General features: G+C 50.8%; 1 protein-coding gene across 1 annotated transcript; it reads left to right on the plus strand.

Moving 5' to 3' along the window:
* The first annotated feature begins 42,828 nt into the window (after positions 1–42,828).
* SH3BP4 (SH3 domain binding protein 4) lies at positions 42,829–59,935 on the plus strand. The gene is made up of 4 exons (XM_074145502.1): positions 42,829–42,946; positions 46,115–48,477; positions 56,929–57,117; positions 57,364–59,935. Exons 1-4 carry the CDS (start codon positions 42,829–42,831, stop codon positions 57,586–57,588), a joined length of 2,895 nt encoding a protein of 964 aa, XP_074001603.1. The 3' UTR covers positions 57,589–59,935.
* Positions 59,936–60,948: the final 1,013 nt, after the last annotated feature.

Raw genomic sequence — 60,948 nt, forward strand, 5'->3', positions numbered from 1 at the left:
TCCAGCCGGCGGCAGGAGAAGAGATGCAGCAGCACCTGAGGGTGCTGCAAAGCAGCTGGTGGGGTTGGGATGTGGGGCCCTGGAAGAACGGAGATTATCCTGGAGGAGGGATAGCAGCCATGCGGTGTGGTCCGGGTTGGAATAAATGGATCCCTCTACTGGTAAATAGCATGCAGCGGGGGAAGAGGGTGTGAGTGGGATTTGCTCCTCTAAGAGGCTGAGAGTGGCTTTGGAAACGAGTGTCCAGCGTGTGAGCACTTACTCCATCATGGGGTAACGTGCTCTCCTTCGGGGATGCACTGTGCGTACTGGGCCCTTCTCCCAGCTTGGCTCCTGCCTAAGGGATGGCTTTGAGGTGGCCGAAGGGACAGTGCAGGACCGTGCCACCTTTCTGACTTAAGAAGTTTCATTTTCAAATGAGGGAATTAGGCAAAAAAGGTTTTGTGCACAGCACCCCTCTGGCATTACTCATGTCTATCAGCAAATGCCAGCTATCCGAGATTGTTTCAAACTAGGACTGCCATGTGACATCTTTTCCCATGTTTTGTCAAATAGGTTGAGTTTCTTGGGCCCGTTCTCTTTTGAAGGGCCAAGTGCGGGCGACGTGCTGGAGTTTTACAGCATCCGTGGATGACACACGTGGAGGGCGATCTCAGCCACGGCTTATAGCAGCTTGGATCAGCCACCTTGACGGAGACTTTCACCGCATGACCATGGCTGCCAGCATCCTCTTCCATGAAAAGGCTGACTAGAGCTTTGCTGGCAGAGCAAAACATTGCTGATTTCTCAAAGGGGCCAAAAACGTGGCAAGTTCAGTTTCCAGGGGCCACACTTTCCAAAAAATGGGTAACACTCTGTGGAGTTTTATGCACTCAGTAAATGATACACCAGGCTTGCCTAACAACGTGCAAGGGGTTTTATGGATAGTGACGTGAATGTTAATGGGAAATTAGTTAGAACGTCCAATGAAGCATGACACTAATCAGGAAAGGTGATTGCATCTAGGCTTTAAAGTATGTGATTGCCCCTGAATCACCCGATTTTGCTGCTCAGCAACGGCTGGTGCAGCAGACCCTGTGGCAGGAGGAAGGCTGCTCATTGCTAAGGGGACATGGTGGGTTTGACAGCGCTGATGACTGTCTCAGGAAACGCTTTTGCAAAACCCTGGAACTGATAAAAGTGCCATTTGAGCAAGATGCAGTGTTTAGGAATGTAAAATATGGAGCTGAATTGCTTCTTCAGGACTCAGAAAAGGTGAAAAGTCTGAAAGTAAGTGGTCCATAGCTGGTATGGGCACCTAAAAGCCCGTCGTGACTTTTGCCAGGTCTGTATGGGACATCTCATTCTCTCCTGTCCAAGGAAGGTCACAGCTCCTTTTTGGGGCTGGGCAAACCCACCAGGAGACATGGATCTGTTGTCCTAGTGGTCCAGCCTGTCCCAGAGGTGTTGGACTCAATGGCTGGGATCCTGGAGGACGCCAAGAAGCAAAAGCCCTGTTCTCTGCTGTTGGATTTGGTTAGGGAGAGAGAGGTAATATGCTTTAAAGTAAGTGTGTGTGTAAATATACACACACAGTTTCAAATATATATATAATGTCATAGAATCATAGAATCGTCTAGGTTGGAAGAGACCCTTGGGATCATCGAGTTCAACCATCTACCCTACTCTACAAAGTTCTCCCCTACACCATATCCCCCAACACCACATCTAAACGACTCTTAAACACATCCAGGGATGGTGACTCAACCACCTCCCTGGGCAGCCTGTTCCAGTGTCTGACCACTCTTTCTGTGAAAAATTCTTTCCTAATGTTCAGTCTAAACCTACCCTGTTGCAACTTGAAGCCATTCCCTCTCGTTCTGTCATTAATTACATGTGTGAAGAGACCAGCACCATCTTCTCTACAGTGTCCTTTCAAGTAGTTGCAGAGAGTGATGAGGTCTCCCCTCAGCCTCCACTTCCTCATACTAAACAGTCCCAGCTCCTTCAACCGCTCTTCATATGATTTGTTTTCCAGGCCTTCACCCCTTCACCAGCTTCGTTGCCCTCCTCTGCACCTGCTCCAGCACCTCGATATCTCTCTTGGATTGAGGTGCCCAAAATTGGACACAATACTCCAGGTGTGGCCTCACCAGTGCTGAGTACAGGGGCACAATCACCTCCCTGCTTCTGCTGGTCACGCTATTCCTGATACAAGCCAGGATGCCGTTGGCTTTCTTGGCCACCTGGGCACACTGCCGGCTCATATTCAGCCGCTTGTCAATTAGAAGCCCCAGGTCTCTTTCTTCCAGGCAGCTTTCCAGCCACACTTCCCCAAGCCTGTAGCGCTGCTTGGGGTTATTGTGGCCCAAGTGCAGAACCTGGCACTTGCCCTTGTTGAAAATCATACCATTGATGTTGGCCCAATGATCCAATCTATCTAAGTTTCTCTGTAGAGCTTCCCTATCCTCCTGGGAATCAACACTCCTGCTTAACTCGGTGTCATCTGCGAACTGGCTGATGATACACCCTATGTATTGTCGAGATATATATATATTTATCTATATGATGTCTATATATATATAAAAATTATATTTGTATAACAAATAGCAGTTGATATATGTTTTAATGAACATATTCTAAAAGCCCATGAGCTCTCACTGTACCAATCACAGGATGGGCCAGGCCTAAACTTTCCTTTTCTTTATCCATGTTTCTCCTGTTGATTTTGAATAAGTCAGACTTGACTATTTTTATGCAGTCTGAAGCAAATAAACGAAATAACAGTGAAATGAAACATCCCATTAATCTGTAAGCACACTGGCAAGCTTCTGACTCTGCAAATGATTTACTGGATCCTTTAATGAAGTCTGCACGGGCGAATTATGGACAGTAAAACTGGGAACGGCACCTGGTGTTGAGAAAGAGAGTAAGATTAGAGTATTTTTTAAACTGTTTTCCTATCAGACATGCTTTTTTGAAGCATTATGGTGCTTGAACATAACTCCTGACATAGTTTTAAAACGGTGTTTTCATCGCAATTTAAAATTGCATTTAAAAAAAAAAAATTTAAAATTTAAAATTTAATTTTAAAAAAAAAATTGCATTTCACTTTCTGAAAAGCTGAGATGTGCAAAAAGAGCCACCTGCTTCTTCTACGGCAGGAGAGCCATCTGCGGGGAACCGAATGATTTAGCTGACAGCTGACGTTTTTTAATTCCTTTAAGTAAATAATGAATGTACACAACACCTCCTTCCTGCTCAGCTGTGGTTTTCACAAGGCATGAAGATGAAGCCATCAAGCAAACCTGAACAGTTTGTCATATCAGTTTATCTGCCGCATCCTGCCCATTCTCCACCCCTTGAGGGGAAAAAAAGGGATTTAAATGGACCCAAACTGGAAGGGTTGGTGGAGTTGGGTCCAAAGGGGCCTGATGCCTCAACCAGGCTGTGGCTCCAAGGGAAGGTCCTTGACCTTAGGTTGATGCTGTGCCTCCGGAGCCCATCAGGGGAAATGGAGAAACACAGCTGGACCTCCTCGGGGACAACGTCTTGGGCTCGAGCAATGCCTGCCTGTTGGTGGTACCGTAAAGCTGTGTGTGGAGTTGAGTTTCCCGAGACTGGGAGTCGAATTTCTCACGGCTACCCCCAAGAATTGTTAGCCTTTATCAGTCGGATTGAAGCCTGACTTGGGAGGACCCTTGCTAGTTCCTTCCATCAGGATGAAAGTCAGCAGGCGGGCTCCCTCTGCACTGGCTGCACGGCTGCTGCTGGTGGCTGTCCTCGCTGGAAGGAGCTTTGCATTTCACTGAGAAACCATCAGCCTCGACCTGCGAGTCCCCCTGCCCTTTCCCTGGCTCAGAAATCACAACGAATAACCTCCAGGTTTTAGGAGACCCAGCATCCGGCTGCTCCCTGCTTCTCCAGCCTCCAGCTCAAACCATCCCAGTGTAAGATACAGCCCTGCGGTGTTGAAGGCTGCGATCAAAGTGAGTTTGTGCTTTCCTGTTTGTCCCAGCTCCTGACGAGTACGAGAGCTGCTGGGACTAGATAGGAGCAGTGAACGTGCTCTTGGGGAGGTGAAAGCCTTTTGAACTGAGGACAGCACGGCATGAAAAGCACATCTCTGCTTCCCTGGAACTCCTGCAAATCCTTTGGGGTGGGAAAACCTCCCTCGACCAAATAGCTTTCCCATAAGAAAGGAGTCAAGGAGTAACACTTGGATGTTCAGAGCTCTATATCAGCATAACCTCTTCTTAAAAGCCCAGGAAGAAATAACTCTTAGAAAAGCAGTAGCGCTGCTTGTGTTGGTTCAGCTCAGTTTGCACGGCAGCATTTGGGGTACAGCTGCCTCAGACTAGCTTATGATTTTTAAGGCTGTATTTCTGTGCCAGCCAAAGCCCTGGTGGAGATACACCAGCATCATACAGCCCATCGCAGCTACAGCCAGCCTCCCTGTCCTTCTGTCTCTCCCTGCATTGCCCTCTAAGCTCTGGAGAGTGTGGTGGGCTAAACCATCCCTTGCTACCTGGGATAAAGCTTTTGAATCCAGGTTACTCTGTTTCCAGGCTTTTCATTACTGGTTTGCATTTCCCCAGCCAGCCACAGCCAAATCCAGCCCTGCCAACCCCAGGGAGCTTCAACCAGGGGTGAGTTTGGCCCAAGATGTTTCTATCACAAAGCTGTCAAAGCCAATTTCCTCTGGCTGGACTGGCTTGAAACCCCAGCGGAGGCAATTCATCAACTGCTGGATGTTGGATATAACACCAAATAAACACCAGAGGCAGCAAAGCCCGGCTGGAGATGAGAAATCTTGTCCTGTGATGAGAGGTTGTGAACCTTCCTTATCTTATCTATTTGGGTTTCATAATGAGAAGCCTGACGTGGCAGCGGCGGCTCACAGCAAGCAGCGTGTCTCTGCGCCCCCGCTGGGTGCTGGGGTACCCCAGGGGTGGCAGACGGATTGAGGGTGGCCGCGTGATGCTGTGCGGCAGGACTTGTGTCTCTTCCAGGATCAAGGACGTGATCTTTGCATCCCGAGGGCTGACTGCTGGCACAGCAATGTGTTCTCTCATGCCCTGGATGGGGGAAGTTGATGGATGAGGCGAGGAGGGAACACGCCAGTATTAAAGCCATGATGGATTTAAGAGCAGATACTTTATCTGTTGTGGATGTGCAAGCAAACACCTGTGGGGACACAGCAGCCCTGGCCAAGGTCCCTCCTACAGAGGTCTTGCCCGTATGCCCATGCTGACTGCTGTTTTGGGATGCAGCAGTGGGACACACCGGTGTGGGAGCTGGCAGAGGAGCAGTTTCACTGACTTCATCCCCTGTCACATTGTCATTAATTGTGGTAATTTCACTTATCAGAGCCCCAAAACCCCTCTGAGGGCCACCTCTGACCACTGCTCCAGGCATACAGTTCATCTCCATGCCATGCAAGACCCCACCACCTCCATCACATCCCACCCCTCTGGAAACAGGATGATTTTTTTTTCCTATTTGCCTACAGTAGCTGCTGGTCTGCAACATATCTGCTGAGCGAACTAACCCATAGGGATGGACCCATTCCACCAACCTGCCATGCGAAATTGGTAGGAGAACCAGGACTGGCCACCCTGTTCCCTGACTCCCATCCCTGCACCGCCTCACTGGCTGCCAGCATTATAGCAGTGAGGAGGAAATGCCAGGGCTTAAGTGATTTAGCTTGGGGAGGGAGTGAAATCTACTTATATGGGCTAATTGATAGCAAATGATTCCTTAATTAGAAATTACAGAATTGCCCCCTAACTTATGAGGAAGAACAGGACCAACCCGTTGAGCAGCTGAGGAGTATTTTTTGTGGCTGATATTGATTTTCCTTCAGAGCTGCTCTTGCCAATTAACTTTTCATGACATAGGTTTGTTTGCCTTAAAATATCCTGTTAGAAGCATTTTCAGATACATTATTTAGGGCCTGAAAATAAATATTGGATGCTCAGGCTGTGCTTTGTGAAAGCTCGGAGCGGCTTGCCTTCTCGCTCAATTATTGATTGTGCTTTCCGCTGCATTGGAGACACTCCTGCATGCACAGGGGGAAATCCCTGCTTGTTTACTTGCTCATTCTATTTCTCAAAGTCTCTAAAAACTCATCCAACAATGGATTTGGGACGTTTATCACAGTAGAGAATTTATTTCCAGTGCTAAAGCCCCATCAGAGAGCTGCCAGCCCCGGGAATTTCTCACTGCAGACACTTGAGGATGGGCTGATGTATTTTTATTAAAAGGGAAAATGCCAGCGATGGCACAACACGTTTCCACTGCCATCGGGAAAGGTGAGTGTTGTGCACTTGATAGCTGGATGAGCACAGAGCAGCTACCAAAGCCCGGCTTCTTCAGCAGCTGAGACTGGCTGCGTGGTCTGAGGGATGCTTTTCTCACATTAGGGACTTTTACGTCCCTAATGTATGTGGGCTTCCTGATATTTAATAAGTTATCAGCATTTCATGCCATTTTTTCCTTGCTGAGACATTTACAGGTTCTTTCTTCTCAACCCAGACTTTATTCAATATAAAATTTTGCCAGGACATATTTCTATCTTTGGAATTGCCATGCTTACGTTAGATTTGATTGCAATTAGCCCTAGAGGCTCCTCAGGGAGGAGAGCGGCCCGCCAGCCAGCGCGGCGGCTCGGACCTCATCTTCTGCAAGCATCAGGAGAGAGGAGAGGCGAAAGCTCATAGCGGCTGAGCAGCCCTGAGTTATGAGAGGCAGGGGGAGGAAGTGCATAAACTTCACCTTCGGAAGGTTAGAAACGGGCCAACAGGGATATTTGGGAGATGCAGCCCCTGGGCTGGCAGGCTCGCAGCCCCTGCGAGATGCCAGAGCCCAAGAAGTGCTTGCCCTTGGCTTCGTGTCAGGAGATCTGCCAAAAAAATTTGCCGGTGGAAAACTGGCTAGCCTGGCTGTCTTGCTTTGCAGCCAGAATCTCAACAGAAATGGCACGCCCACGGGGAAGGTTTCCGCACCCCATGAAGCACCGTGACCCACAGAAAGCTGCTCTGACGGGTACTTTCTGAGCAATGGGAGCCTCCGCATCACCCAAGACGGGTCTGAGCATTGTCAGAGGCAAAAATAACATGCAACCTGTTTCAGAAGTGTTGCACAGGAGAAGTCACTTTGCAACCCTGTTCCTTCCCGCACAGCAAATTGAAGCCACAGAGCCTGAAAACGCTGCAGACTCATGGCCCTAATTAATATGGCAAACAGGCTGGCAGCTGGATTCCACCAGGCAGGTTCTGACTATGGGCCTGACCATCAACAGGTTTGCAAATTCTTTGTGCTAAGGCTGGCAGTCGAAGCCAGTGGGAATTTCACCACTGACTTCAAAGAGACCAACATTTTGCCCCAAAGCCCCGCTTCTCCCATCTGCCGCTCGCCTGTGACACTGGCCACCATGTGGACCGTGGCAGGAACGGACCACACGAGCCTTGAGTCCTTTCGACGTGATGCCCACCAGGACACAACCAGCCCGATCGATGCTGCCTCCATCTGCTTTAACAACCTCCAGCCCCATTTTTTCCTCTTTTAAAGTGGGAATAATGCCATTCGTGCTGGTGGCAACTCCTCTGGTTGCTCCCTCTGGGTGCTAAGGGGGAAGCTTAGCTTTTGGGCTGGCATTGCCCGCGTGCTGCTGTTATTGCGGTGAAGGGTACGGTTTCTTAAAATCCAGGCAAATAATCCCATGGCACTGGGAACTAAATGAGAGTCCAGAGTTTGCCAGCTGGAAAAGAAGAGAACTGGGCATTTCTTTGCTGTAGAAAAGAAGTGTGAATAATGGGCTTATAAAGAGGGAGTGCGAAGGAAAATGAAGACCCGAGTGATTTCCATTATTCTTTACATGCTTATAAGAAAGCGATTCGGGTTCGGCGCATGCATTTATCAAACAAAAAAAAATTCTTGTGACTTCATTTCTTTCCAGGGCAGTCGAGCAAACTGCTCGATACGCCGTGACCTTGAAACATAATGAAGCATTGAAAAGCAAATCCGGCGGTACAGAAAGGAAGTGTGTTTTACCATGCAAGAGGAGGTATTGAGGTCCAAGCAAGAAACAGCCAAGCGGTTATCTCTGATGGCTTAAATCTCATCCGGGCAGTGTTTTTGACAAGACCTTCTTTGTTAGGAGAACCACAAATGGTGCAATGTGTGGAGGGCTCTGCAGAAGGGTACCTGGCATCGTGGCACGCTTCTGACATTTAATGTTATTTTGTGATGATATAACTGACTCGTGTTGCTCTTTGCCCTTGTCAGGGTGTAGTAACCCCTAGGACAGGCACACGCACACCCGGTAGCAGTGACCATTGCAAAACACCGTCTGTCCCAGCCGCCACGTCGTCGTCCTTGGGGGCTGCTCCAGGGAAGGGGACAGAGGATGCCTTGTGTAAGCTGGAGAGGGTTTGCACATGGTTATGGATTTAAAACCCGGCCAGGGTGCTGGGGGCTAATGGAGAAGCTCTGAGCTGGTCCACCACACATCAGTATCACTCCTTTGCTCCCTCTTCCCCGGTAACAAATGCCCCCAGTTTTATCTCAGAGAGTTTTGGGTAGCTGGGGTGAGAGATCTGTTAAGGTAGCAAAGAAGCCAGGGTGGAGAAGATGGGGGAAGGGGGCTGTTGGCCATGAGCCCCTGGGGAGAGAGCACTTGGTTGAGGGTGTCAGCAGGCACATTTCTTCAAGTATAGATTAGCCAGAGTTAAGGAAAGTACTGGGTGTCCTCTGGGTCCTGGCTGTGCTCAGCATCTCCAGGATGGGACCCCACAGAGCCATGCCTGGGTCACACTCAGGGCTTTTGCACGTCAGAGGAGGAGCAAAACCAGGACCCTGCTCCTGCCTGATGGTTAAACATCCCTCAACACCCTGAAGAGGAGAAGAGTGAGAAGCCACGTGTCCCACGGGAAACTTTCCAAATTTTAGTGAATTTTAGCAAGGGAAAGTTTTGCAGTCCCTTGGCCCCAGTGTGAGCGCCTGGGTGTCAGCGTGACTGTGGAGGCACTCCTTTGGAGACAGCTTTGCTGAGGAAGCTTAGGAGGTTCATCACCTCAGCCAGAAACCTAAAAACAACTCAGCGGGTAGATAGAGGACTTGATATCTGGAGCAGAGAATACAGATCTTCTGGTGATACATACTTCAAGCTCTCTCTGACCCAAGTTATAACACACTTAGGATGGACTTCCTCCTAGAGGGAGGAAGTTTCCTCCTAGAGGGATTTTTCAGCTCCAAATCTTTGGGATGAGAGGAAAAACTTCCAACCTCCCTTGAAAATCAGATGGACAAATGCAGCCCCATCTGGCCCAATGTTCTGGAGGAAAGCTAAGGGGATGGCACAAGTCGTGCAGGGGCTAGCAAACACCATTGGGAATGGATTTTGCACCGCTGGCTTGAACAGGATGCTGAAAGGAGTTTGTGGGAGAGAGTATCTCCTGATGGGGCAGCTGCTTTCACATTAATTACTAGCTAGTGGAGTCACGATCTTCACAGCCCTTACATCCAGGAAATCATTCAGGAGATGCTACACAGATGACCAGCATCTCAAGCTGGACGAGCACCCACTGAAAATACCTTGAATCACGGGCACACTGCCAAATTTTAGCATTGTTCCCTGGATGTCCTAAATGGGCAAAAGGGGGATAATGTATCCGCATCTTGGCACAGGAGCTGTGGAAACTTGGTCATGGAGTCATCTGCCCAAGCAAAACTGCCCAGCAGAAAATGCTAATTGCCAGGGTCTGGAAGGTTTTTGCCAAATAAGACCAAGGGACTGCACGTAGAAAAAGGAGGATGAGTAGAAGGGATGTCCCTCCTGCTTACGGGGGAAGCAAGGAAAAAAAAATAGTGTCCATCGACCATATGAAAAGGGGGGAAAGAGCTGTGTTGGTTGTGCTGCCCACTCCTCAGCTCCCGGTGTTTACTTTGGGAAGATAATGTTGCCATAAAACGTCATTGCACATCCTCTGCCTGTCTCTGTGACGCTGCTGATGGGGCACGTGGTCCAGCAGGTCTTGCTCCAGCCCTCCTTTCTGCATGATTGATGGCTCTCAGCTCCTCCGGTTTCCTGGACTAATTCCTCACTCCCATTTTCTGGTGCCTGCAAAGGTCTGGGAATTATTATTTTGCCCTTATCTTTTGAGTCCTGAGCCCTTTGCAAGGGGGACAGCAGACAGCCAAAGGTGCTGATACTTTTCTCCTCCCCTTTTATCCCGGGATGCTCGCACCTCGTGTCCCTCAAATGAATTTGCAGAAAACATTGCTTCTTTTGGGTTTGCCCTGTGTTTGTACCAATCAGATGCATTCAGCCCTTGAGTTCACTGAATTTCACTGAATTTCACTGAATTTCACTGAATTCTGAGAGTTGGAAGGGACCATAAAGATCATCTAGTCCAACTCCCCTGCCGAAGCAGGATTGCCCAGAGCATGTCAGAGCATGGTACTCAGGACTGCATCCAGGAGGGTCTTGAAAATCTCCAAAGAAGGGGACTCCACACCCTCCCTGGGCAGCCTGTTCCAGGGCTCTGGCACCCTCACTGTGAAGAAGTTTCTTCTCATATTTGAGTGGAACCTCCTATGTTCCAGCTTGTGCCCGTTGCCCCTCGTCCTCTCACTGGCAACCACTGAAAAGAGTCTGGCTCCCTCCTCCTTCAACCCACCCTTTAGATACTCTAGATACCATTCAAATCTGATGTAGCTGCTGGTACGCACTAGAAATTAGACCGATGGCTGGAGTGTAGAATCTTCCAAATGCTTGTCCCTAAGCTGCTATACAGTGGGGAGATCCAGGGTCTCCCACTGCTTGCATCAAGGTGGAGAAGACTGCGGGCAGCTCTTCTGACAGATCATCATGTTAAGTGGGGCTAATGATGTGAAACGGCTGCTTCGAACATAAACCGGTGCAATCATCAATTCAATTAACCACATTGATTAATACAGGAGCTCCAGCAAAAGCCATAAATGAGGCTGCTCATCACTGAATCTGGGAAATTACCATGTCTTACACAACTAAAATGAGGAAACTGTCCCCTGCTTTATCACGGTGCTGCCTGAAAGGTGGAAGGGGTCTGGCAGTGATTTGATGGCAGGAAATACGTGACGGGCATGTCACTCCGCAGCACCGTTTAGCAGCTCTTGCTCCCTGTGTCTTAGCCCCAGAGAAGGTCTTTAGATATATAGGGAGAAATATGGGAGTCAGCAGCCAAAACTGGTGAAGAAAGGGCTGCTTTGAGCCCCCATGGGACACGGAAAGGCAGCCCAGGAGGACATTGCACTAAATACCAAAGTCCTCCTTGGCTACAAACCAGGCTTTTATGGTCTTCAAACTCCCTTCTGCAAGCTCCGGGCCTGATCCAGACCCACAGAAATTCACTGGAGCCTCTTCACTGACTGCAGCAGTCTTTGCAAATCACGTAATGCAGCTGAACTTGTTGGTTCGGTGGGGACGGAGGGTGTAGGTTGGAGCCCATCTCTCTCGTCTCTCGAACTCATTTCAAGGTTCACGCTGATGCATGGGTAATCGCGCCCTTTTGCATGCCCCTTCTGCTAGGAGAGGTATTTTGTTCATTTAGGAAGCCATCATAAATGGTAGTGCTTCCCCCTTTCCCGTTAGCCCGGTGCTTTCTTCCCTAATGAGGATAAAACAGTCTCATCTTGATGGTTAGTTTTAAATAGAGCTGTCATTGAGCCTTGGCGTTTTTTTGCAGCTTCCGTCATTCTGTTGCCAGGAGAATCTCCACTGCAAACAAAAGCTGATTTATTTTGTGCAATCGGACTCAGGGAGGAAAAGAAACTCTATGGGAAACCACAGCATTAACTCATGGATCACGGGTGTCACCACTGCAATCAGCACTTTGGTTTAGCCAGACAGGGTGGGAGGTATGGACAGGGGATTGCTTGGCTTGTAGTGAAAGGGCAACGAGTTAAAATGAAGAGCGCCATTTACTGGAAATGGTTGGCCAAAAGATTTTGGTTACAATAAAGGATTTTCCCGTATGGAGTAGTTTTCCAGGAGGAGGGAGGCTGTGGATGCATGCGTGGTGCAAAGCTCCCCAAAGCAAACTCTGCTGCCCATCCCTCCCCACAGGGCAGAGCGAGCGGGTCCAGAGAAGGGCAATGGAGCTGGTGAGGGGTCTGGAGAACAAGTCTTCTGGGGGGCGGCTGAGGGAGCTGGGGGTGTTCAGCCTGGAGAAAAGGAGGCTGAGGGGAGACCTTCTCGCTCTCTCCAACTCCCTGAAAGGACGGTGTAGAGAGATGGGGGTCAGTCTCTTCTCCCAAGGAACAGGCCAAGATAGGACAAGAGGAAACAGCCTCAAGTTGCACCAGGGGAGGTTTAGATTGGATATTAGGAAAAATTTCTACACTGAAAGGGTTGTCAAACATTGGAACAGGCTGCCCAGGGAAGTGGTGGAATCACCATCTCTCTTGGTATATTAAAAGATCGGTTGACATAGTGCTTAGAGACATGGTTTAGTGGTGGGTTTTGTCAGTTAGGTTGATGGCTGAACTAGATCATCTGAAAGGTCCCTTCCAACCTAGGCAATTCTATGATTCTATGATTCTAGGAGCTACACCATTTAATGTGCAGTGGCAAGGCTGGGGGATGTGACAGCAGGAACAGCGTGCAAGGCTGCTGCAAAACTGAGGGCAGCAGTGGCGGGGTGGAAGGATGCTGTAGATTTTACCTCGTGAGAAGGTGCAAGGCTGGTCCCCAGGCCTCCCTTATCTCTCACCTCTGCCTCTTTGCTTTCCTTTGTTCGTTCATTCATTCATTCATTCATTCAGTTAATGTCAAGCGGTCAAAGAAATCAAGAGCCGCTCCGGAAGCCCTGTCAGCCCTGTCATTTGCTTCATGCACTTCCTCATCAGGCTTAAAAAAACTAATCCCTGTTATTAGTAGGAAGCAATCATTACCTGGCCGGGTGTTTACCCTCACCTTACAAACATCATACATGAAGGCTGAGCAGTTTGCACAGCGGTCACGGGTGACTTCCAGCCCCCCTCATCCTGCAACTTTCCTTCCCCTTTGGCACCAACGTGGCCCCAAACTTATGAAGGGAAGGGGGTACTCACCTGCTGCAGCACAATGGTTACCCCAGAGAATGCGTCTGGGGGGATAATGTGCTGGGAGTTCCAAAGAAAAACAAAAGTAGAGGGCAGGTTTGCAAACACAGCGGAGGAAATCACTGCTTTCGCCTGTAGCCATTGCAATGGATGGAGACCTTGCGTGACGCGGGGCTGCCAGGTCTACCCGCTTCCGCAGCTGACCAACGGGTCACGTTTGCAGCGCGTGTCTGAGGAAGGAATGGAAAAAAATCCTCCAGGCTCCAGCTACAAAAAACGTATCGGGTAAATGCAGATTTGAGGCAGAAACGGGTGTCGGAGGAGTAAATCTGCCCTGCTTTTATTACAGCTCAGCGCAATCTAATTCTGAAAATGAAGCAGAAAAATCCATTTGGGGAGTCTGGCAGAAGGAAGACGATGCTTTGTTTTCCTGTTCCAAATGCACTGAGACTTATTTATTAGAAACTTTTGTAGGCAATTGGTTTTGAAACTAGAAAGTTATACATACAAAATAAATCTTTTCTGAATCATTTATTTACCTTATCCTAGTCATAAAACATTAGTACCCTGACCAAGCAGAGTTCAAACACCTGAAAGTGCCACCCGTGTCAGCGATGCTGCCTTGCTCCCTGCCAAGGGATGCAAATAAATAAAGAGCTGCTGCTTTCCGCGAAGGCAGCAATAGCTCTGCCACCCGCTCCCATAGGAGAAGATCTGTCTTGGTACGGACAAACCTAGAGGGGCATCAAAAACTGCCAGCTATCCCTATCCCTCATCATTAATTGTCATGGCTGTAATTAATTCTTGGCAAGGGGAAGATTAGCCTTGAAGAGCTCACCCCAGGGAATTTGCCGGGCTCACTATACTAACAAAGCATTATTAAATCTACCTTGGCAGCCAAGCACTGCCTTCCTCAGCTCTGGAAAGCAATCTATAGCATGATATGGGCAAAGGGATTTGCTGGACTCCTACCAAAATCAGAGGATTATGGAAAAAGCACTCCCTCCCGCGCGTAGCAACGGGCAGCAACAAACCCGAGCTTCAGCGGGAGCTTGGACACTCCCACCGAGGGCCAGGATTTTATTAGATTACATTTGGGAAGCAGATTTTATTCGGCTTAGGTTTGGGAACGCTCCCATCTGCAAGGTTTCAGGAAATAGCGGTCGAGCCACCACTGCAGCCGCCAGAGCATCCTTCTGTACCTTCGTCCCCGGTGAGGGGTTCGGTGCTGCCGGGTTTGGTGCTCATCCAACCCAGGCTCATTTGCAGGGCAGCCCGTTTCAGTATTCGCCTCCACGACAAGCAGATGTCCGGCACCTCTCTGCAATTTCAAAGGTAGCATCACAGCAAAGGTGAGCCCTTGTCTTTTTGAAAGAGCTCACATATCTGAATCACGGGTATGTCACCCCAGACCAGCCTTTCTCCTAAGCACTATTTAGGCAGAGACAATCACCACTCAGTTTTGTGTCAGTGCTTCAGAAACACCGTAGGCGAGTGGACAGAGAAAGTCTTGAAATGCACGTTAACGTGGAATTCCTGCAAGATGAATTCCCAGCGCTGTATAAAAGCCTGAGCTCGTTAGGGCATCCTGTCCGGGTCCAAATGCTCACCGGTATCACTTCCTGGGAAGTGGAAATGGGAATGGCATGCTTCCAAAGGTGGGATGACTCTGCCGCTGTGCTGGCGTGCCCTGCTCCCTCCCGACTCTCTGCTGGTCATGGTGGGAGCAGAAGGGATGCGGCAGCAGAAGGCACCTGCAGGCAGGAGAGGGGTATGAGCAGGGCAGGGAGGCAGGAGCCCGGGGATAGCCCGTACCAGTGCCTGCTGGAAGGATACCGGAGGAGCATCTTCTTCTGTACCCACAGATTTTGATCCCTGCCACATACAGCAACCACCCTGTGCCCAAATACCCCACGGTCCCTTATTGGTCTGAGCTTCTGGGCATTGCAAACCACCTGTTGTAAAAGAGACAGGGAGATGAGATGCGGGACGGGATGCTCATGCCCTCTACTCCAGGCTCAGCTGAACCTTCCCCACCAGCAACGTGCCTATCGTGCATCCTCAGCACAGGGAAAGCAGCTCCCAGGATGGGCATGAATTGCTGATTTTCAATTAGCAGCTCTGTAGAGAGGGACCTTGGAGTCCTGGTGGACAACAAGTTAACCATGAGCCAGCAATGAGCCCTTGTGGCCAAGAAGGCCAGTGGTCTCCTGGGGTGCATTAAAAAGAGCACGGCCAGCAGGTCGAGGGAGGTCATCCTCCCTCTCTGCTCTGCCCTGGTGAGGCCACATCTGGAGAACTGTGTCCAGTCCTGGGTCCCCCAGTTCAAGAAGGACAGGGAACTGCTGGAAAGAGTCCAGCGGAGGCTACAAAGATGATGAAGGGAATGGAGCTCCTCTCTGATGAGGAAAGGCTGAGAGACCTGGGGCTGTTTAGCCTGGAGAAGAGAAGACTGAGAGGGGATCTCATCAGTGCTTAGCAATATCTAAAGGGCAGATGTCAAGAGGATGGGGTCAGGCTCTTCTCAGTGGTGCCTGGTGACAGGACAAGGGGACACAAGCTGGGACACAGGAAGTTCCATCCAAACATGTGGAAAAAGTTCTTTCCTGTGAGGGTGGCAGAGCCCTGGAAGAGGCTGCCCAGGGAGGTGGTGGAGTTTCCTTCTCTGGAGACATTCAAAACCCACCCGGATGCCGTCCTGTCCAACTGCTCTGGGTGACCCTGCTCTGGCCAGGGGGGATGGACTAGACGATCTCCAAAGTTGCCTTCCAACCCCCACCATTCTGTGATTCTGTGAATTAAGCCAACAGTTTGGAGTTCAAGTTCAGCTTTACCATCTGGAGATGTGGGTTTATCACAGAAGGATCACGAGGCTGCTGAGTTGAAACTCTAGATGCACGTACGCCTCCTTCGGCCCAGGAGCCAGCTCATCAGAAAAGACACCTCTGTCCCCAAAGCCACTCAAGGCGTCAGCCTGGGATGATCCACAGACCTCCACCACCACTTCTCAGGGCTTCAGTTATTTAGGAAATTATTAATACGAGTAAGAATAAATTTACTTATTTTAACCAAATGAGGTTTAGGAGGCAGAGAAAAAAAAAGAAAAGTTGGTTCAAACTCTGTCAGAGATGGGGGAGGACAGTGTGATTTACCCCTGACGTGGACTAATTCACTTAAGAGCAAAGCAAGACCAGTAACATTTTGTGAAACATCAGCAGGTTGGTATCAGAGGCTGTTTCAGTAGCGAGATTCCCTACTTTAGCACTTCTAACAAAAAAAAAAAAGCATTGAATGAGACAAGTCATTTTGGGGGCTTTACAGTATGAGAAAGATATGAAATGGGACTAAGGATGTAAGAGACAAATCAGCAGCTCAAATAATGCTGTTAATGACAGTTTTGCACAACACAGAATGACAGAATCTTCATGGTTGGAAGGGACCTTTGAGATCATCGAGTCCAACCACACACGCATACAAAAAAAAACCCAACCCAACAGTCTCAGGCACTAGAGCATGCCCTGAAGCGCCACCTCTACACGTTTCTTAGATACCTCCAGGGATGGCGACTCCACCACCTCCCTGGGCAGGCTGTTCCAGGGCCTGACCACCCTCTCAGAAAAGTCATTCTTCCTAATATCTAATCTAAACCTCCCCTGCCCCAACTTCAGACCATTTCCTCTGGTCCTGTCATTATTCCCTTGGGAGAAGAGGCCAACACCCACCTCTCTACAACCTCCTTTCAGGTGGTTGTAGAAGGCAATGAGGTCCCCCCTCAGCCTCCTCTTCTCCAAACTAAACATGCCCAGTTCCCTCAGCCTCTCCTCGTATGACTTGTTCTCCAGACCCCTCACCAGCTTGGTGGCTCTCCTCTGGACACGCTCCAGCCCTTCAAACACGTGCAGAAGCAGAGGGAGAGGAGCATCTTGGTCCGGCCGCCCCAGGCTTGGTGCCGAGGTGCAGACGGGAGCACCTCCACAGTATGTCCCTTCCTCCATCCCCAGTTTGCGGGTGCCACCTGAACCCTTTCCACCAGCAAAAGCCAGATGAAAACGCCCCGCTGGAATTAGAGAACCAGGATACCCAGCTACTGGGTGTGTGTGTGGGGGTGTGTGTGTGTGTAGCTTTCCTCTGATAACCCTCAAACCTCCCGAGACAAGGCGAGAGAAAGGAGCTCCCAAGGGTGCTCCGATGCAGTCGCACGGCTCGTTTCCTTGGCACTTGCCAAACGAAGCTGGCAAAAAGGGCTGGCCGGGGCCGGGGAGCCCTGGCTGACACCCGGGGCAGGGTCCGGGGGGCTTGCAGCTGGCCCTGCTGCCTCCCTGCTGTCCCCTCACCCTGGCCACAACCCCGTCTCCTTCTGCGGCGCTGGAAGTTTGGGCGCGGGAGGAGTCAACACCAGGAAGAGGAAATTTAATCATGGGATCCCGATTAAATCCAGGAAAAAACAAGGCGTGCGTCGCCCTGGCCCTTGCGCGCACAGGGCTCGCCTGCCCCCAGAATTTCTCGCTCGGCTGCTTTTCCCAGGAGTGTCGCGACACGGGATGGCCACCGTGATGCCACCTCTGGCCACCATCTCTGGCCTCACCTTGCATCCATCCCCGACCTGTTGCGTTTCTTGTTCCTGGTACCCCACCTCCGAACCCGGCATCCCAGCCAGGCCAGCGCCAGGGTGGGATGCTCGACGGCGACGGGGTGGGATCCTCAATCAGCCCGTGGGGTTTTAATGAGTATAAAGTCTTTTTTTTTGGCTTTGGCCACCTCGGTTCCGGAGCCGTTGGAAGCTTTGAAGCCGCTTTCCCGGAATGGTGGTTAACTCCAAGAAACTGGGCTGCGCAAATTTACCCGGAATAAGGGTTTAGTCTTGTTTTAGCATCCTTCCCGCCGGTAGGAATTCCCATCCTTCCCATCCCGGGGGGAGCAGCACTGGGGGCGGGAGGGGGGGACGACACACAGACCTTTGCTGATCTTTGCCTGAGCGTGACCGTCCCCCGTCGGGTTGTGACCTGCGCTCACGGCGCCGGTGTCGCCCCCCGGCACGGTCCCCCGTGGGCTGTCCCCGGTGGAAGTCACCCCTGCGGTGGGGGGGGGGGGGGGGCACGGTGTGTGTGCGTGCGTGGGGGAGCTCGCCCGCGAAGCCCCCCCCCCCGTGCACAGGGACGTTTCCCTCCCCCCCCCGCGTGCACGCCGGCTTTGCACGACTGCCCCCGGGGCGCGCGGGGGTTTTTGCGCGAGGACGTTCCAACACCCCCCCCCCCCCAACACACACACACACACACACACACACACACACGCCCCCGCGCGGCGCCACGTGCCCGGCCTGGCACGCGCACGCCCGCTTCTTTGCACGCGGGCGCTCCCCCCGCTCCCCTCCCCTCCCCTCCCCTCACACCCTCCCCGCCTCCCGCCGACGGTCTCGGCTGCCGCCGGCGGCCCCGCCCCCTGACGTCAGCGCTGGCGCGGGGTGGGCGGGGCGCGCGGGCCCGTGCCCGGCGGGGAGGCGCGAGCCGGGAGCGGAGCGGGGGTCCATTCCCGGTCCCGGTCCCGGTCCCGGTCCCAGGTAATCGCCGCGCCGCCGGGGAGAGGAGGGGGCGGGCGGGCGGGCACCACCGGCGAGAGCGGCTGCCGCGGCGTCGGTGGCTCCTCCGGGGAGCTGCCGCTGAGGGAAAAGTTTGTGGCGGCGGCTCCGGGCGGGCGGGCGAGAGGAGTCGTGTCGCCCCCCTCCCCCGCCCCGCGTCGGCTGGGAGGCGGTGTCCGAGCTCGGCCGGTGCGGGCGGACAGCCGGGCTCCGCTGCTGCCCCGGCCTGGGGAGGGGGCTGGGGGGGGGGCTCCGGGGCCAGCGGCGCCGCGCGGGGGGTGCGTGCGTGCGTGCGTGTGTGTGTGGGGGGGGGGTGCGTGTGGGGTGTGTGTGGGGGGGGTGTGTGTGTGCGCGTGCCGCGCGGGTGCAGGTGGAACCCGCCGCGGGTGCGGAGCGCATCCCTCCCCAAGCGTGCGGTGCCCTACGCCTGTGCGCCCCGTGGAAGCGGGCAGACGGTTGCGGGCGTGGCGGGCCCGGCCCCGCACCGAGCGGCAGCCCCGGGACACCCTCCCCCCCACACACACACACGGACACACACAGACACACACCCCCCCACACACACACCCCCGTGGGAGCCACGCCGGCGGCGTGAAACTTCTGCTCCCGCCCTGCTCCAGTGCTGTAGGGGAGGCTAGCCCGCCTGCCCGTGGCGTTAGCCACTCGGCAAGCACTCGGGTGTCAGCAGCCCCAGCAGCCTGCCTCTTGTCCCGTCCCTCCCCCCCCTCCCTTGGACATCCCTCTGTCGCTGCCGGGAGGGGACAGGGAAGATGGGGGCCGGGTTGCAGGCTCGGCACCCCTGCACCCAGCACCGCGCCCCGGGGGGAGGCTGGGGGCCCTGCATGCGGTGGCATGAGCGGGTGTCCTCCGGGGACAAGCCGTTCCTGAGGGGTCTGTCCCGTAAGCTTGGGGTGATGTCTTACAGCTGAGGCTGGAGGGGGCCGGGGTGGCTTTTCTTTCGTTCCTTCTCTCGTCGGCCACCAGTGGGACCTTCCCTGGGAGCTGGGGGCTTTTTTGAACAGCGTCGCACCGGCTGTGCCTGGCCTTTATTTTCCGGGAGCGTTTGCCCGGTTGGGACTCACCGATGTGATGAACCACGTTTCAGTGGTTCCCAGTGACAGGATGAGGGGCCACAAAGCTGGAACATGGGAAGTTCCATTCAAATAGGAGGAAAAACTTCTTTAGGGTGAGGGTGCCAGAGCCCTGGTTGTGGAGTCCCCTTCTCTGGAGATCTTCAAGACCCGCCTGGATGCAGTCCTGAGTGATGTGCTCTGGGCAACCCTGCTTCGGCAGGGGAGTTGGAGTAGGTGATCTCCAGAGGTCCCTTCCAACTCTGACAATTCCCTGATTCCATGATGTCATGGGGTCACAGACCTTTTTGCTCCTTGCTGGCTGCCCGGGGCGGGTGGGGGGGATTGTTTTGCGAGCAGGGGATGCTATTCAAGGCTTGATTTACAACCTTTGCTCGCAGGACAGCGTTTGGCAGGAGAGGTGGAGTTGTGCAGAAGGGGTGTTACGGGCAGACGATGTGTTCCAGCCTTGGGCTCGGGTACCAGGGTACCCATTTGGGTTTTTTGGGGGATCCCTGGCTATAAAGCTGTTCAGGCATAAACACTTGGGCCACAAGAGCAGCGCGGCGTTGGTTGTACTCGGAGCTACCTGGGTACAATGGGACGGTGGTGATTGTGACGGGGTTTTGCACATCCTTTAACCCCTGCCTCTGCCCTGGGTCAGCCGCATCGCGTTGAAGCCTGTTACGGACCCAGAGCTGTGAAGGAGCGTGGGATGCAGGAGCATGCAAAATGCCTAGCACAGCATCTGTGCCCTGGCAGGGGTGATGCTGAGGAATCATCTGTAATGCCCATCGCTGCCTCCCGCCTCCCCCAGCCTGCCCTTCCTGGCTTACACTACCTGAGATTTGCAATAATTAAGTTATGGTTGTTAACGAGCAGAGCAGCAGTTTGGGTAGAAGTTGGAGGGGGGGGGATGCGTGTTGCGTTGACATCCGTGTCTAGATAGCGAAACATCCCCCTCCACTCTGGAAAAAGGACTCATCCTTTATTTCCTGGTGCCTGACTGCAGCAACGGGATTCTTAGATTTACTTGAAGAAAAAAACAAAACAAAACCATGATACTGAGAATAATTTCCTCCTTGGTGAGGTGTCTTATAGTGTACTCTTGGGATGTCTTGTAGCTCGGAATGCTTGCATCTCCTCCTGGCTCTTGCTCCAGCGCGGCAGCATCGGTACCAGACCCTGCGCGGGTGTCCTGGTGCAACATCTCTGGTAGCGCTTTTTCTTTCCTCTTCTCCTTTTTCTCTCTTTTCTCCTCTTCTCTCACCTTTTCCAGTGGTTAGGTGCTGGCCCAGGTCACTGTGCTGTTCCTACGGTGAGCTTTAACCTCCCTGGCCACGAGCAGCAGGAGGTTGCCCACGATGCTCGCTGGGTGCCCCATGCCAGGGACCTGCAGCCTCCATTGAGCGCGTGCCCTCCTGTGTGGGGATTTTTTGGTGGCAAGGATGCCAGCTTTCCATATATATATATATATATTTCCAAAATAACTCTGGTTGGGCTGTGGGAGAGAGTGTGCTTTTCAAAAATAGCAGTGTCGTTACTTTTAATCAAATAAAGCCTGAGCAGCGCGGTGCTGCGTGGAGTGATTGCAGCCGTTGCTTGCCTCTGTGCTTGACATCCTAATTATGTTTTCATTTTAATGAGAGGAAAACTATTTGTGAAGCAAAATATTTATTTTAGCCTGGTGGGATTTTTCAGAAGAGCTGGTATCTATGTTAAGGAGGTGGTTTAGACACTGCATTTTTTTTAAATGAGAAAAACATTTAAATACGGTGAGAAGTTCTTCGTGGCAGAAGCCTGTCTACGTGAAGGGAGCTAGCGGCTGTGGAGGTCAGGACGTGAAGGGGAATTTGCATCCTCCTTATTCTTATTTTCAAGAGGTCTGAAGGTTGCATCGCCTTCTGGTTTGGTGGGTGGATTTCTGATGGCAGCTGAAACAGAAACAAATGCAAATAACCTTGCCTCGGCGTCTCTCAACCTTAGGTTTGGCCACCTGCCTTTTCTCTCCTTTCCAAAATTCATTCTGAAAACACCTGAGACTGCCCTGGAGGCTCTCTGGTAGATGGTAAGAAGGTGGGACGGGTTTCCAGCAGGTCGGAGGTTTGCTGTCCCTGCAAGGGGGTGTGCTTTGGGTTGGCAGCGCTGGCTGCGATGCCGCACAACCAGGGGTGGTCCTCACTAGGTGTTTGGGCATCCAGCAGCATGGTGGAGGGGTGTCCACGGTCGTGGACGGCTTCCCCTGGCAGAGGGCTGGGTATCTCTTGGGCGTTGGGCTGTGGAGGGCAACTCTCAGAGGAGTTTCGTAGCCAGATATTGACTTCCCTAGTAATCAGCGACAAACCAGGTTTGAAAGGAAGCCATCAACTTGCTGGTAAATGGTGCTTGTTAACTGGGATGTATACGTTGCAAGATAGACAGGAGAATGTTCTTCGCCCTCGCAGGACTTTGGGTCTGGTTTGCTCTTAGAAGTTGCTCAAACGAGAACTCCTGGACGTGGTGGGGCAGGGGCAGATGTCAGGTTCCATAGGTGGCCTCGGCAGCGACGTGAGTGTGTCGCTGTGGATGCCAAACAGCTGGCTTGCTCCTTGCATCGCGGTGACACCCCAGGCCTGGTGCCAGGCTGGTGGGGTGGTTGCGGTGGGATTTTATGTATACTCGCGAGGGACAGCCTGCGGTGGGAGATGGTGGAGGAAGGTGTTTGAGAGCAGAGCTGGGTGCTGCCTGGGGTGCCCTGCTCTCCGGACGGTGCCCCGCTTGCGGTACAAGAGGCATCTCTGCTGTCAGCCACCAGCGGATGGACCCCGTCCGGGCTGCTCCCTAAAATTAGCAGAATGAGGTTTTTAGCTTAAAAAGCACAAAACCAGTCCCCCATCGTCTCACTCCGGACCCGAGCTCTGGCATTACAGCGCGCTCCCGGTCCCCGCCAGGGTGCTTTGCTTTTTGCTGCCGGAGCTGCATCCGCTTGCGTCTTGGGAGCACGGCGCGGACAATCCCTGCATTAACCCCGCCGAGGGGCCAGCCTCTCAGGCACAGGGCTGTCATTGTTAGAGGACGTCAAAAAGCACCGTGCCAGCCTTGGCTGGGGCAGGGAGCACGTGGACCTCTCGGTGCTGGCGTGGGGAAAAACCTGCCACCCGCTGCGGACGTGACTTGGAAGCAAACCCTGGAGGGGCAGCTGAAACCCTGGGGTGATGCTGGGGAGCAGCGGGAGGGTCGATGATGGGTCTGACGCTTCTCCCTGTAGGACCTGGAGGGATGGTATGGGGATGCAAGGGCAGCCTTGCACCTTAATTGCGAAGCTGCAGGGTTTATTAAATTCAAAGGTGCGAATTACAGTCTGAGCTCACTTTGTGTGGCCATAAATGATGTTTGGGGTTTTGGTTTTTTTTTTTCTTTTTGTTTTAAATAAAAAAGGAGAAAGCACTTGCAGGACCTGTAACTTTGGCTGGTGGGAGCAGGTCCTCCAGTGGGCGCATGCATGTCCTGACAAGTCCCTTTCCTTACAACACAGAGCCTTGGCTTTCTAAGCAGGGCAGAGAGACTTGCTCCCAGCAGGTCAGATGGTAGCATCTGGTTTTCATTGAATGCTCAAGTGATGTTCCAGTAACACCACAAGTATCCGCAGAGCCACGCTGAGGAATAATTTTTGAGGATACCTCTAGCATCTCTCCCCTCCCATGGCCCTCATTGCAGCCTGGGGTCCTTAATTTCTCCCGGTGGTCCTTGGAGTCGAATGATTTCAGTGTATTTCTGCTCCCTTGGGCTCGTAAAGAAAAGCGTGGGAGTATGGAGAGGGGTGTACACCGGTGGCTCGCAGCAATGGGCGAGCGAAGGAGTGCATGAAATCCCTTTGCTGCTCTGGGTGGTGTGCAGGTCTGGCGGGCAGCCGTGCTCCCCTCTGCATGTTGACTGTTCCCAGGGCCTTCGATGGGTCAGGTTGCTGACCGTGAAACTTCCAACTCTCTTTCATCCTGTCCTTGGATTCACTTTTTTTTTTTTTTTTCCCTCTGCTGGGAAGGTTGGCATTTTGGGTGGGTTGCATGTTTTTTGAAGAAGTCACTGGTGTCCCACAAGCGGTATCTGCTGTCTTTAATCCCATTTTTTTGACGGAAACCTAGCACTGTCTACGGGCTGGCCAGTCTGCCACTCCTCTGTTATGAACCCCTTGGCCAGTGCCCTCCCCTTCTCCCTCCACAAAATATACCTATTTTTAACCTGCTGATTTAATTTGAACTTGTGCGAGGGCTTATTTTCAGCGCTGAGAGGTAGTCATTCCCAGCTGGCGTATCAACAGGCTGCTGGGGAGCGTAATGCTCTAATTACCGATAGAAGAAAACGAATTGCGAGTCCTAGGGCTAAATGTTCTTGCGTGCTCCTACGCGAATAGTTGCTCCTGCTCTGCCTGGATGAGATGTTGCTTCAGACCCATCAGCAGGAAGGCGGTGCGCGCTGCATCCCATCTCCTCTTCATCGGCCACGGCTTGGCTGCGTGTACAAGATGATGGATGTGCGAGCAATTTCGTAGCCTCAAACCCGGATGGATTAAAAAACAAAAGGCAGAAGGTGGCTGAGTCACTTTTTTTTTTTGTTGTTTAGTCTCTCCTGTGTTTCTTACATCATCTGGGTGTTTTTGCGCAAATTGTTAAGGATGGTAATGCATGTCTGGTTTGCAGTCCTGTTAAATGATGGGGGGAAAGCTGCAGTAATAATAGTAATAATAATAATAATAATAATAATAGTATGAGAGCCTTTCCTTTTCACAGTTCTCTGCAAGCTCTGAAGTTGTTTCCTCTGCCCCCTTCTCCTGCCCCGTGGGAGGGTTGCCCTGGGGAGCATCCCACCGTTTTCGAGAGGGGAGATCGCTGCCGCAAAGCAAAACCAGATGTTTTTTAGCTGACCCCAGGAAACACCCTTTCAACCCAGCAAAGAAACGCATCTGCGGTACGTAGTTGTTAGGCTGGGTTGCTCATCCCGTGCTGTAAACCCCATGCAAAGCTCCCGCTTCCCTCTTCCCAGCTTGCTCTCCGGGGGTAGATCCAACAGCTGCCCTTCTCCCTTCGTGCCTGGCTGTCCTGACCGCGCTGCCCGTAGGAAGTGCTTTAGGTTGTCCTTTAGGGGAAAGGTGTTTGCGTGGTGTGTGGCCCTGGTTGAATGGCGCTGGCTGTTTCCTTAGGAACAGAAAAGGCCTTTTTGGAGCTCAGCAATGGTGCTTCCCCGGCTTGGTCAGTGGAGGAAGGCAGGGCAGGAGATGTTTCATGGATGCTGCTGCCGGTAGCTTGATAGTGAGCTTGGCGAGGGCTTCGGGCATCGACTTGCTTGCTGTTTGCTTCACAGGGCTCGTTGCGGCTTGTGATGTTCCCCTGCAGTGGTGGCCAGCAGCTTGTTCTGCTCGGGGCTGGAGACATCGCACCAGCGAAGCGTTGGGGGTGGCGGGTGGGAGGGAGCACAAGCCGTGTGATGTTGAGTTAGAGGGGTTTGAACTTGGAATCGATCCGTGGGTGGTTTTGGATGGACCTCTTGGCTGCAGCTGTCTCGGGTTGGCATCGGTGCAGGTGTGGCTTCGGCGAGCGCCGGGGCTGGCTGGAGCATCCATCGGTTTGCTTGGTGCGGAGGAAGAGGGTGCTCCAGTTGTCCATCCGGAAAACACCTACACCAGGTAAAGGGTGGAGGAAGGGAGCAAAACAAGTAGGAATTTGAATAACCAATGCAGTAGTCGCACAGGGAATTGAGACCAAAGTCTCCCAGGTCTTGCGTGCCTCTGGGAGTAAAAATAGTCTGTTTGAGCTGGGGTCGCCTCTTTGTGGGAGACGTTAAAGCTTTAACTCCAGCGTTATTCCCCATTGCCGGGCTGTCATCTTCGTTTGCATCCGTTCCCAGAGCAGCTGGGGGGGACGCTGGGTCCCTCGGCACAAGGGCTACCGCAGCTATAATTAAACAAAGAGAAACTTTTCAATTTTTTTTTTCTTTTTTTTTTTTTTTTTTTTTGTAACTGCTCCAGCTTTCAGAAAATGGCAGCTAGCTGGAGGGAGGGAAACAAAACAAGCCTTTGCCCGGCCAGAAAAAGCGTCCCCTCACCTCTGTGGCATTTCCTTGCTTTCTTTCCCCCCCCCTCACCAGCCCTCCCTCCCCAGCCTCTCGCATCCTGGCTGCTGCATTGAAAACCTGCCATCAGATTAGCTTTGCCGGGGTGGGGTTGCTCTCTGCCGGCGTGAGAAGCATTTTCCAGCCGGCAACACGTGTGGAAACGCTCTTCTGGCTCCCCCAAGCACCATGCTGCTTTTTTTTTTTTTTTTTTTTACCCCTTTGCTCGCAAAAAAAAACCCCCATCACTAGCATTTTGGGTTTTTTGGGTGCGTGTGGCTGTGCCTTCGCTGCAGATCGAGCTGTTGGAGGCTGGAAGAAAGTGCAGGGAGTAGTTCCTCGTGCACGGGGCCCGGGAGGAACTGGTCCTTGGCAATTCATCGGGCTCAGAGTTACGGAAAAAAGGCAGTGTGGGGGGGTGCATCCCGCAAAAAAGAGAGGAGGAGATGGGGGGAGGGGAATGTGTGCATCCTGCAAAAAAAAAAGAGGAGATGCAGATTTATTGGAGCAGCCTCTGGAAAAGTGGTACCTCTGTAGGCATTCACCCCCTGTTTTCTTGGACAGAGGAAGACGAGTAGGTTTTTTAGGGGGGGAAGGGATGAAAGCACAGGGTCCGGTGCGATGGGGTGGGTTGGTTTTGGGTTGTTTTTTTGGAGGGGGGGGGTTGTTTATGTTTTTTTTTTTTTGGTTTTTTTTTTAATACCAGCTTCCCCGGAGGTGGCTCCTTTCCAGCGCCTCGTGGCAGCCGTCCCCCTTGCTGGGGAGCAAAGCAGCAGCAGCGGCCACAAAGCAAGCCTTTCTCTTGGCCTTTGTGAGCGTTTTGCTTGGTTATCTCTGGGCCAGGGCTGCGGACAGACAAAGTATTTACTGTCCCTGGGAGATGGCGATTAACTCGTCAGCAAAAGGGATAGCTCGTGCTTCCAGCTCTGGCCTTGACCAGCTTATCGTCCTAAGAGTTACGGGCAGCGTTGCTGCCTTCCTGGAGCTTATCACGTCTGTTTTGGGCCGGATCGGGGGAAAGATGCTCTGGGATTTTGGGACATCAGGGTGGTGGGTCTCCTCCCATGCATCCACCCGCCAGAGCTTTGCCTGGATCCTCTCCGTGCAGGGTCTGTCCTGATCAGCCTGGAGGTGAAAAATAGGTGAAGGTTTGAGGCTTTTCTGGGGTTCGGGGGGGTTTGTTTTGAGGTTGGTGGGTTGTTTTGGGTTGGTTTTTTTGGTGTTTTGTTTTTTTTTAATGTTAAGCTGCTTGGAGCCAGTGAACCCTGCTGAGAAACAGCTCAGTGCCATCAGTAAGTGCTTCCATATAGTTTTTCCCGTCTCTCCTGCTCCTCCTGAGGTGTGGCCCGTGCTCCCTGGAGAGAGCTGGAGCAGCGTACCTGAAAGTTAATCACTGCTGAAAAACTCTTTAATTAACTCAATTAGCCAGACGGTCCATCTGGACTCTGGCAGCGCCTGGTTGAGATCCTGTGAAACAAGGTCGCAGCTCCACCCTGGTGAGGGGGCGGACGTGCCGTGGTCTCCAGTGCACCCCAGCTCTTGGACCTGCAGGGAACGGGAGATGGTTTTTTTTCAGGAGGTGTGTAAAAAAAAAAAAAAATAAATAAAATAAAATAAAAAAATCACCTGTTGACACTGAGCACAGACCCCAAATGCTTTTGTTCCCTGCTGGCCCAGGGTGCAGGGGGGCTGGCACAGGACATGTGGTGGTGGTGGCACCTGATGCGATGCCACTGCCTCGCGACGTTGGCCGATTTCGGGGCTGTACCAGTGTAGCCTTGAAACCATCTGGTGGAGATAAATCCTCTTGCAAGGCTGCGCCTGAAATCCCTTGCGCCAAGGGGTTTGAAAGCCACTGAGCTTCTCAATCTCTGCTTCTGCTGGTGGGTGAGCAGGGGATTGGGGTTTGTGGTTGGTTTTTTTTGGCTCCTCTGCCTGTTTTTTGAGCATCGTGCCCTGCAGCGGGACAGCCGTGCGGCTCCTCGGAGGTGCGACCGGCTGGAGCAGCCAGCTCCTGCTCTGCCTATTAATAGGAGCTATTAAAATCTTCACCAAATCCAGGATGCAGGACATGACCGGGCATGGAAACAGTAAGCAAAAAACAAACAAAAAAAAAACAACAAAAAAAAAAAAAAATAAAAGCAAGCTTTAGCCCAGCATACTGTTTGAGCAGAGGGCCCTGCAGCGGGGATTTGGGGAGGGTGAGTGTTTAACCCCCTCTCTGCAATTATCCTGCAGCGGGGGGTGACCTTTCCATCCCAGCTGCACCTCCGGTCCTTGACCCCTGTTTTAAACCCTGGAGTTGCAAGCATCCTGGGGAGGGGGGAAGCTGTTTGCCGTCCTGCTGCTGGTTTTCCTGATACCTGGCCGTGGTGGGAAACCCCCAAAGGAGATGCGTTCTTTAGGTGATGGGGAGGGATGTGTGTCCTGAAGGGTTTGGGTACAGCTGAGCAGATAGTGCTGGGGAGAAACTGAGGCACGGAACGTGAGTGTTGCCTGGGTTTCATGCAGCAGTACAGTCTGAGGGATGAATTGTGGCCTCTGCAGTTACGGTGCCCGTGCCTCCAAAAATAGGACCTAAAAATATCTTCGAAAGTGCATTTTGCGGGGCGGGGGCAAATCACTGCCCAGATTGCCCTGCAGTCAGGCAGGATAAAAGGAATAAAAATACTTGTTGTTTGGCCTAATTTTTAGGGGATTGTGACCGGTGCTGCATGAGATTGTCCCCATGATTGGAGGGGGAAGGGGAAGCATTTTGCTTTGAGAAAGAGCAAGCGGTTTCTGGCTTGGAGCTGCTTTAAGGCAATTTAGCTTACGAAGGCAGGGCAGAGAGTAATTCCCTGCAGGGAGGCCAGCAGGCGGAGGTGATGCTGCCGGGTTGTTTGTATGCAGAGCATCTTCCTTTAGGCCAAGCATCCATCGCCCATCTCCCTGGAGCTTCAGGATCCCACCTGGATGGGCTGGGGAGGTCCCAGCTCATCCCTGGGTCCCAAGCAGTGCAAAGGCAAAAGAGTCCAGGCATCAGCCTGATCTCTTTCTGCTTCTGTGGGTGAGATACGTGGGAATCATTTGGACCCAGAGTTCCAAGCCTAACTATTATAATTCCTACAAAACTCCGCAAACGCTTTTTCCTCCCTTTTGCCTTTAAGTATAAAAATTCTCATCCCCCTTTCCGCATAAAAAAATGTGAGTAATGTTAGAGAAATTTGGGATGAGGCCCAGCAAACAATCGGATGTCCGGCTAAGCACGTCTCTGACTTCTGAACCGAAAACTCCCAAATGAGTAATGCAGCAGAAGAAAGAGCGGATTGTGAAGGAATATATTTTATGTTGGTTGCTCTGCTTTGTCTCTCTTAAAACTTCAGTCTACAAAACTTGGAAATGGCTTTTTTTTTTTTTGCCTTTTTTTTTTTTTTTTAGCAGCTCGGTATATTTATTTTGTGCTGAACTACTAAGAGGTTGTTAGTTGTCCTGTTGAAAACCAAGCTGACAGTAGTAAGCGCTGAATTTAAAAAAAATAAAATAAAATAATACCAGCTCTCTTATACATAGGCACGTGGTGTGTTTTGGTGGATAGTCTTTACGTGGGCTCTGCAAGCCATAAATGTTGTTTACTGTGATCATGCATTGATAAAAAAACCTCTGAATTCGGTGTAGAAGTGGTGAGTTCGGAGGCTGAAACGGCAGTGGGTGTTGCTTTTAGTAATGATGAATGGTGGTGACCGTCTCTCTTTTGGTTTTCTTTTCGCCTTCTGGACAGTGCCAAAAAAGTTTCCGTTTCTTTCCTGTTGATTAAGTACTCGTGTCATCCTTCTAAATATAGATCTGTCCTAGTGCGTCAGCTGTGCCTCGGATTTCACTGCCTTTATGTGTCGCTTCAAGCAAGTTTTAATTCAGAAAAGAAAGTCCCCATCTGCATTGGTTTGATACTTAGGCTCCCTTTTTCCATCAAAAGCGTGTCTAATTCTGGCCTGACCCCGGCCTTTTGAAAGTAAAGTCATCGAAGGCTGCATGTGGGCATCAGCTGGTTGTGCTGGAGAGCATCCCTTGGCTCCTGGAAGGCTCTTGCTGCCTCCTGTCCTTGTCCTTGCAGAGCTGCCCCAGTGCCCACACCAAGATCTGCTGGCCTTCTGGGTGCGAGTTGCATTGAGATATGGAAGAGCATGACCTCACAGGGCAGAAGATCTGGGGTGTTGCTGTGAAAAGGAGGTTTCGTCTGGGCGAGATGCTAAAGATGGCCATGGATGGTGGCCCTGGCATGTTGGTTGTACCTGGAATCGTCTTCTCTAGCCAAGAGCCTGCTGCTTGTAGGTCCCAACCCGTGTTTTAGATACAGAGCCAGAATTAAAATACACACATCGCCATGGTTATCAAAGCAGTCTTGGAGCGAGTGGTAGGATTGAAGTTGCTTTCTACAGAAATCCAATGGAGCAGGTTCTTTGCTGCACGTGGCTGATGTTCAGCTGACCCAAGGCATCTGTCCCTGAATATATCGGGCTTTTTAATCTGATTTTACTCCTTGCTTTCTGAAATGAGGCATTCTTTGAGAGACAGTGGACAAACTTTGGGCTTTTCTGTGTCCCCCTGGTTGGCTGTCCGCCAATGGCTTCGTCTTTTTTTTTCCTCTAACACGGGCATTTTTGTGTTGGTCTAAGACAACGGATGATAATGCTTCACCCATAATTCGAGCGGCGTTAGTCGGAAATTTGGCGTTGGGGATCTGTTACCACAGAAAGCTCAGCAGGGATGAGCGGAGCACCCAGCTCCTGGGCTTGAACAGGAGGACTTTGAGTTCTTCTGGGGCTTGAGAAGCAAGGGTGGGTACATGTCCTCACAGCCTTGCCCGGGGCTGACTTCTTGGAGATGGCAGAGAAGGGAATAATTTACCCTTTGGAAATATTCCCTCCGTTGGGGCTTGGTGTTACCCGTTTTTTTAGGGGATGCTCCTGCAAAGGTGGTGCATTACTGTGGTTCCATGCACACGTGAGAGGGTCTTTTGTGCTTGCAAGAAGCAGAATGCAGAAAGCTGCAGGAACTGGCTCCACTCAACCACAAAAGCTCTGCTTTAAGCAGGGAAAAAAAAATCCACTGTTACTTTAAGATAACTTCTCAGGTGTCATTTTATTTTGCCTATTGACTAATGCTGAAAAAAAAAACCAACCAAAAAACCATGTCCAAAGCTCAGCCCTGCTTTGCCTGGGATTTTGAGCAAAAATTATGGAAATTGCCATTTCTGTGCCCCCAAAAAATCTACCATTACTTTAAGATAACTTTCAGGTGTCATTTTATTTTGCCTGTTGACTAACGCTTGAAAAAAAAAAAACACATCCAAAGCTCAGCCCTGCTTTGCCTGGGATTTTGAGCAAAAATGATGGAAATTAGCATTTCTGGGCCCAACTGTCTTGCTAAAGGGAGGCATCTTTCCCTAAAATGGCTCAGCCCAGAAAAGTTGTCCCCGGCAAAGAGAATCAGCGTGTCTTTGACATTGCCAGGGGTGGAGGCTGCAGTCTTGTTTCGTACCGCATTAATTTTCAGAGTGTCCAGACAAGGGCCTCGTGCATTTTTTTAACTGATGTAAAACTAAACAGTTCAAAGTGCGTAACTTTTGTTTGCAGATAAACCCTTCCAATAAACGCTTTGAGCCTTAAAATGATGAAATAGGTGTCTTATCAGCCATCTGACCCATGGTGATGGGACTGAGCAGCTTTTAACCTGGCGAGACTAGAACAACAAACTCTGAAGTGCAGACAGATGGGGCGGGTGGTGTTATTTTGGGTTTTTTTTCCCTTCATGGCACTGTTGATGGTATGGAAAGTGCTTGGAGCCACTGCTTGGATTATATCTGGCATCCCTCACCTCCAGGTTGCATTCCTCGTAGATAATTTGCAGGTTGCATGAAGCCTCCGTGCAATTTGATGGGCTTTAATTCCAGGGGTAACTAATTAAACAAGCAGGCGTGGTGTTTGCTCTTGTGTTGCATAAACACTGGCCTGTTTTGGTGTATCTCAGACACCCTCCTGGCTGGCAGAGGTGGGTTCCTGCACCTGGAAAGCTAACTCCCGCCTGCGGACAAGCTGTAATCTAAATTAAGGCAAGGACTTTGCTGCTGAAAACCACTTGAAATTAGCCATGTGGTCTTTTATGCCGATGTAATGAGCGTAGTGTTAAAAGCGTGCTCTGAATTGAAGCAGGAACGCCTCCTGGGACGGGTCTGCAACTCGCTGGGTTTGCAGGTGGGATCAAATCGAAAGGCTGGGGCTTTTTGCAGCAAGTTCTAATCCACGCTCTGGGCTGGAGCAGATGCCTGTCCTTGTGTCCGCTTCTTGCTGCGTGCCTCCCGAATGGCATCATCATCTGGGGGCTTTGCACTCCCGAGTGTCACACTGCTCCCAGCGAGCTTGCCCTCTTTCCGACATGGATTTGTGGACCAGGGATTGGGTCAAACATAGGGCATCACATGGAGCAAGTAACCCACAGTCAGGTTTAACCCCCCCATGGTGCTTTCCTATGAGAAGACCATCAGCTCCAGCAAATGGTTAAGCTGCTTAAATCCAGGTATCATGGGGAATCTGATTTGGAAGTGTTTACCAAGGACAAGTGCTTAAAAAAAAAAACCCTATGTTTTGAGGAAATCCATTGTAATGTGCTGATTGTGTTTGTTTCTGCTTAACTCAGGCTCATGATGGTTTTGGCTCCCATCAGCATTTTCAGCGTAGCTGAAGGTATCGTGTAATCCACCAACGGATCAGTACCTGGACTAATCAGCAAGGTGTGTAAGAACATTAAATCAAGGTTAAGCTTTTGCACGAGCTCATTCCTCAAATGAGTTCTTCGGTTTGATAATCCAAAGAGGTTTTATTCATCAGCAGAGAATCTGGCTGCTAGGTGGCTGCTCGATGTCTGTGGGCATGCTCAGGCAGCGAGCTGGCAACAAAACCCCTCTTTTCTTCTTGAAATGGATCTCCTGACTGAGGTCAGGAGCAAGTCCAACTGATGGGGAGGCTGCAGCCATGTCCTGGCTACCTGCCTACGGGCTTACAAAGTTGCCTTTTGGGTGGCCCATGGGTGGCTGCTGTGTGCCCATCCTGCATCTTGAATGCAGCACCCTCTTTTTAAATGCTGAGCAGGTCAGGTAAGTCCAGATGACCAAGCAGGGCCAATTTTTTTTTTTTTCAGCCTTTGACATTCTTTGCGTGAGGAGGTGGTCAGTGTGGGGAAGATATGTCTTGGTGGAGTACTTGGGCAGGGAGAGCAGCATGGAGTTGGCTATGTGTTGGTCTACGGGCAAGTTGAAGCTAGCTCATCTCTGGAGCTTTTTGTTGTCTTGTCTGTATGTTGCTGCATCATTTGTGGTCCCAGGCTCCCCATCCAGCAGCTTGAGTGACTCTCCTGTGCCTTCTCTTCTCTGGTCATGCTGGTGGGACTGGTTTCCCAACGTTGCAGCTGGGAACAAAGAGAGCATGTGGCTCTGCGCATTGCACCAGCAATTCAGCTGAGAACAGCTACTTCTTTCCATCAGACAAAGATGAAATTAGTGAAGGGTGATAGAGACAGGGCTGTGAAGTGTTGATGCAGTTAAAGCTCTGTCATCATCCCCACTTAGGGGAAGCACAGCTTTTCAGGGACTCAGTTGCTTCGGCTTTTGACAGCTCTTGAAGTCCAAATTAGCATCCAAATTACCTAAGTAAGAAGACACTGCTGGGACTGCGGCCTTGGGAGTAACATGACACTGAGTTGCTCCAAAATTTTCTCAATGAAGACCTTTTAACGTTCTTGAAAGTTTTTCTTGCCCTAGTTAATTTGGTGTCTTGAGATGGGGAGGAGGGGTTTGCATCCTCCCCTCCTCAAGTGCACCAGGTGTTAATGGGATGGTTCTTGCAGTACCCGTGGAGGCAGAAAACCATTTCCCCTCCTTTACCGTTTTCTGCAGCTGCCCTTAGTCTTCTCTCTGTGGATGTTGCCCCACAATCTCATGGGGGTCCACGAGGAGGCATCTCTTCCACCACAGAGACTGTATGCAGCATCTCCTGGGGATGGTCCTAAGTGGGGCCAGAGCACAGTGTCCATAATGTTCCTCTGTCAACTGGGAGCGAGCCACCAGTGGGCAGAGTGGTTGTTGGCAACAGCCAAAGAGCTTTGGCCAGCATCCCTGCTCCAAACCAGCTCATGCAGATGTCTGCGCGAGAGTGCAGATGTGCCTGTAGGTTAATGCACCGATCAGTCTGCGGTGCTTTAAAAACAAAAGGAGAGATTTTCCCCCTCTTTCAAAGCAGGGGATGATGACTATGAGCCATGGGCAGGATGTCTGTTGTCAGGCAAGGCTGTTTCTTCTTTCAGAGTGTCCCTCTCTGGTCAGTGCCTGGATTGTGGCTCTGGAAATCTTAGTTTCTTTCATTTTCTGCCACTGATTGCCAGTGTGAGCTTGTGCTGTTGCTTGATCTGCCTCAAATCCGAGTTCCCCTAGCTTGAAAGATGCTTGGTCCTTGCTTTTGGCCCTAAGCATCCCTCAGGAGCACTCTCGCTTAGACCATTCGCTGAGCTATTGGGCTCCTGAAGGACTTTGGAGGGGCTGCAAGGGAAGAAGGTGCTCTCCTGGGCTCCTGTTCTCTCCAAGGGTTTTAAACTTGAGTTTTCCGCTTTTACATTTAACCCCTGGAGCTTGATGCTGGATGGGATTCTGGGTTTTCGTACTTTCATTGGTTCCCATGGGGACTTGGCTGGAACAGACTCCTTGCTCCGGCAGAGGAGAGTCCATCCACAGCTCCCTGTTTAAAAAAAAATAATCCAGAAACACCTTAGGGACTATTCCACCTGAATTCGGAAGGGTTTTTTTCTCCTGGAAGAGCACTGGGTGGGCAGTAGGGAGAGGGTGGGTCAGGACTGAACTCCGTCTCTTCTGATATGAGGGCTAGTGGACATCAGGCGGAGCTGGTGAGAGCCCGATCTGCTGGAGATGGTTTTTCTACCACCTGGGTATCAGACCTGTGGAGTTCTTTGCTGAAGGACCTTGTGGAGGCATAAAATGTACGTGGGTTTAAGGGAGGAAGGCTGAACAAGTCCTCCCCTGGACAAGAGGTCCAGCTAAGGCTGCAAAACAGGCACAGCATCAGTCATGTTCCTTCACCGTGAGGTGTGTGGGCTGGGCAGATGCTGATTTTTTTATTTTATTTTATTTATTAGTTTTGTAGCACTAAGAAGTCTGTTCTAAGGGTGTGCCAGGAGGTACCCCACTCTCTGTGCTGGGGTTTCGGCAGCATCAGCTGCACAAAGGACTGCGCCACTGGAATGACATCCCTCTGCCTTGTTTTGCTGGGGATGTCAGAGGGGGTCACTCATCTTGCAGCCCGTGGTAGCCTTGAAACCATGGAAGAAAGTACAACTTTCACTGAATTTCACTGAATTTTTAGAGTTGGAAGGGACCATAAAGATCATCTAGTCCAACTCCCCTGCTGAAGCAGAATATCACTGCTTTAGCAGGAACTTTATTACTTCCCTGCTATATTATCAGGACTCTCGTGTGTGTAATGGTTTTATTACAGAAACACAGAATCACAGAATCACATGGGGTTGGAAGGGACCTCTGGAGATCATCTAGTCCAACCCCCTGCCAAAGCAGGTCCACCCAGAGCAGCTTGCACAGGAACATGTCCAGGCGGGTTTGAATGTCTCCAGAGAAGGAGACTCCACCACCTCCCTGGGCAGCCTCTTCCAGGGCTCTGCCACCCTCAAGGTAAAGAAGTTCCTCCTCATGTTTAGGTGGAACTTCTTCTATTCAAGTTTGTGCCCATTTCCTTTATTATTCCATTATTGCTGGTAGGCATTGCTGTCAGGTAGTAGGACTTGGGCTGTCAGCCCAGGAGCACCCTTTTTATGCCCCTGTAAACCTCGTGAAGATTGCTGCTGTGTACAGCACTGCCAGCACCTTCCTACGCTTCCAGGCTTTTTAAACCTTTGCCACACTGGCACCGTTTACAGCAATTTTTGGCTTTGAATTCGCTGTGGATGCTTGAGGGTGGTACCTGCTGTACTCTGCTTGATGCCGAGGCGTGCAGCTTTCCTTACCATGAGTGGTGCTCGGGCCATACCCCACCCAATCCCACTGGCTTCTGCAGTGCTTTCTCCTGACTTGGTAGCTGATGGAATGGGACAAGAGTGACCAAAATCAGTTGGGTGGGTGTTGGGTGGTGGAGCCTGTGCTTGGCAGCAGCAGGATGTCCTGCAGGGAAAGCTCTTTCCCTTCCCCCAAAGACTAATCTATATTTGAGTCACTTGAAAGTCAGCGCGGGAGATGGATATCCGATGGGACTCGTGCTCCAAAGTCGTTGCTATAAAAGGAAACTTTCCCATCCTTCCTGCTTTGCTGGCAAAGGGTGACATTCCCATCAGGGAGGTTGCAATGGACACAGGGTGCCAGCAGACACCCGCAACACTCGCTCAGACATAATTACTTTTTCCCCCCCCTGCCTTCTACCTCTGCCCCATCAAACCTGCCACGTTTGGCTTGCCCTCGCTTGGCGGTGGGCTCAGCTGGCGGGAGTGGAGCCAAGCTGAAGCTTGCGGGCAGGAATTTTCCATAAGGCTTGGCCGGGGCTGGAGGGGATGGCGTAGCATGGGGCTGTCCTCTCCAGCCAACTGGGTGTGAGCATCCCCGCCGCTTGCCACGCATGGTGGGGATCAGGTCAGAAAGCAAACCCCTGGGAGTCAAAGGCTCTGTTGGAAAGGATGGTAGGTAGGTAGGTCCTGATATTTCTACAGGTCCCTTCTTGTTTGCTAGAAAAGGGACTAAAGCGACACGTGTCTTCTGTTCTGGCACATTGGCAGCTCCAAGGCTCGTTCCGGGATGTATGCGAGTTCATGCCAACATGCTTTTTCTGGTACAAAGAGCTTGTGTTTTGTGTTGTCTTAAGGGGTGGTTTGGGTTGTGGTGGGTTTTTTTTGTTGTTTTTTTTTTTTTTAATATTAAACTTTGGCTTTGCAAACACAAGTGGTAACATAGGAGGAGGAGATAAGATAAAGGCGGCAAGGCCAGGAATCACTAGGGTGCCTGGCATTGCCAGCATCAAATGTGCAAAACGCTTTGCCCAGGATTCTGGAGGGGGAAAAAAAAACCAAACCAAAACAAAAACAAAACAAAAACAAAAACAAAACCAAACAAACAAACAAAAAAAAAAACCAACAGCAGACAGGTCTTCCCCACCCATCTTCACCGGAAAGGCTCAAACTGCCTCATCAGCTCCCTGATGACTGCAATCATCAGCTCCCTCAGGGCTGGGGTGTCCCCTGGGTTTCCAGGACAAGTATCTTCTGCTGCTGCTTCTGTGGTCTCCAGTTACTTAGGTTTTGTGACTGGGATAAAAGCAATGTTTTCAGTAAATTCATTGCGTTGGATGGATGTGCGCTGTGGGTAGTGCTGTGACTCTGGGAAATTAATTTCTAGCTACAAAGTGTTAAATTCAGTCTTGACTGTTTGTAAAAGAAGCCTCCAAAAACACTTCTATGTTTGTAGGAGGGAGGGAGGAGCTTGGGGAGCAGGGGATCTTGACTTTGGAGAAGGAAAGGGCAAATTAAAAGCCATTAGCAACAAGTGTCTGGAATTAGTCTTGCCTGTGGCCTGGGAAGAGGATGAGGAGTGACTGATAAGAAGCTCTTTTTTTCCTCTTCCCACCTTTCAGTTTGTTGCCAAGGGCAGGTGGAGGATTTCCCCTGAACTTGCACCACATGCTTAGGGCTTGGTGGGCTTTTTGTGCATTACCCAGGGAGAACAGGCACACAGTTACGGTAGTTATTGCAAGGTTGACCTGTCTTGTGTCACAACAGCTCCTGTTCCTGATGCTTCCCATCTACATGTGTGTGCAGGGGTGAGATGGACCCTGCGGAGCTCTGGGGTGGGCAGGAATGCACGTCAGTCCTCCCCACCTCCCTTTGCTGGCAGCCGGTACCGTGTACTGCCCTTCCTTTAACTGCCTGTGGAAGTACTTGGCTCCATCTCCAGCCCTGATGGTGCTTGGTACCTCCCAGCCCTGCCAGCCCTCCCGGGTCTTAACAGCTCAAATATTTGGCAGTTGAGTCCATCTCAACTCCATCCCTCCATCATTGAGGCTTTTGGAGGTGTCCTCTCCCACCTACGCTGGGCTGCAGTCAGTGCTTGTTGGAGAAGACCTCCCCTTTGCCAGCAGCAGAGCCTGCTTCCCACCCTTGGGATTTGCATTTTCAGGTATTCCTATGTTTTTATTTCATTTCCTTGCTCGCAGACGTGGGGTTTATGCTGTCAGCGAGTATTTTTCCCGGGATTGCTTTTCTCCACTAATGCTGTTCAGCATGGCTGGGTTGCCCGTGCTACCTCTTTGATTTACAGCTCCGTGTCCGTGCAGAGGTGGGTCTGTACTGTAATTCCACCACGATCAGCTTGGTGTGATGGATGGAGCTGGGAGCACTGGGGAGGACAGGGCTCTGCTGCTGGCCCCGCCATACCACCATGGAGCCTGCGCCGGGGGGATCCTGGGGGGCTCCCCTGGCTCTGCTGGGATGGGAGGGGAACGCCTGTGGTTGGGTTTCTGAGCTAAGCCATCCTAGAGAATTTGCAAAAGTTATTTTAACCTTTTCTGTGCCACTGCCTGCTGGGAAACACCACTGTTAGAAATCAGCTGAATGCTGTGCATTCAAACACTGCAGGAAGAAGACCTTTGAGGGTTTTTTTTAATAGGTCTCAGTAGGATTTTTTTAATAGGTGCTACACCATCATCAGCCCTAGACCCTTCCCAAACCTGCTGCTGCTCCATGCCTGGTGGCAGAGGAGATCCAGGTGTAGGTAGGGCACTTATTCAAGACCCGAGAGATCCTGCTCGCTGCTCCACAGCTTGCTCATGACAGCGCTTCCACACCTTGAGAAGTAATGGCCTCTCTGAGGAGAGGAGCGGGGCTAGGTCTGTCTGCATGTCCCATCTGTCCCTAACCAAAAACCTTATTCATAGCCCCAGCTAATGCAAAGTTAAATCCATCCTCTGCAAGTCCCTGTTAAGACAGCTCTGCTGTTCCCCTGATGGATGACTCACAGGATGGGCGTCCCGTGATGTCCCCTGGGGAGCAGAAGCCTAGCAGACGGGGAGGAGATACAACCACAGGGTGCAAGGGCTATCCAGAGGGAAGCCCTGCAGCCTCCCACCATGCTGGTCCAAGCGCAGCACCATCCCTGATCCTTCCGTGCCCCGGGAACCTGGTGAGGATTCGTGTGGTGCCAGCCAGCAGCCATGAGGACGTGCTCATTGCACCTTCCCTAAAGCTTTGCCCGACCCTCAGCAAAGCCTGTTTGGGATTTTGGAACGAGTAGTGAGATGGGTGATATCGTGGGGTGTAACCACCACAGAGCCCTGACCCAGCAGCTGGATTACTTGGGGTGGGGGAAGCTCGCAGCAGGTCCTCCTGGCTTGCGTGGTTGGATTTTACCCTGCAGCATCGCCTTTCTCTCGTGGGGGGGGGGATAAAAAAAGTGTGAAAAGCGGGTGCCAGGTGCCTTTGAGCTGGCTGCATGACGAGATGCTGTCACCTTCCTCGCTCGAGATGCTGTCGCCTTCCTCGCTCGCGCAGGGCGAGCTCTGGTTGCTCACCGGTTTCCTCCCCTCCTCCCCCCCCGCCGCCATTCATCTCAAATGCTGTTTATGGCTTTGGGTAAACAGATGGGGCTGGGGTTTTCCTAGCCTATATTTAATCTTAGTCTATATTTAAACTGCTTTCAGAGGAGTTAGCAGACCATTGTTTCAGCTGTGGCTAGAGAAGTAATTTCTAAACAAATCTTACCCCGTCCACCCTTGCTTCCCCTCACCCTGCTCCCGACTGCTCCCTTTTATTTTCACGTAGCCTGAGTTTGAAGCCTTATCCTTGCTGGTTATCTCTCCTGCCTCTGCCTTCAGAAACATCTTGGCTCTGTCCCCCGAGACTGTAAGCTCCAAATCACGGCTCCCACACCCCTAGTCCTGTTGTGGGGGCCATGAATCCCCATCCTCTTTGTGTGTGTGTGTGTCTGAGAGCGTTGCTACATCCAGAATGGACTGAGATGCAGCCAAGATGCTGCTTTGGGGAGAGGAAATACCTTTTCATAATCACTCATGTTGCTGTACATTCTTGCTGCCTTTTGAGACTGCAGGCTGCATGTAGGGGGGGATTTTTCCAGCTGTTTCTCCACACAACCACGTCTGTCACAGGCATTTAGCGTAAAGCTTCCTATATAATTAAAAAAAAATCCAGGACAGGGGAGCATCCCTGCAAATGCCAGGCACTGTGAGGCTCGTGGATATGTTGGTGAGAGTTGTCAGTACACAGCTGTAATAATTGATATAAAAAAAAAATATATTTGGCACGGGACTACCAGGTAGGTGTTTAAAAATATATTAATGGCTTGCACTTTGATTCTTGGGAAAAATCACCTATGTGTCCCTGGTTTCCTTCTTGCTTTGTGCAATACTCACCAAGCAGGATTGACCTTTGGGCTGTCAAAGTGTTGTTTGTTTTTTGGGGTTTTTTTTGTTTATTAACAGGATTGTGTGTAAGCATCGCTAAAATTGGTGAAAACTTTGCCACTTGAGCTATTTCTGGGATGCCAGTGCTGCACACCTCGTGCTTGATTTTGTGCCTGTGTAGCTGCGGGGGGCTTGAACTCTCCAGCTAGGAAGGAAAAAAACAAAACCAAAACCCTACAAGAGCCTACCTACTGTCTGTAGAGTCTCTTTAGGGGGAAGCAGTAAGTGTCTAGGGTCTTGCTGGAAAATGTGCCATCCCAAACAGTGCCTCCTATTCATGAGAAACAACATCCTGCACACTGTGGTAGTGCTTTTCAAAGGGATGAGCTGGACGGATGGTGAACTGTACCAGCTAGCAACCGTTAGAGCATCTTTCCTCCCTTCCCACTGACTGCTTATTGCTTTTTCTTGACACTGGTGGCAGCTCCAAGTCCCCTGTCTTTACCCGGCCAGGTTCTGATAAGCACAGTCTTGACTCAAGGCCTGGTTTCTCTGTATTAATGCCTGCCAAGCCCTTTTCCCCTGGAGTACTCCCAGCAGGACCCGAAAAAAACCCCACATTTCTCAAAGGGGAAAAGCGTTTGCACACAAGATCTCCCTTCCCTTTTCTGGTCGGAGCCTGGTGCATCCTTTCCAGCTAACTGCATTCCTGGCATACCAGCCCAGGGGATGGCTTGGGAAGCATTTCAAGCAGGCTGGAGTATCTCCTGCTCAGGCTCTCCCCTGCAAATTTCCTCTTATTGCATTCCAGAAAAGGGCACCGAATCCTTCAGGGCTCGCTGCTCCTCCTCGCTGGCAGGGAGACACGCTGGTTTAATAACAGCCGGCTGCAGCCAAAGCAATCGGCGCTTGTCTCCGTGTTTCCATCAGTTCCATGTTCCCACCTAAGGAATTCGGGTTTGGGGTTATTTTCTGCTTGATCTGATTTCCAAGCAGAGGGGGAAAAAAAAAAAATAAAAAATAATTGCATGGGAGGGGGAGAATGGAAAAACAGGGTGAAGGGAAAAAACAGTGCTAGGAGTGGGTAAACAGCCCTTTGCGTTGCTGAACTTAAGCAAGGGGTTTGGATATAACTTTTATGTTACGTATATTATATAGTTATATAAGTTTTAGATATAAAACTTCTAATTGCACAGGGCCTTATTTTTAAGAGCTGTTGGCGCTTGGCGGCCAGGCTGGAGTTTTTGTGGCGGGGTTAGAGGGAGCGGGGTGTGGGGATGCCTGCAGCGATGCTGGGGGACAGGATTTACTGTGGGGTGACGCCGGGCACGTCAGGCTGCGTTTTGCACCCGTTCCCTGGTGCAGACCCTGGAGGAACAAAGTGTGGCTCAGGCTCAAGCACAAGGCTTGCCTGGTTGTCCACGTGCTCCTTTCTGGCCACTTTCCAGGCTCCAGAGGACACGAGTGGCACCACGGGAGGTCTTACCAGCACTTGCATCAGCCACTGCACTGGTGGTCAAAGCGCCAGCGTGTTCTGCGGGCAATGGGAAATGGCTTAATTTTCCTTTCGGCTCTGGGCACGCTGATGCAGATGCTCTTCCACAGGGTTTCTGGAAGTGTTTTTGCAAGTGTTTCTGGAAGAAAAAAAAAAAAAAGAGGAAAAACCTCTTAATTTTTATTTTTTTCCTTTTGGAAACTTGCCTCCCCCCTGTTATCATCCCTGGGCTGACTTGATGGAGCAGCTTGAGCAGTGGGTGCAAGAAGGGAGGTTTCTCTGCCCGATCCCTGCCCAGTCCAGCCGGGTGGGGGGGGGGGGGATGCAGGAGCTGCCATCCTGGGAGATCCTGGTGCTGCGGTGGAAGGCAGGGATAACCTGGTTGAGCGTGCTAAAAGTCTGGTTCCGTGGGCCTTCCACACTCACTTAGCACCACCCTGTGCTCCCACAGGATCCGAGCGCTTGTTGCTTTGATAAATATAGAATCATAGAATGGTTCGAGTTGGAAGGAACCTTAAATATCATTGAGTTCCAACCCCCCTGCCATGGGCAGGGACACCTCCACTAGAGCAGGTTGCTCAAAGCCCCATCCGTATGTATCATCCCTATGTATCACAGCAACACGCAAAAGCCCTTGCGAAAGGGGGAGAAGGACAGATTTGTGAGCCTGGGAGCAACGTTTCCCCAAAGAACTCGTAAAGGCAGGAGGGATGCTTTGTACAGGGTAGTGGCCAGCAAGTAGTATCGTGAAAGAACGAGGCTGCCCTTGCCGTCCAAGGCCTTTGGTGATTTGTAGGCAGTGCAGTGCTTTTTAGGAGCACCCAGGTTATCTTTTCTGGTGCTCTAAGGAGAAGATGAGGATGGTCTCCTGCATCAGCACTGCAAGGTCGGTGTGCACCTGGGGAGAGAGCGTTGTGGGTGTGTGGGTGGCGTGGTGGGACCTGGAGCCTTTGCTGATGTGCTGGGGTTCGTTTCTCTCCCCCAGGCTGGTTCCCGAAGGTGACGCCAGAGCCCCTGAAGCTGCTTCGTTGAGGGAGAGGCCATGGCTGCCTAGTGCCCCCGGGGACTGGAGGGGTTGGCGGGCCGGAGATGGCGGCGCAGAGGATCCGGGCAGCCAACTCGGGCGGCCTGCCACGCTGCAAGTCGGAGGGGACGCTCATCGACCTCGGCGAGGGCTTCACTGAGACCAGCCTCTGCGATGTCAAAGGTGCGGTGGGATGGGGAGGGAGGGAAGGGGGATAATGTCTCCCCCTCAAAGCAGGTGCATCCTCTCACCCCTGGGGTCCAGGAGGGGATTGGTTAATAATTAGCAGACGGCAGCTGATGGGGAAGAGCAGCAAGCACCGGCAAGCGTGTCCCCACAGGTGCAAGGACACCAAGAGAACTGGCAGCCAAAAGAGGTGACAGCAACCGGGTGGTTGCAAGAGTTTGTTTTCCCCTTCCCCAGAGCTGGGAGCTTGCAGGTTGCTTGAAGAATCCTTTTTCTTCCTTTTATCATTTTTTTTTCTTCAGGTTTATTTACCTTACCCAGCAAAAAAGCTGCGTTCAGGTGAGAGGGAAATTACTGTTCCCGCAGCAGAAATGGATCCCAAGGAATAACTCCAGGTGGAAGTTAGCAGGTGCCAAGGGCCTTTAAAAATAAACATGCATAAAAGCAATTGCTTTTGCAGGCATAGCAAGAAGAGACCAAAACATCAAACACTATCACTGCAGATTAGATTGTTTTTAATGTGAAAATAGGAATTGCTCATATTCTCCAAGGGGTTTGCCAGTTCCAGCACATCCCTGTCAGCCCTGCTGCTGTGCCGGCTGCATGCGCAGCTAGGGGGGACATGGGGACAGCCACTCGCCCAGCTGATCTGCAGGGATGGGGAGACCGAAAATGCCCCGACCCACATACAGCTCCTGGGTTAACGATGCCTTCCTACCAGGGTGGCAAAATAGTTTTTCAATGCAGAATACACGTATATATATATATATATATGTATATATATACATGCCACCTGGGACGTGGCAATCCCAGGCACAAATACAGGTTGGGTGGAGAATGGCTGGAGAGCAGCCCTGAGGAGAAGGACTTGGGGGTGTTGGTGGATGAGAAGCTCAACATGAGCCGGCAATGTGCACTGGCAGCCCAGAAAGCCAACCCCATCCTGGGCTGCATCAAGAGAAGCGTGGCCAGCAGGTCACGGGAGGTGCTTCTACCCCTCTACTCTGCGCTCGTGAGACCCCACCTGGAGTACTGTGTCCAGCTCTGGAGTCCTCAACACAGGAAGGACATGGACCTGTTGGAACGGGTCCAGCGGAGGGCCATGAAGATGATTGGAGGGTTGGAGCACCTCCCCTATGACGAGCTGGGGTTGTTCAGCCTGGAGAAGAGAAGGCTCCGGGGAGACCTCATAGCAGCCTTCCAATATCTGAAGGGAGCCTACAGGAGAGCCGGAGAGGGACTCTTTGTCAGGAAATGTAGTGACAGGACAAGGGGTAATGGTTTTAAATTGGAAGAGGGGAGATTTAGATTAGATATTAGGAAGAAATTCTTTCCTGTGAGGGTGGTGAGACACTGGAACAGGTTGCCCAGGGAAGTTGTGGCTGCCCCATCCCTGGAAGTGTTCAAGGCCAGGCAGGATGGGGCTTTGAGCAACCTGGTCTGGTGGGAGGTGTCCCTGCCCATGGCAGGGGGGTTAGAACTCGATGATCTTTAAGATCCCTTCCAACTCTAACCATTCTATAATTCTATGAGATATATATATATATATATAGTTTTCCACTGAAAAATGTCCTGATGACTTTCCCTATGTGCTGGCAGAGGAATTGGATTAATGATGAGTTGTTAAGAATGTGTGTAAACTCTTCTCTTCCTAATATTTGATCCCTAGCATGTATTTGAAGACTTTTCTTTCCTTGTCCGTGTCTTCCCTTGCCTTCTGCTTCATGTGTCTGAGAAGTGCTGGCAGCCTGCAGCTAGTGACCGCAGGGGATGCAGAGTCTCATCTGTTGTCCCTTCATCTCCAGGATTTTAGGGGCCTTAAATCCCCCTTTTCCCTCCGGAGAGCTCTCAAACCTATTGAAGCAGGTGCTGTCCCAGTTCTCTTGCAGCTCCCTATTGGTGAAAACCCAGCTCTCCTTGTTTGCGTAGGTCTGTCTAACAAGATAACACACATTTGAATGTTGATGTAACATCACCTGCAGCTTGTTTCTACTGCTTTTTACAGAAATAGGTCCTAAAAGTGAGAACAAAAGCAACAAATATGGTGACAGCATGAGCATCTGTAGGTTGGACCCAGCTGTTTTACTTGTAATTGGGATGCCCTGGCAAAATGACTTTCAGCTGGCACTACTGAAAGGGAGATTGGAGATGCTGCTAGGACCACGACAGCACTGCGATGCTGTGCTTCTTTCTGAGGGTTCAAATTACACAACCTTCTTTAGAAATTGAGTTAATTTTTGGTTGAGGACTTTTGAAATACAGGTGCTATGTAAGAGAAGTGAGATGCTGAAGTTTTTGGCTGATGTGACATGAAAACATAGAATGACATACCCTTAGTTGTTTCCTGCACTGAAAGGTAAGATGTTTCATGTGTGCAGGAGAGGGGTTACGGCAGAGCGAGAGCGCTTTTAACCTGTGAACATTACCTTGGGTTATCACCTAATCTCTTTGCAGAAGAGGCGTTCGCCAGCAGCAGCACAGATAACTATTTGCATGAGGGCTAAAAAGCTGGTAGCCAAAGACCTTGAGATACTGTGGACCAAGTCGGTAGGATAATGGCTGTGTAACTTCTCCCCACGTAGCAATCATTGAGACACCCCCCACTCAATTAATTTTGTTATTTTAAATGCGAACATTTAAGGGTGTGCCTGCGATTCCAGCACATGCCTGTAGGAGCTTAGATCCCGACATGCCAGTTGACAAGGAGAGCTGATAAGCAGCCATTCCCACTCCCTCCGATGCATCTTCTCGTGCATCATTCATCGGGGAGTTCAGAGGCTGTGGGATGCTGGTGTCTCGTGCAGGAGCAGCTGCATGGGGCCCTAGGTGGAGAGGGAGGCTTGTTGCTAAGGAACTTGGCTTCAACGGGGTGGGGATAACAACTTGCTGCTGCTTCTGTCTCAGTTCCTGCTGCTCTTCCCAGCAGGATTGATGCCCATCCCTCTAGATCATTAACCCTTTGGGGAAGAGGAGTGGGAATGTATCAGAAGCAGCAGAGGGAGAAGTTTTGTTTAAAAATTTAAGGGGGAAAAAATACCTACAGGCTTCAGAGGTTGTAAAACTACCTTACTTTGCCTCTTAAAGTAGCGCAGGTTGCTCAGCCAAAGTGGGTTGTGACTCTCTTGTGAGTTGCTTACAGTGCTGTTTTTTTTCTTGGCTTTGCAGTGCCTTCTCCTAGTGCCTTGCTGGTTGACAATCCCACGTCCTTTGGAAATGCGAAGGAGGTAATAGCAATCAAAGACTACTGTCCAACTAATTTCACCACTTTGAAGTTCTCCAAGGGGGACCACCTTTACGTCTTAGACACGTCGGGAGGCGAATGGTGGTATGCTCACAACACCACTGAAATGGGTTACATCCCTTCCTCCTACGTCCAGCCCGTAAACTACCGTAACTCTTCCTTAACGGACAGTGGGATGATAGACAATCTACTTGAGAGCCCTGATGAGGGGGTCAAGGAGTTAGACCTGCTTGGAGAATGGACTGAAACGAAAAGAAACTCTGTGAAAACCTACAATAACAACCCGTTCTTGAACGGAGTCCAGACGAACCCATTTCTGAATGGGAATTTGCAAACAGTGCCCAGCTTGGACAAAGAATCCAACTCTAACTTTGCTGTTGACTTGCTGCTCTTTGACACAGGGGCTCCTACTTCAGTTGTTTCCAGTTCAGCCACTAATAGCAGCCTGGGTAACATTTTTGATGAGTTTCCATCCATAAACAGGCTGGATCTGGAACAGCCTGTGAAAAGGGACAATCCCTTCTTCAGAAGTAAACGCTCCTACAGTTTGTCTGAATTGTCTGTTCTTCAAGCCAAGTCGGACACTCCGGCATCGTCGGGTTTCTTCAGTGGTTTGAAATCTCCCACCCCTGAACAGTTCCAGAGCCGGGAAGATTTTAGGACGGCATGGCTGAACCACAGGAAGCTGGCTCGGTCTTGCCATGACTTGGATTTGCTTGGTCAAAATCCTGGCTGGGGTCAGACGCAACCAGTGGAGACAAACATCGTCTGCAAGCTGGATAGCTCTGGTGGAGCCGTTCAGCTTCCAGACACCAACATCAGTATCCATGTGCCAGAGGGCCATGTATCCCCTGGAGAAACGCAGCAGATCTCCATGAAAGCGATGCTGGATCCACCGCTGGAACTGAACAGTGACAAGTGCAGCACCATCAGCCCAGTCCTGCAGATCAAACTCAGCAATATGGAGGTGAAAACCTTCATCATTCTGGAAATGAAGGTGTCAGCAGAGGTCAAGAATGATGTTATGAGCAAGAGTTTGGTAGGACTGCAGTGCCTGCGGAGTGACATGAAAGAGGGGCCGTACACACCAATGCAGCTGAGTTATTCATATGGGGACACAATCCAGGTGCAGCTGGAGAACCTGGAGCCTTGCATGTACATCGCGGTCGTAGCCCAGGGACAGAACATCCTCTACCCTTACACTGTTTGGGATTACATCAGCAAGAAGATCACAGTTGGCGTCTACGGCCCAAAACACATTCACCCTTCCTTTAAAACCGTTGTGGCCATGTTTGGGCATGAATGTGCACCCAAGACTCTCCTGGTGAGTGAGGTCACAAGACAGTCCCACAGTCCAGCTCCCGTTGCCCTCCAGCTCTGGGGTAAGCATCAGTTTGCTCTGTCCCGGCCTCAGGACCTCAAACTCTGCATGTTCTCCAACATGACCAACTACGAGGTAAAAGCTAGTGAGCAAGCCAAAATTGTGCGGGGCTTCCAGATGAAGCTGGGCAAGGTCAGTCGCCTTATCTTCCCCATTGCGTCCCATGATCCCAATGAGCTCTCAGACTTCACGCTAAGGATACAGGTAAAGGATGACAAGGATGCTATTTTGACCCAATTCTGCGTCCAGACACCACAGCCAGCTCCAAAAAGTGCCATCAAACCGACAGGGCAGAGGCGGTTCCTCAAGAAGAACGAGGTTGGAAAGATCATCCTTTCACCCCTTGCTGCCACCGCCAAGTATCCAGTTTTTCAGGACCGGCCAGTGTTGAGCTTGAAGTATGGCAAGCTGCTGAAGACAGTGGTGCGGCAAAGCAAGAACCACTATTTGCTGGAGTACAAGAAAGGAGATGTCATAGCTCTTCTCAGTGAGGAGAAGATCAGGTTGAAAGGGCAGCTGTGGACCAAGGAGTGGTATATTGGCTACTACCAGGGAAAAATAGGCCTTGTGCACACCAAAAACGTGCTGGTGGTTGGGAAGGTTAAGCCCAGCTATTTCTCTGGGCCAGATCTCACCACCAGCCTGTTGCTCGAGCAGATCCTGAGGCCCTGCAAGTTCCTGACCTACATCTATGCCTCCGTGAGGACTCTGCTTATGGAGAATCTCAGCAGCTGGCGGTCCTTCGCTGATGCGCTGGGGTACTTGAACTTGCCACTCACATTTTTCTGCCGAGCAGAGTTGGACAGTGAGCCGGAACGAGTGGCCTCCGTCTTGGAGAAGCTGAAGGAAGATTGCAACAACACCGAGAACAAGGAGAGGAAATCTTTCCAGAAGGAGCTGATGACGGTGAGTCTAGGTCTGACAAGGTGGTCTTGATTCCTTGACATGCAGAGTGGCTAGAGTGAACAGGAGGTGGAACTTTCCTAATTCAGTCTATAGAAAATGAAATCCATCTTTAATGTCTTCTGCAGGCTGCTCATCACAGCCAGGTGGAATTTCAGAAATAGCGTGACCAGCAGAAGTAGGGAGGTGATTGTGCCCCTGTACTCAGCACTGGTGAGGCCACATCTGGAGTATCGTGTCCAGTTTTGGGCACCTCAATACAAGAGAGATATCGAGGTGCTGGAGCGAGTGCAGAGGAGGGCAACGAAGCTGGTGAAGGGCCGGGAGAAAGAATCTTATGAAGAGCAATTGAAGGAGCTGGGACTGTTGAGTTTGAGGAAGAGGAGGCTGAGGGGAGACCTCATCACTCTCTACAACTATTTGAAAGGACACTGTAGAGAGGTTGGTGCTGGTCTCTTCTCACAGGTAATTAGTGACAGAACGAGAGGGAATGGCTTCAAGCTCCAGCAGGGTAGGTTTAGACTGAACATTAGGAAAGAATTTTTCACAGAAAGAGTGGTCGGGCATTGGAACAGGCTGCCCAGGGAGGTGGTTGAGTCGCCATCCCTGGATGTGTTTAAGAGCCGTTTAGATGTGGTGTTGGGGGATATGGTGTAGGGGAGAACTTTGTAGAGTAGGGTAGATGGTTGGACTCGATGATCCCAAGGGTCTCTTCCAACCTGGACGATTCTATGATTCTATGATTCAGCCCTACAGTTGTACATGTTGGTGGGTTCCTGGTTCAATGGGATCGTGCCCATAAAGGAGCGATGTGCTGGGTGAAATACCGTAGGTACATGTTGTGTTAGGGCAGCCACCAGGCTTGATTTGGAAGGTAGCTAACCTGAAGGCCCTCAAGATCAAGGTGATTATGGCCCAGTGTTTTCATAGCACTTGACTGGTCCCTGCTGCAGGGTATTTACATTTCAGCCTTCAATGATGCACACTTCGAGGAGTTACCCGAGAGCTGCTGGTCTCTTCAATCCCAGTCTCAAAACGTGCTTTGTTGAAATCAATACTAATGGAAAACCACAAAAAAGGGGCAATAAACACAAAAGCTTTTCCTGTACAGAGTGGGGTAGGCAAGCCACCTCTCAGGTTCTGTATTTTTGCGGTTTTTTTGTATTTTGACACATATAGTTGTGTCAAAGCATGCTGGGGGTGGGCTTTACAGCTGCTGTGGAGAGTGATGCTACACCTTTCTTTGCCTTTACGAAACCGCCTCGGATTTCTGTATGATAACGTCAGGTTATCTTGCCCCATCTCTCTTTCAGTGGCAGCTAAAGCAGGGGCATCTCCGAGCGGGGATGCATACTGTCCAACCGTGGATCGTGTCTGCAAATGGAAATGCATGGCTTGCTTCTGCCCTAAGGGGCATTTGCGGGGAGCGCAGCCTTCAAGTAGTTCTAGGATGCCGTTAGGAAGTCTCTTACGAGAAATCCTCTTCGTGATAATTTCTAGCGTTTCATTGGAAGCCAGCCAAAAAAAAAAAAAACCCCAAAAAAACCCAAGAACAAAACCACACAGGACAAAATGTCTGGAAGAGATTTGCAGCTCTCGCCTCTTAACAGTCTCTCCCACAGAAGCACGATAACCAAGTTACAGCACAATCATGTGGTTTAAAATGCCAAGTGAATTAAGGAATAGCGAGAGCTTCGCTTGGCTATAATGGGCACAGACAGGAGCGTGCAAAATGAAATTACCAGTAGGCAGACTGGGTAAAGAGGACTGGAGCCAAATGAAGTATTTTGTTTTCCAAACTCCCTTTAATATGAAGGAGGAAATTTGAGGATGGAGCGTAAGGTGAAAAGCGGTATGAAGAGTACAGAGCTTTTTCGTTACTCATGAAAATATTGTCCAGCGAGTATCTGGGGTGTGGGTACAACTTTGTGGCCCGTGGGGCAATGTTTGAGCTTTGGCTTTCAGTAAAATGCAGGCCAGTGCTGCTTCTGTTGAGGGGTTCTTCTACCCGTTGTACGCAATCGTCTCTCTTCTTTTTGGGGCCATCCAGGAAGGAACATTACCCACCGTGGTAGCCAAGGTTGGCCTCTGGCCCTGTGGTTCTCCCGAGGGAGGGTTTGCTCCTTTAATCATTGGCCTCGGTGAGCAGTGGGGTGAAATCCTTGCTCCTCTTGGTGAATGCTTCCAAGGGCTTGGTGCTGTTTGCCTTCCTGCTTTGCAAACCTCTCGGCGTTTCTTTTATCTATTCCCTTTTGTCTCCAGGGGTCCCAGACAGCCTGTAGGTTGTGGAAAATCCATGCCAGACCTCAGTGGGGAGACGAAAGGAAAGATAAGGCTCTCTTGGATGCTCGGGGAGCAGATAATTCCCAAGGAGGGCTGTAAGCTGCAGGGAAACTTCCCGCTTCCCGAGGGCTGCCTGAAGTGTAGAGTCCCGGAGCAGGCTTTATTTTTCTTGTTGGAATTGAGGTTAATCCTGAGCGTTGGCTCTGTTTCCTATTCTTTATGAGTCTGAGCCTGTTCATAAAGGTAGAGCTCCCTTCCTAGTAGAAGATGATGCCTCTTCTAAACCCCTTGCTGCTGTCAACCCTCCTCAGTTTATGGAGAAATTAGATTGAGCCTGTTTTTAAAAAAAAAAAAAAAAAAAAAAAAAAGGAAAGATGTTTTGGGATGACAATGGAGCAGTAATGTATTTTATTGTGTTTAAATCTGATTTTATTTGTAACAAACCAGCTTTCTGGTGCCTGCTGGCAAGAAAAATGGGTTGGATTAAGCTCTGATCTGACCATTCATCTTGAAGTTGGTTGCTTCATCTCAAAGGGACTGTGAAGGGAGAAGTAGTAAAGCAGGCTTACCTGACTTCAGTGTTGAGTACACAAAATTGCAGTGACAGAGCCATGCACCAGCAGCCAAGCGTGGAAAAGCCCGCTCATGATGACTAGTTAATAAGTAATCTGTGTTTAATTATTATTTTTCTAATCTAGCCCTAGAAGCGGTGTTTGAAGGTAACTCAGGGAATGCGGCTCAGAAATTAGTCATCATATAAGAAAGAGAAACGTACCTCTTCCCACCCTCCCCTCTGCCCATCAAAAGGAGGCAACACACAGATGCTCTTGCTAAAAAAGCCTGAGCACAAATGCAAGAAGACCTCATTGCAGCTGGGCCACCAGTACCTGGCAATGCAGTGACTGCACTACCTGGTCTTTGGGAGCTGGGGTTAGACTTGTGATGAGACACAGCATTTCTCTCTCTGGATTTTTAATACAGTGTTTTTATAGAGCCTTGTGTTTATCATCCTTTCCAGTAGATGCAGCTGGTGGGGGAAAAACATGGGTTTTCTGGGAATGCCACTGGACATGTCAGCAGAGAGATGCGGAAGCTGAGCTTTTTCTTCTCCAGGCCACTTCTAAAGATCCCTGGAATCTTTAGGTTAGATTTAGAATCTTCACTTTCCTGGAAGTGTTCAAGACCTGTCTGGATGGGGCTTTGAGCAACCTGGTCTAGTGGAAGGTGTCCTTGCCTGTGGCAGGGGGGGTTGGAACTTGATCTTTAAGGTCCTTTCCAACCCAAATCATTCTATAGATTCTATGATCATGCAGAAGATGATGTTGTTTGGGGCATGCTGCCTTTCTTCTACCAAACAATACTGCTTGTCACTGGTGTGTTCAGACCCCAAAGAGCTGCTGGTGGGCTCAAGCAGTCCTTAATGTCCTGCAGAGCAGGGCATCCATTTCTCAGACCTCGTGCTGGCATGCTCAGAGCATGCCAGCCCAAGGTTGCTCATGTTGGCCTCCTCTTGCTGCTCCATCCCAAAGCAATCTGCTGGCTAATGGTAGTCCCTGTGCTGAATTTGGGTCTAGGGGGGAAGCCTGACTCCTGCCCTGCTTTTGTCTTCATGGGAACAAATCCCCACCACACGTATAGATCCCGAACATTGTTCTTTGAAGGGACCACGCTTGCGCCATGCTGAAGCTGATGGGGATGTTTTCTGTAGGACGTGGCTTGTCCTTGCATAGCCAAGTTGCTTGCAGCACAGGAGTCACTTGCAAGCTTCCAGTGAGGTCTTCTCATGCACAACGCTTGTAAGTCTTGCTCTGCATCCCTGTCAACTAGTAGAAAGCTGCAGAAATGCCACCGATGCTTCGCAGGCAGTATAAGACAACCCACTTTTATTTTCTGGGGCTGGCAGGAGATCTTTACTGCCTTCCCATCCCTGGTGCAGCAGTTGCAGACCCTTAGTTCTTGCTCCCATGCAATTTTGCTCTTGCGAAAACAAATTTAAAAAAGGCTGCTTGTGGTTGCATTGGTAGTGCCTTCTCCAAGCCACCTGGGAGTGTCGCTGATGGCTGGTGATTTTGGAGGTGCTGATAGCCAAAAGAAGTGAGCAAAAGAGATGTTTAATCCCTAAAGCAAGTGGGATTGCAAATTGGGGAATGCTGTTACAGAGCCAGCTTGTTCAGGCCAAAAACCTGACCTGTATCCCAGAGAGGACAATGGAGATATGAGCCTGTGCATGAGCATCCTCTCACCCTGCAGGTCCCACTGGCCCCTTGGGGACACAGGGTCTTTCTTCTTGTGTTTGTGGAGGTTCCAGGTGGCAGCTGAGGCATGGTGCCACCCCAAGCACATCGCCTGCCTGCCCTGGGGTCTCATCCCTGGCACCCATCCCTGCAGCAGTCAATGGAACGCTAAATATTACTGCTTATGGTAACCACATCTCTGCTTCCCTTGCCAAGCCCGCTACAGATGTTTCAGGGGGTGGCTAATGCGTGATAACGCTTGGATCCCCTGGGGTGCTTTTCAACTTAAATGCTAATTTTAAAAAAAAAAAATTAATTTAAAAAATGGATCTTGCGCTGTGCTTGGGTGCACGCGAGCTTGGCCATGCTTTCTGCTCCTGGGGCAAAGGAGAAAGGCTTTTACTCCTTTAGTTTGGCCAAAGATGGGGAGGAAACAAGACCCCTCCAGCTCAGATGGCTCCTCCAGAGCACATGAAGGTCAGGGCTGGACTGCGGGGGCTATGAGTTTGTGCGTGGAAGAGTAAGCAGGGGTGGAGGCTCGCAGAGTCAGGAGTGGACCATGAAGATTGCGTTGATGGGCATGGGAAGGGGTGGGCGCGCATCTGCAGGTGATCTTCGGGGTTGCCTCTTCCTTCTTGCTTAGCTTGCTTTCTTCCAGGTGCTGATTTCCATCATTAGAGGATAGGAAATGGGATTCTGCATTTCAGAGTTGGGATGCAAATTCAGCCTCCCCTGGATGCCTTTTAAGTAGAGGCGCTTTGGTGCTGCTTTGAACTGGGATTTGAATATCAAACCATCTCCTTTGCTGGGTGCTTGTCTGGTGGAGCAGGCTTGGAGCCGCTAGGAGGTTAATAAACACTTTGGAGGGTGCTGGCAAGGCACAGCCCGGGTCACACAGGGAGCACGGCCGTGTACCGAGGGATGGAGACGCAGTGTGTGTACCCTGCTGTCCAGAGAGGTTTGTCCTGGGCGAGGGAGGAGGCTGGAAAGAAATTGTAGTGTAATCCCAAAAGCGGCTGCTGGAGGATTAAGTCTGTTGTGAGCCCTTAATCCCGGCCGGGCAGTCAGGGCTTCCAGGAGAGCCCCATGCCCACATGTGTTTCATGTGTTTCTGTGGCAGTGGGAGTGAGTTGTGCCCAGGCCAAAAAAAGTGTGTCGCCGTTACCACTAATATTCCCTCTGACCTCGGTGGCTGTGTCTCCTTCCTGCAACCCAACCCCACCCAGCTTTCATGCTGTCCCCATCTCCCATCACCTCTGCCTGGCTTGCAAGCCGTGTCTTCCCCGGCCTGTAATTTGCATGTTGAGCCTCCCCAGCTGAAATCACCAGGAGCAAAGTGCAGGAAGTAGATGTTTCAATGGCTGTCAGTAGGTTTCAGAGTTAACATGCTGTGCTTATAAATACTTAAAGGGAGGGTGTCAAGACGAGGGGGCCAGTCTTTTTTCAGTGGTGCCCAGGGACAGGACAAGAGGAAATGGGCACAAACTTGGATAGAAGAAGTTCCACCTAAACACAAGGAAGAACTTCTTTCCTGTGAGGGTGGCAGAGCCCTGGAAGAGGCTGCCCAGGGAGGTGGTGGAGTCTCCTTCTCTGGAGACATTCAAACCCGCCTGGACACGTTCCTGTGCAACCTGCTCTGGGTGGACCTGCTTTGGCAGGGGGTTGGACTAGATGATCTCCAGAGGTCCCTTCCAACCCCATAGCATTCTGTGATTCTGCTGTGGGGAGCAACCAGTCTCTCCCAAAGCTGTTGCTTCAAGCGATTGTACAGTTCTCAGTTAGGTGGCCTCCCAGCTGCTATAATTGATGCCATTTTCTTGTTTACATTGAGCAGCAGAAAGAGCTGCAGGAGACAGATTCTCCTGTTCTATTCTTAACCCCTGGAGCAGTGTGCTCCCGGTGGGCTCCTCTGCTGCCTGGGACCTGCTTGGCCTCTGGCAAGAGAGATGAGTGGCTCATTTAGTCTGCTTTGCTAAATACCAGGTCGTTTTGGGGTTTGGATGCAGGCAATTGTGCCGCCTGGAAACATGGGTTTGAGGATGCTAAATCTGCTCTTCCTTATGACCCCATCCAAATCCTCCGACCATCCGGATCCTCCGCCTGCAGAGGAGGAGAGGGTGATGAATCCGTGGGCTGGGTGGTAAAGTAGCATTGCTGGAGGAGAAGCGGTTGTGGCACAGGTGTGAGATCTAAATGCTTCTTAATGCCCTTTAAAAAAAAAAAAAACCAAACTCTTTGAAATGTATTTTCCTTGCTTAACAAGAGGGTTTATTACTTCTCTCCTAATGCAGGAAACCGATGTAAGCACTTGAGGAGCAAACAAACGCTGGTCTGCAGCTGTAATTAGATTCAAGCTGGAGCCCGGCTTTAAGCTGGAAACAGATAAGGGAAAAATCAACATGCATTTGCTTTGCAAATTGCTGGAGTGGTTTCAGATGTTCCCATCTTCCCCCAACTGTCCCTGTGAAACCGCCTATGCGAGGATTTAACCCTTCTTCTGCTCCAGAGCCCAACCAGCTGGGGTTTGCCCAGACCCCTATGCCAGGAGAGGATTTCAGGACTCATGGTGGCAGAAACTGGGAAGATTCTGGCCGCATGTGAACCACAAAATCCATGGTTTCTGTAATAATCAGCCCCATCCCGTTTTGAAGGTGTGGATGATGCTCCCGATGGGGACACGTGTGCCAGTGTGGTTCCTTGGGGGCTCACTGGTGTTCAGCATCGCTCAGGGGGGTCTGTGCCCTTCATCTCTGAGCTGGGGTTTGCTTCATTGAAGTGGGACCCCCTGTTGAAACGCTGAGCCCTGGGTGTTCACCCATCCTGGAGACACCATCCTGAGTCTGCTGGTGTCACAGCTCCACGTCTGGCCCTAGGAAAACAAGAGGCTACTCGGCAGACTATCACCCAAGGCATAGTCTGGGGGTCTGTTTACGTGGTTTAAGTGTTTTAAAAAGTGGATGCCTGTTTTGTAATACAAACCACCTTTCTGTAGCCATTTGAGGTTCCAAGTGGGGTTTGCCCAGGGACTGGGTTTGCTGCTGAGGCTGTTGCAGTCCATGGGCTCTGGCAGAGAATGGGGAGCCCTGGCGTGAAGGATGTTGATTCTGTGGATCTGATCCTGTCCTCTGATAATTGCCACTTAAAACCCTTCCTTTCCTGATCTGCGCTATGGGTTTTTCCCCTGTGACAACTTGTTTTCAACTTTGAGCAGATGCTCATGTGATTTGGTACCTAAAGATTTAAGCAGTTAACACTGCTCTGTCATTTTTTTCCTGGCTAAGTTACCACTAGCTAGAAAAATGTGACTGCTGCAGTTCCTCTTCCCCACTTCTTCAAAACCATTTGCAGAAAATCTCAGCTTTTACGTCAAATGATGCAGGAAGTGGTGGTTTCTGAACTGGCACGGGAAGGCAGAGGGGTGGTGAGAAGAGCAAGAACATCCCAAGCCAAGCAATGGTCCTGTAGCCTGGGTCTCACCCCAGCCCATCTCCTCCTGAGGCTGATAGAATCCCAAAACCTTCTGGCTGGCCATTCCCACCTGTCTGTGCTGAAGGATGGTGCTCCTCTGGGCTCAGGGAGGCAAGCTGCACATACAACCCTGGATTAGTTACCTTAATTAAAGGCATCTGTTCTTCTCAGCCCCTGAATGTCTTAAACTGCTTATGGTGCTGCCTGAGCATCTCGAGGAGTTGCCTGGAAAATAAGGCTGCGTTAGCCAGCCCAGTCTGCAAGCCTTATTGAACAGGGGTAGGGTGCTTCATTTAATTAATGGGATTAGTCTTCTGTCAAGCCTGGTGGCCTAATTTCACCAGCTGTTGCTAGAAAGGGGGTGGGAGGATTTTTGGGGTGGCTTCTTGAGGGACTTCCCTCCATGGTCCCCTGGGTCACCTGCCACGTACTGCCTGCCTTGACTCTCGTTTTCACCAATGTCCTTCAGGCCCTGCTGAAAATGGACTGCCAGGGGCTGGTTGTCCGGCTCATCCAGGACTTTGTGCTGCTGACCACAGCTGTGGAGGTGGCCCAGCGCTGGAGGGAGCTCGCTGAGAAGCTTGCCAAGGTCTCCAAGCAGCAGATGGATTCTTACGAGGCTCCGCACCGGGACAAGACGGGGGTGGTAGACAGTGAGGTGAGAGTGGACAGATCTCGGTCTTCCTGGGTCCCCTAGGGTTGCAGGTACCTCCAGAACATGTTTTTCTGCAGCTCCTTTAGGGGATAAAAGGGATTTGGCTGTGCTAGAGAAATTTGAGGGTGTTTTTCCCTAGGAACATGCTTGTTCTGGGATGGGGGTGTGTTGGGAATGGCATTGCTTGCTCTCCAGCCATCCAGCCTGGCTCAGTTCTCATCGCCTTTCCACTCTGCCCCATCACCACAGGCCATGTGGAAGCCAGCATATGATTTTCTTCTCACCTGGAGCAGCCAGATGGGCGACAGCTACCGTGATGTAATCCAGGAGCTGCACACCGGGCTGGACAAGATGAAGAACCCCATCACCAAGCGCTGGAAGCATCTCACCGGCACCTTGATCCTTGTCAACTCCTTGGACATGCTGCGGGCAGCTGCCTTCAGCCCGCAAGACCACGAGGATTTTGCCATCTAGCTCCTGCAGCGAAATTTTTGTCCACATCTTGTTTGCGGTTTCTTTTCTGTGCTTCCCCCCCACCCTCCTCCCTTTTTTAAGCAGTTGACTTGAAAAAGAAGCGGAGGTTGCTCTCCCCAGGTTTTAAGAGGCCAAAGTTTGGAAGTTCTCCACTGGGACTGGAAATCAGCAGGAGACATCCCTCCTTGATGGGAAGGCATCCAGAGGGGGGTGGCTTTTCATACGGCATTGATACTAGTTAATTATTTCTTACTAAAAAGCTTCAAAGGGGTAAGGGAATGGGGAGGTGACATTTTTTAGGCATTTACAAATAAAAGTCTAATTTTTGTAATGAGGAGTAAAGGTTGTAACCACTTTGGGGGGAAGCTGTGGCTGTTTTCTATGTTGTAGAAACCACTTTTAAATTATCATTTTTGAGACAAACGTGAGTCATGTAAATACGTATTTTAAGAGGAAGCACAGTAAATGCCCTCCCCCACTGCCACAGTAAGGCTTTGGCAGACTCCCAGACGTGACTGTAAAGCACCGTATGTCCTCAGCCCAACAAACTTCTTTCTTACATCAAAAAGGAGCTTTTATTTTTTTCCATTCACAGGCCCTGTGGCCTGTTCTTCTGTGACCTTGTTTTATTTTCGTGTCTCTGCAAACATATATTTTCTCATTTGCAGACAGGGAGATGCTCTTTGCCTATTTGCAGATGTTCGGGTACCGTTTTTAACCAGGAGAAGCAGTCACTGCCCCTTGTGCTTCACCCTGCCCAGGTGCTGTAGGACATCCCTGGAAGAAGCTGGAGGTTTGGGGTTCAGCAGAGACCTCCTTGAGAGACAGGCCAGGAGAATGGTGAGAGTGGCTCACCCTGCCATGGCAACAAACTGTTTGGGCTGCTCCTCTCCAGATGCTCCTGCTCTGGGGAAGAGGCCAGAAAAGGAGAGGAAATTGTCACCGGCCATATATATCCCTTTACCCACAAAAAGAAGGAAAAGAGAAAATGTTTCTCCTAATTTGAAATCTGAGCTCACTGGAGATGCTCCAGATGTGCTATGGGACTTAACGCTCGTTGCCATTGATTGCAGGGGGCTTTGAGTGGGGCTCTTCAAAGCTCCTAAAGTCCAGCTTAACTTGTAAATAGTCTTTCCTATAAACCCGGTGCCATCAAGCTAAATATTTGCAGCACCGAGTGCCCGTACTTTTCCCTGTTTATTTTATAGCTGAGTCTTTTGAATGACCTCCCCTCTTCCTTCTGCCCCTCAGCTCTCAAATATTTTGCATGGGAGGGAAGTATTTTTGCACGGAAAGATTATTTTAAGCGCACAGTCTCCTTATAGTGAAACACTGCTACCACAGAAAGGTTAGTTGTTACAGCATGGTTTTCTTTCAGGTTAACCCAAACAAAAAGAAAAACGAAGAATGGGAAAGGCATCCGGTAGATTGTGCCGGTTCGGTGGCCTTGAGAGGGAACAATCTCCTTTCCTCTTCCCCAAAATCATGTCCCCAGAAACAGTTGCTCTCGCTGGACTCCACAAGAAGTAAGATAGCACCTTAATTTCTCCTCAGGGGCTTTAAGGAGTTTCCTATGCAACTTAACGTAGCACAGAGAGGGTCCATCAGCAGCTGAGCCCACTACGTGTCCCCTTTCCCTTTTCCTAAGGCACCATAAGAGCACATTTTTCCATGTACAGGCATAAATCTCCACTGCAATAAGGAATAACTCCCGCAAGAGTGTGTGTGCACGTGGAGGGATGGCTTTCTCCTGGGGTTTTACCCAAATCTTGGCTTTGGCTCTTCTCCTGGTGAGGTCTGGAGCTCTGCAGAATGGCTACGCTGGTGACCCTGGAGGTTGTCAGCAGCAGGTGAGGGCAGGAGTTCGAGCCTCCTCTGTTTCAGGGGTATCCCTGAATAATTTCAGCTTTCCTCTGCCTCCCCCTTAGTTTTTCTAACTACCTCAGGTACTCTATATTACCCAACTTAACATTTCAGCGACAGCCTAGAACATGCCGTGCTCGGCTCATTGATGGCGTGTGCCCTCCCCGGGGCTGGCAGGAGCACGGCTGGCACGTTTCAGGGCCCGTGGGGTAACCGCCGCGTTAATTTATCCCTGCCCTTGGGCTGCAATCCCGTCCCTCCTCACGTGCTGGGACTGGGTATATGTCCTTCGGATGCCTTCTGCCCGCTAAATGTCAAGCCTTTCTCCCAAAGCTCCATCTGGGCTTTGCGTTACCACCCTTCATGCAGTAACTGGTTATTGTACTTACCGTTTCATGTTCCTTTATTTTTTTTTTTCTTTTTTTTTAAAGAAAACAATTTTTGGAAAAAAATAATTACGATTAAAGCTGTTACTATTCCAGTGCTCCTGAGTAGACGTCATCTACTGTTGTCTCTTTATCTCGAAGCAGCTTGGATACGTGGGGTTAATTTAGTGGGGTTTCCACCACGTGATCAGCATGTTTCTCACAGTGCGTTTCCCCACCTAGAGCCAGCGGTTCTCCAGGTCTGATCTCAATCATATCCTCCTTCCCCATGCCTTTCAGAATCACAGAATGATATGGGGTCAGAAGGGACCTCTGGAGATCATCTAGTCCAACCCTCTGCCAAAGCAGGTCCACCCAGAGCAGGTTGCACAGGGTGGCATCCAGGTGGGGTTTGAATGTCTCCAGAGAAGGAGACTCCACCACCTCCCTGGGCAGCCTCTTCCAGGGCTCTGCCACCCTCACAGGAAAGAACTTTTTCTGCGTGTTCAGACAGAACTTCCTGTGTTCCAAGAAGGGCTTTGCATCCTGCCTGCTCTGGGAGAAAGTCACTGGAAACAATCTGGTCTCCCAAAGCGCCGCTTACGCTCAAGCACCAGGTAAGAAACTTTGTGAAGTGGGAGAAGAGAAGGCTCCAGGGAGACCTCATAGCAGCCTTCCAATATCTGAAGGGAGCCTACAGGAGAGCCGGAGAGGGACTCTTTGTCAGGAAATGTAGTGACAGGACAAGGGGTAATGGTTTTAAATTGGGAGATTTAGATTAGATATTAGGAGGAAATTCTTTCCTGAGGGTGGTGAGACACTGGAACAGGTTGCCCAGGGAAGTTGTGGCTGCCCCATCCCTGGAAGTGTTTAAGGCCAGGTTGGATGGGGCTTTGGAACTCGATGATCTTTAAGGTCCCTTCCAACTCTAACCATTCTATGATTGTATGAAGATTCAGTTGCAGGATTTGTTTTGGTGTAAAGATGTTTTTTTTCTGGCTAGAAAAGTTCCAACCCCCCTGCCATGGGCAGGGACACCTCCACTAGAGCAGGTTGCTCAAAGCCCCATCCAGCCTGGCCTTAAACACTTCCAGGGATGGGGCAGCCACAACTTCCCTGGGCAACCTGTTCC

The sequence above is a fragment of the Numenius arquata genome, chromosome 3 (genome assembly GCF_964106895.1).
Source record: "Numenius arquata chromosome 3, bNumArq3.hap1.1, whole genome shotgun sequence".
NCBI classification, from domain to species: Eukaryota; Metazoa; Chordata; class Aves; order Charadriiformes; family Scolopacidae; genus Numenius; species Numenius arquata.

Excerpts from the sequence above, each read along its gene's own strand:
- SH3BP4 (XM_074145502.1), top strand. The coding sequence starts at position 42,829 with ATGGCGGCGCAGAGGATCCGGGCAGCCAACTCGGGCGGCCTGCCACGC. Across the intron at positions 42,947-46,114 it reads CAGCCTCTGCGATGTCAAAG|TGCCTTCTCCTAGTGCCTTG; the intron begins GTGCGGTGGGAT and ends TTGGCTTTGCAG. Across the intron at positions 57,118-57,363 it reads CGGGGGTGGTAGACAGTGAG|GCCATGTGGAAGCCAGCATA; the intron begins GTGAGAGTGGAC and ends CCATCACCACAG.